Source organism: Phaethon aethereus (genome assembly GCF_964289735.1).
Source record: "Phaethon aethereus genome assembly, chromosome: 16".
Taxonomy (NCBI): Eukaryota; Metazoa; Chordata; class Aves; order Phaethontiformes; family Phaethontidae; genus Phaethon; species Phaethon aethereus.
In genome coordinates, this window is record NC_138592.1 from 16100983 (window position 1) to 16171915 (window position 70933).

A 70933-nucleotide genomic window follows, 5' to 3' on the forward strand; every position below is an offset into this window, starting at 1 on the left:
CCCTGTTTTGTGTGTGGAAAGGAAAATCTAATCCCGGAAATTTAGGAAGTGTGGGAAAAGAACTGGAAAGAAACCATAAAGAAGTCTAAGGAACAGCTTGTGTGGAAACTTATTGAAAAGTATATCAGAAACTAAAGTAATAGAAAAGCTTTGCAAAAATGGGTAACACTCAAAAGGGAGTTTTAAAGAAAAGCCCCCTAGGCTGTGTGCTTGCTCATTGGAAAAACATTGTTGGGATTGGGGGAACAGAAAGTAAAAAAACCCTTATTAAATATTGTAATCAGTGGTGGCCGTTGTATAAGTTAGAGAATGATGCTAAGTGGCCACTTAATGGATCTATAGACTATAATACCCTTTTACAATTGATGTTGTTTTTAAGGAGAGAAGGGAAATGGGATGAAGTTTCATATGCAGACATGTTTTTCACCCTCCGAAACCATCCGGAGTGGCAAAGGGACTGTGGAATGGTGCCACCACAGGACCCCCCTGGTACTCGCACTTGAGCGGGAAAATAATAAAGAACTTAGAGGTAAATTAAAGCGATGTTGCTCGGCGTGCAGCATTGGACAAAGATGCATTAAAGTAAACAAAACCCACCAGGCACCGGAACCAGATTTAACTGACCTATTTAAGCCTCCCCCTCGATCTCAGGAACGGGATGTGGACTCAGACGAAACTTCCACCCCCCCAGATAGCCCCGTATCTTCCCGCACTAGGGGGAAGTCTGCTCCAGTGGCCTTACAGGCACCTCTCCGAGAGGCGGTAGGACCCGAAGGTGGGACAATGCTAATCAGAGTGCCTTTTTCTATTGCTGACTTACAAGGATGGGAAGGGGCTGCGAAGGATTACAGAGCTGATCCAGTGAGAGTAATGAGGCATTTTCAATTTATTGTGAAACAGCACAACCCTGACTGGAAAGATATACAGTTATTATTAGAATATATGACTGAGACAGAAAAACAGCTGATTTTACAGACGGCAGGGAATTTAGCCGAAGATCATTATAAGAGTATAGGAGGGGACGTCAAAGATTATTTTCCTCTCCAAGATCCAAAATGGGATCCTAACAAATCCTCACATATGGAAAGATTGCAGGGGTATCAGGAATGGATTTCGAGAGGAATAGAAAGAGCTATCCCCAAAACAATAAATTGGTCAGCTTTGTATGCAGTCAAACAGGGCCCCTCCGAGTCCTCGTCTGAATTCCTGAATCGGTTGAGAGATGTAATGCGCCGTAACACACCGCTAGATCCTGGGTCAGAAATAGGGATACAACAATTAGTTTCTCTGTTCCTGGGTCAATCTACAGGGGACATCAGGCGTAAGCTTCAGAAGCTACGCACTACAGAAGGAAGGAATCTGGAAATATTGTTAGATGAGGCATGGAGAGTGTTCAGCAATAGAGAAGAAGGATATAGACAAGGACAGCGGAAAGTAATAGCGGCTCTCAGAGAAGAGGAAGGAAAAAGGTACAAACGAGAACCATCTCAGTTAGGCAAAGACCAATGTGCACTATGCAGGAAATTTGGTCATTGGAAAAGAGAATGTCCAAACAAGGAAAAGAGACGGGGCTACCAGATTGGGAAGATGGTAGCCCATGTAAAAGAAGATTGACGGGGACCCGGGGAATCTACCCTAGCAGATCCGCTGGTTATAATGAGGCTAGGGAAAGAACAACAGGAAGTGGAGTTCTTAGTTGATACAGGGGCAACCTACTCGGTTTTGAATCAAGCCTTGATGCCCCTGGGGAACGATTACATCATGGTAAAAGGGGCGACTGGCCAAAGCGAAAAGGCATATTTTTGCAAACCTTTGAATTATAAATTTGGAAAACAATGGGGGATCCATAAATTCCTATATATGCCTAACTCCCCAAAGGCCCTTTTGGGAAGAGATTTGTTAGAACAATTGGGTGCAAAAATTACATTTAGAAAGGGAGAGATTATTCTGGAGATAAAAGACCACGATTATATTCAAGTACTGAGCCTATTTCTAGCCAGTCTTCCTGGAGAAGGAGAGATTAGTGAAAAGATCCTAAATCAAGTATATCCTGGGGTATGGGCCACTGATGTACCTGGAAGGGCAAAGAATGCCCCACCCGTTGAAGTTAAACTCAAAGGAGGTCGGCAACCCGTAAGGGTTAAACAGTACCCCTTGAGGAAGGAAGATAGGGAAGGGATCCGACCAGTCATTGAAAAATTTTTACAATTAGGATTATTAAAAGAATGTGAGTCTGATTTTAACACACCTATATTACCTGTCCGTAAGCCTGACGGGTCATACCGCATGGTCCAGGATCTACGGGCTGTAAATAAAATAACTGAGGACCTTTACCCCGTAGTGGCGAATCCATATACCCTGTTGACTGTATTGACACCCGAGCTAACTTGGTTTACTGTTTTAGATCTAAAGGATGCCTTCTTTTGCCTCCCTCTCCATAAAGCCAGCCAAAAATTATTTGCATTCGAATGGGAAAACCCCAAAACTGGTCGCAAAACTCAGCTCACTTGGACGGTGTTGCCACAAGGATTTAAAAACAGTCCTACCATCTTTGGCAACCAGCTCGCAAAAGACCTGGAATCTTGGGAAATCCCGTCTGAAAAAGGGAAACTGTTACAATATGTAGATGATATCCTGATCGCCACCAAAACAGAGGACGATTGTATGACCTGGATGGTGAGTCTACTAAATTTTTTGGGGCTTCAAGGGTATCGGGTATCTAAGAAGAAGGCCCAAGTAATACAGCAGAAAGTGATCTATTTGGGCTACGAAATTAGTGCGGGACAGAGAACTTTGGGACAAGCCCGCAAAGAAGCAATATGCCAAACCCCGAGACCTCAGACAGTAAAAGAATTACGAACTTTCCTGGGAATGACTGGGTGGTGAAGACTGTGGATATAAAACTATGGACTTCTTGTTAAACCATTGTATGCATTAACAACCACTGAACAGAAACACCTTGAATGGAACAAGGAGACCGCACGAGCCTTTGAGCTACTAAAGAAAGCTCTGATGTCGGCTCCGGCCCTAGGGCTCCCAGACGTGAGTAAACCGTTTTTCCTTTTTTCCTACGAGAAACAAGGAATCGCTCTGGGAGTATTAGCACAAGATCTGGGCCCCTATCGACGAGCGGTTGCATTCTTTTCCAAACAGTTAGAAGCAACTGCGAAAGGTTGGCCTGGATGCCTGCGAGCAGTTGCAGCTGTAATATTGAATATACAAGAAGCCCGAAAATTTACTCTGGGCCAGAAAATGACCGTCTTAGTGTCTCACAGCGTATCCGCAGTGTTGGAAGCAAAGGGTGGGCATTGGCTTTCCCCACAAAGATTCCTGAGATATCAAGCTATACTGGTAGAACAGGATGATGTGGAGATCGTAGTTACTAACATTGTCAACCCAGCCTCTTTCCTCAGTGGAAACACGGGGGAACCAGTGCATCATGACTGCTTGGAGACTATTGAAGCAACGTATGCAAGCCGCCCAGATCTGAAAGACAGCCCCACGGAAAGCGGAGAAAACTGGTTCACAGATGGAAGCAGCTATGTCCTAAGTGGTAAAAGACACGCGGGATATGCCATTACCACTAGTCAAGAAATAATAGAGTCAAGACCTTTACCCATAAATACTTCTGCACAAAAGGCAGAAATAATTGCTCTGGCCCGTGCCTTGGAGTTGGCCCGAGGCAAAGTTGTGAATATCTATACAGATTCAAGATATGCTTTTGGAGTTGTACATGCGCATGGAGCAATTTGGAAAGAAAGAGGGTTATTGAGCTCTCAAGGGAAAAATATTAAGCATGCAGAAGAAATTTTGAGACTGTTGGAAGCAATCCAACTTCCTGAGAAAGTGGCGATTATGCATATTAAGGCACACCAGAAAGTAAGCTCAGAATTGGAAAGAGGAAATGAACTGGCAGATAGAGAGGCAAAACAGGTAGCCAAAGCAGAGGTAAAAACAGAAGGAGCTTTAGTCCCCGACAGGCGAATCTCTTTAGAAGGTAAGCCAAAATATACCAAGGAAGATCAAAAACTTATTACAGATCTGGAAGGATTATACAATGAAGAGGGGTGGGCTTATACCCCACAAGGAAAACTAGTTATTCCCTCTTGCCTAATATGGCATTTGGTAAGAGAGGAACACAGGAAGAGGCATTGCGGAATAGAGGCTCTATATAAACATTTAATTAGAGAAATTGTGGCCAGAAATTTATATACTACGGTGAGACAGGTTACTCAGCAATGTGATCTTTGCCTCCAGATTAATCCCAAGAATATTCCCAGGCTAGAAATGGGCCAAATTGGGAAAGGCAATGGGCCTGGGCAACAATGGCAGATTGATTTTACAGAACTTCCAAGAAAAGGGGGGTATCGATATTTATTGGTATTAACTGATACCTTTTCAGGTTGGCCAGAAGCATTTCCAACTAGAACCGCTAAGGCTCGAGAAGTAGTTAAAGCATTAATACAAGAGATAATACCACGTTTTGGGGTCCCAATGATAATGTCCTCTGATAGGGGACCACATTTTGTTTCAAAAATAGTACAACAAGTTAGCCACCATTTAGGCATAGATTGGCAACTTCATACCCCATACCGTCCCCAGTCAAGTGGCCAAGTAGAAAAAATGAACCACCTCATCAAGCAACAGATTGTGAAACTAGGACAGGAAGCAAATCTAGCCTGGCCTCAGTCTCTTCCTTTAGCCCTCTTGCGTATACGAACTAGGCCAAGGGCGAAGGAGGGACTGAGCCCATTTGAAATCTTGTATGGACAACCATATGGAATACAGAGAGGAATATCCACACAAGCTGGAAACGAAGTCATGACCTCTTACATGGTTGCCCTAGGAAAACAACTCAATAATATTAGAAAACACATAATTGGGACTAGGGGGAGAGGTTTGGATGGACCTGTACATAATATACAACCAGGAGACTACGTATATGTAAAATCTCTTGCAGAAAAGACTCTGGAGCCACAATGGAAAGGACCTTTCCAAGTCCTCCTTACCTCTTTTACAGCAATTAAAATTAAAGAACAAAACGCTTGGATTCATCATACCAGAGTCAAGAAAGCTCCTCGGCTACCATGGAAGTCAACATTAGCTGGACCTTTGAAATTACGCCTCCAACGAAAAGACGAACCCTGATCGTTTGTATAATGGGACTATGGGCAAAAGCTGTGTGTACATGGGACCAAAATATGTATGTACAAATGACTAAATCAATAGTAGATAACATGAACTTGTCTAGCTGTTGGGTGTGCATAGCTCTTCCCAGAGGTCAGATGGAGATACCCACTTTTGGAGTCATGTCTTCTAATTGGTCTATAATTAATGAAGTCACTGAGGTGGACATGTGGAAGTCAGGAAACACATCCAAACTAGAGTGTCAAACTAAGGTGACAATTAGAGAAAGAGGACCTAAATTTGAACTTCAGGTCCTGGAGGGAGGAATATTTTTTGAGGGATGTAAGAACAAGAGCTCCGAAGCATGTATTAGGGCCCCTCAATTTGGAAGCTTTAATTTGAGCACCATAAACTGTACTATCATTGATTTACAGAACAGGAATCAATCGGAACCTTAAGTAACCTGGTTAATGACGACCTACAGGTGACTTTGAATGGAATCTATCTTAATATAACTGCCCAAAGAAGGAGTAACGCGGCAAGCCCAGTACCTATATGTCCAACCCCTCAAGGGACTTGGTGGTTATGTGGAGATGGACGTGCACAAAAGATATTACCCAGAGCTTGGCAAGGGACCTGTACTCTTGGGTATCTCACAACACAATATAGGATCGTTAATCAAACTGAGGTACCTTCAGGAGTCCTGAGGAGCCCCTGGGTACGAGTAAAACGGAATAACCCATTGATAGATAGACCTACTAGTTTTCACAGTTTCGCTCGATGGTTCCTCCCTTGGTTAGGAGTAAGCGAACTTGAAAAAGCTATCCTAAACATATCAGCAACAATGGAGTTGTCTTTAAATGCAACAGGAGATGCCCTGTTGTCTCAGCAAAAAGAAATAGAGAGTTTGCGACTGTTTGCGGCACAGAATAGGATGGCTTTAGGTATTTTATTTGCTAATCAGGGAGGAACATGTGCAGTGATTAATAGTAGTTGTTGTTCTTACATTGATCAGAGTAAAAGAATTGCCGCAGACATCAACCAAATTTGGAAACAGTCAAAAATATTACACCTAGTAACACTAGATGACACTTCACTGGGTTTCTCTGATCTTTGGAATAAGTTGACTTCTTGGCTCCCAAACTTGACTTGGTTAAGACAATTATTTGTTCTGATAATTGCGATTATCTCTTTGGTTATAACTCTCTGTATTACAGTTCGATGTGGTCTCTGGTGTTTTCAGAACACAGGAGACTCTTACAGTGAATGGAAGAAAAACCAATTACGACGCAAATTGGAATCTAACAAGTACTTTGAAAATGTTAGATAAAGAAACATTGTATTAGAAATAGTATCAGAAATAAATCTAGTAAAAGAATTTACTAACTTTTCTAAAAAGGGGGGACTGAGAGAAGGGGTTAAGGGAGTCTTAGCAGTTAATTAGTAGATGAAGCTTGAAATCTTGTTAGCTATTGTTAAAGCAGGAGAACTGTAGTTCCTCCCAAAGACAGGTCCTGATAAACTGAAAGGAGCAAGAAGATTTGTGGCTCCTCACAAGGACGGTCCCTGATAAGAATTAAGAACTTACCTCAAGAAACTAGCTAAAACTGGCTCTGCAGTTTGGATAGAAGCCAAAAAACAACGGAGCCTGCGCAAAGTCAAAAGGTTACTAGCGGTGATGAAGAGGAACCACCGGCCTTCATCCCCACGACCCCCGACGACCACCACCAGGAGGCAACACGCAAGCGCAGATGGGAGGAGAACTCATTTTAACACGAAGCGGGGATAGATCATGCATATGTATAGGTATATTGCTAAACTTTATGTATATGCAACACTTTGCTGTATATATTTGAAGTAAGTGCCGCGTTGGGCGCACGGTTTTTGGTGGGACTACCCCCCGTGCTGCCCAGCGCTGAATAAACATACCTACTTTACAATCTTATAGATTGTGGAGTCTGTTTTCCGCACGTCACTGTCAGGTGCCCTGGCCCTTGACCAGTTGTAGAAGGTGGAGGCTCATGTGCCTTCAAGACTGGGAAGACTGAATACATGGCTTCTGTCTCTTATCTGCAGTTATCTTCTGTGGTGAGCATAGGGTGCAAGAAGGAGCTGAGGCCAGCCATGACATCAGTGGGAAGTGTGTCTGTGAGCTTCTGGGGACCATAGGAATGAGGGGTGGCTCCAGCCAGGAAGAGGAAGAGTGCTGCCATCCAGTGGGGACTTCTGCCCCAGTGGCACCAGGACTCTATAAGCAGGACAGGCATCAAGGCTGTGGCTCCTCATGGAGCATGGAAGCTGGGGTCCTTCACAGGGTCCATCACAGGATTCCTCTGTGGGAGCCTGTGCCCTGGGCTCTGGATCCTCCTGCCAGCTGGGTGGGAACCTTGAAGTTAGAGTAGGAGGAGGGTGCTTTGACCCTGCATGCCTTTGTCCTCCCATCGGTAAGAGGAAAGTGGGGGTTTGAAGAAGTCCTAAACACCTGGGTCCTCCTCTAGCTTGCAGGGAGGAGGTTCCTTATGTCCTGGATGTTTGGTTGCTTCTGCAGACTGTAGATGAAGTGTTCAGTGGAAAGAGAAGGGTAGGGTGCCTGCAAACCTGGACACCTGTGTTTATCAGCCTTTAGTGGAAGTAAAGTCCAGGAGTTAGAGCAGGGAGCATGTCCTAATGCCTTGGTGACCTGCGTTCTCCCCAGGGCTCCTCTTCTAGCTAATCAGCAAGCCACACCTCCCCCTGAGAAAGGCATACCCTGATTATGACTGTAAGAGTAGTGGCTAATAGGACATTTGAGAAGATCCTGAGGAGAAGCGTGCAGTTATTATATAGGAGAAGTGTTGGGAACCCCCTGCCATAGCAGAGGGGATGCCTGTGAGAGGACACACTTGAAAATCTAGTTGCTGCTCTTCTTGGCTGCTCTCTGGGGACGGTGTTCCCTTTCCCTTCTCTCCTTCTCCTTTTGTTCTGGTTCCTCACCCCCCAATATACCTTTTGCCTAAATTTACAGTCAATGTCTGACATCAGCTGTAAATGTCAGCAGCAGGTCTGACAGTCTATTTCTGTCAGTGACTTTGAAATCAACCCTTACTAAAAAAAAAAAGCATTCTCCACCACCCACCTATCTTTAAAACTCAGTTCCCAGCATCTTTTTTCACCACCACTCTTTTTTTGGCTTTTAACAATTGCAAACTATAGGTTTGGATTTTGTTTGCAATGAGTAAACTTTCCTTCCACTCTCCCTTTTCTTCTTTACTGAATTCATTCTGTGGAGACTCATGTAGAGTTTAAACTTTCAACAAGACAGAAAATATCTCATTATCAGGAGTTGAAGCTGCTGATTCTGCCCTGAAAGGACAGGTCGTTCAAACCTCAGAATAGCCAAACAGGAAGCAGCTGTGCTCAAGACAAAGACAGAGTGTGACCTTTGTCTCAACTGTTCTTGAGATTTCTCAAGAACTTTTTAGAGTCTGATGTGTAAAACAGATCACTGAATTGCTTGATGGGAGAAGGAGCACTGTTGGCTAATGGAAAGGACTGTGCGTCTGCCCTCTACCTGGGAAGAGGACTTCTAGTAAGGTTTCACTGACCACTTCTTCAGGGTCAGTCCTCTAATTGATTGTCCTTTTAGTAAGTAAGTGGTTTGTATATTCACATCAGCTCTGGAAACAAGAGTTAAAGAATGCCTTTATTACAAAAACATAAAAGCAGTCTGCTGACCAAACAGGAAGTCAGCAGTGCCAGGAAAAAGAATGTAAAGAATTAGGATTAAAATGATCATTAAGATAATTGCAACAAAACCTCTCATTTGCACAACCAAGGGCAAGTCGTTAATAGTGTTTTTGTTCCCAGCAAAAACCAGGAAGGAAAGATAACATGTTAGAGAGTGCTGGGTGCTGTAACTCTGACAGTCTATCCCTCCACTGGGCGAGGAGGGGGCTTTTGTAGGCTTAAGACAGGTGGTTGAGAGGAAGGATTCCTGGCTCCTCTTAGTCCAGCCCATTTCTCCAGCCCGTCAAGGTCCTTCTGAATTGCAGCCCTACCCTTCAGTGTACCCTTCAGTTCTCTCTCCTTGCCAGTGTTTTTGTTCTCACTTACTCACATTTTGTCCCCAGAAATCATTTGCCTGAAATAATGCTTTATAGATTCTAATACTCATCATAAGGAGAGGTTTGACGGCGCCAGCAGAATCTGAGAGGAATATAGGTAAAAGGCAGGGAGTGCCCTCGCCCAGCGGAGTTGATCCCATTTCTCAGATCTATGAGCCTTGATTCTCTGTCTTTGGCTTGGCAGAAATCCTTCCATTACGACAGAGGTCCTGTTTAGACTAGGAAAAAAAAGACTGACGTTACATACAAGTTTGCTAACATTAGCTAAATTCAATTACTTTGCCAATGAGGAGAAAGCTAATGAGGAGCCACCAAAATCAGATTACCAGCAATTGCTCTCCAGTTTTTTTCACTTTTAAATACTGTGTGAGTGGGTAAACCTCATGAAGGTCTTTCTTCAGAGTTACTGTATGTCAGGTTTTATTAGTTACAACCACATTGGGATATTCCGAGTTATTTATTGACACAGTATGGTATATATGTCTGTTTTAACGCAGACATGTCTATAGACTAACACGAATCAGTGTTTTGAAACAGGTAGCCTATGAATCTCATGCTCTTAAGAGATGTAAGTGCACTGTCATCTCATCATTGGGTAACAGCTGCTGAAACAGATTCAAACCACATTTCACTTCTGTTTGGCATTCTAAATGTCCTGAGCGTTTTTCATAAAAAATCAAGCCCCTAACATCTCCGACTTTCTCAGAAAAAAGTGCGTTACCCAAACCTTATGTGACCCCAGAATTATTTCTTAATATCCTTATACCATGGTAATCTTTATGCCCTGAGGACCTCTGACCGTCTCCTGATGATGATCATCTTTTTTCTCTGCAAAGTAAGTGTTGGGCATTTTGCTTGTTTTAACACAAGTTCTCCTCCCTGTCTTTATGCAATATTCACGTGTCTGAAGGAACAAGAAACACTGGAAATGCTGAAAAACTAAAATTGTTTTCTTAAATAAAAAGCTTGCCCGCTTGTAAGAAAAAAGTTATTTTGTCCTTTTTAGTTTGTTTTGTTTCTGCTTGCATGAATGTTAAATCCCAGGGGGATTATTTCACTTCACTTACTATTGGTGTGGATGTTTTTCAATGCTCGTATGTAACCTTTGGTTTCATGTTCTTTTGATGTTGTTCTGTATTTATACACACGTACCCAACCTCGATGAAAGTTGTTCTGCACACTCATTAAATACAGTTTTGCATTCCTTTTGCTTTCTCTTAAGACCAGGCTCAGAAGGAAACATGATTTGGAAATGGAGGGAGGGTGTTTATCTGTCTTTAGATAACTGAAGAGCAAGGTCAGGCTCTGCTGCATTAATTCAATTTTTAGCCAGCCAGCCAGCCCTATTCACATTTCTAGCATACCTACCTGGAAGACTTGAGAACTGATAAAGTTTAACCCCTGTTGTATCTAGAAAAGATACGACTTCTCCTGTGCTTTCCCTTTTGGCTGGTTCATGAGTAAGGACATGCATACTTGACTGACATAAATATGCATTTTGCCCTGAGCGCCTGTGAAGATTCACCGCCTCAGGGAGACCGGGGTGCACCAGACCCATAAAAGTACACGGAAGCGCAGTCTGGCGACTGCTGCTGCTGCTGCCAGCACCACTGTCAGAGGATGCAGTAGGGTTCAGTAGCTGGAATGTACATTCTTACACCGATAAAAAGAGCTTAGGTCTCTGACTCGGTCCGATACTGGGATCACGATGTCCTGGTTTTGGCTGGGATTTTTCTTTCGTTTTTCTTCCTGACAGCTGGTATAGTGCTGTGCTTTGGATTTGGTATGAGAATAATGTTGATAACGCACTGACGTTTTTGGTTGTTGCTAAGTAGTTGTAGTGTTTCTACTCAGTCAAGAACTTTTCAGCTCCCCGGGCTCTGCCAGCAGGGAGGTGCACAAGGAGCTGGGAGGGGGCACAGCCAGGACAGCTGACCCAACCTGGCCAAAGGGATATTCCCCACCAGATAACGTCATGCCCAGCGTATAAACTGGAGTTGTCGGGGTGGGGGGGTGGGAATTGCTGCTCAGGGATGGGCTATGGATCACCGGGTAGTGAGCAATTGCTGCACCGCGCATCACCAGTTCTTGTATATTCCTTTATCACTAATGTTATTATTGTTATCCTTGTTGTTTCCTTTTCTTTTGCTGTCCTGTTAAACTGTGTTTGTCTCAACCCATGAGGTTTTTTTCCCCGAGTCTCTCTCCCATCCCACCTGGGCGGGGGGTGAGCGATCAACTGCGTGCTGCTTAATTGCTGGCTGGGGCTAAACCACAAGACACGATTAGCACGGCACAGCAGTATGAGACCAACAATTGCCTGAAGGCTACAAGTGCTGGCACTCCCTCAGGTCCCTGCAGATCTGATACGATGCAAGCTCCACTGTTAACGGAGTCAAGGGAAAATGGAAGCAGTCAACAAGATGAGTAAGACTCAAGGGGAACATCCATGGAATATTCTCTATTTTCAGGCAAGTTCCAGTTTTCTGACTTTCCTCCAACCCTGCCTGACCTTGAGGCGAGTCAGAGACTAGACCTAGGTGAATGATGTTGTTTGGCCAGGGCCAACAGATGTGTCTAACTGACAGTGACTGGGGTGGCCCCTTCCTGACAGCCAGACAAAACTCGGCCTGAAGCACAATGCAAAGCTGTGCCCATCAGGACAGCCACAGTGGTTTTTGGCGAGAGCTCTCCTACTCCTCACCTGGTTCTGTAGCTCAGATAATCGACTGCAGCGAGCAGGAGACTCCTCCTGTGAAGAAAATGCAAGCGTTTCTTTTTAGTCTCCAGTTTGGTCGGGGCACGGTTGAATATATTCAACTTCCGTTATTAGGTCTGTACTGGGGGGCTGCTGCCACTGGGAGTTGCCATTGTTCCTCCTTGTGGCCACAGCCTCCTCCCACCAAGTCAGATTCTGTCCTCACCTCCCTAGAAGCAGGCATCTTGTGCTGGTCAGACTCCGAGAGAGAAAATCCACGGGCATCTGGCAGCGACCGACCACCATAAACTCTCTTCAGTCTCCTCCGTTCACATTCCACCTGCACGTTGCAGAGGAGAAAGGGTCACAGAAACCTGCCACCGAACAAGGAGCAAAAGGACCTCTGGACATCACGCCATGGCAAGGAGATGTCTGCTCAGAGACTGTTCATTGCACCAGAGAACGTTACGGGCAGAAGGCGCTCGATGTAGACTGTGCAAAGAGAAAGAGCAAGAGGAAACAGTTCCTGACACACACGAGAGTCAAATGGGTGTGTGGGCGAGAAGGGTGGTACCGGAGTGAATGTGCATTTGTGAGGGCAATGGGGTGCCAGAAGAGAGGGAAAGTACAAAAGTGTGTGTCCACAGGGGGAAGTGGGAGAGGGAAGGAAACAAGCAGAGGACTCCAAAGCGCTGCCTGTGGAAATGTGTTGTGCTCCAGAGGACCGCGAGGCTTTGCAGAGGCGGCGAAAGCCTATTTTACCTGCTCAAGAGTCCTCCTGAGCTCAGCATTGAACTGCTGCAGCTCTGTCTTCTCATGTGCCAGCCTCGCAACTGCTCGCTGCAGACATTCCAGCCGCTGCAACAGGAGTCCCTTCTCCGAGAGCCACGGTAGCTGCTCCCCTTCTGCAACAGCCTGCTGGGTGTCCAGAGAGGAGATTATGGGAGCTGGTGCCACATAAAGGTTAGGAGGGCCAGGATCAACACGCCAGGGAGAGTGAGCGGACTCGGGAATGGACAGTGCCAAGTCCCTTCTTCTCCTCCTGGTCCACAGGCCAAAACAACACACGTTCTTCCTCGGGGCCCTCCTCCACATCAACTTGGAGAAATGCGCACAAATTTGCCTTCGTGCTTTTTGGACTGTGGCACACGGACATCCTGAGTGTGCAGTGAAGCTTTTACCCTGATCAGGCAACGCTACGAATTCCATTCTATTTAATACAGTGGAAAAGCTGCACCTCAGAAATCTGCACCTCTGAAAGCATCCTCTAAGCACCGGCAGTGTAGCTGCTGTTCAGACATCGCTATAAAATTCTACCAAGTTTAGCGCATTAGTTTGGTCCGCTGTGCCCTTTCCTTTCCATGCCCAATCCTAACCATGACACGCCGGCTAAACTTGCCTAGACAGGAGATGGGAATTACCCACCCCCAACCTTTGGACTTGACTGAGTTTTCACAGCAAGCTCTGTAGTTCTTTGAGTACTTCTGGACTCAACAGAACACATTCGAGCATGTGAACGGTCTCTGGCCGCAGCTACACAGACAGGCAAGCCTGCTGGCTGCAATCCTGGTTTCTTTGGCCAAGCAGGTCATATCTTTATGGGAAACATATATTCCCATGTTTTTATGGGAAACATCTTTAGAATCCCTTCTAGACATTTTAGGTGACTGATGATCAATCACAGTGCCTACCTGAAGATGAAACCGGTCCTTGTCCCTCTCCGAAACCATACTCTGCAGGATGGCTACTTCTTGCCTCAGAGTCCCATTGGCCATTTCACTCTTGGTGAGGGCAAGAGTCAGTGCTTGTGCCTTCTCTTTCCATTCGATTTCTCCGCTTTCAGTCTGCTTCAAAATAGCAACCACACGCTCCAATTCTTCCCCCTTTGCTCTCCTCTCATCTTCCAGTTGTCGGCTTAGCTCCTTCTGCCTTTTCAGGAGATGGTCTCTCTCCTGGAGAACTTTCCTCTTCTCGGCTTCCTCTTCCTCCCATTTCTGGAGTTTCTGGATTTGTTTCTGTAGGGTCTCCCCTTCACCGTTCCATCGCAAAGCTGATGCCAGTTTTTTCACGAGTTCACTCTGCCTCCTAAGCTCTCGTTCTCTCCCTGTCAGAGTCTTCTCTAAATACCTGACTCTGTCTCTCTGGCGCTTGATCTCTTCATCCTTCTTTGTCAGAGTCTGCTGAACGTGCTGGAGGTCTTCCCGAAGACCTCTTATTTCCTCTTCTAACTCTTGTAGCTCACCTTGAGCCTTGGTCTCTCCTTCCCTCTCAGGCAAGCCTTCTTCCAGGAGCTTCTCTTGCTCTCCGTGCTGTCTAAGCTCTTCGTTCTTCTTGGTTCGCCTAAGCTGGAGATTCTGCAAGGCCTCCAGGTCTTCTTCTTGGAGCTCCAGTTTTTGCAGAAGAGTTGCATTGTCTTCATCTCTCTTCCTCACCACTTCCTCAAGCAGATTCACTTGCTTCTGGCAGGATGCTAGTGCTTCTTTCACGCTTTCTTCATGAAGCTGCAACATGTTCATTTGCTCTGTCTGCCTGAGGAACTCCAAATGGTTCTTCTTCACTATTTGGCTCATTTTGTCTAGATCCTGCTCTAGACTCTTGGCCTGCTTGCCTTCCAACTCCTTCTGCTCCTGAAGGGCCCGGACATGCTCTTGCAAAGACACTATCTCTTGATCTCTAGCTTCTAGAAACGATTCAGCATGTTCTAGTTTGTGCAGGATGGCTTTAGTCTGCAGCACTGCCTCCTCCTTTTGCTGTTGAAGCCTAGAGATAGTCTCCTCCAGAACCTCTATCTTTTTTTCGCTGTCTTTCAGAGTCAGTTTTGGTGCTTGAAGATGTGTTTGAGATGTGTTTTGCTCAGCTGCATGCTCTTCCTCCTTTTCCTTGCGTGCCTCACATTGCTTTCTAAGGCATAAGATTTCTTGTCCTTGCTCCTGTAGTGCCACTTGAAGATGCTGCAGAATTTCCTTCTGCTGTTCAGAGTCTTGTTCTTGTTTTTGGAAGGCCTCAATCACTTCCCTCTGAGACTCAATCATTAAATCCTTGTCTTGCAGTATTGCCTTAGTGTATTCTAAGTCTCTGTGTAAGATATTAATCTGTTCTTCTGTTTTTTCCTCATAGCTCCTTGTTTGCTGCTTGTGCATGTCTAGGAGTCTGTCCTTTTCTTTTAAGGTTGCTGAGGTCTGCTCCAGTTGGTCACGGACAGTCCTTAACTGCATTCCCATGACTTCTTCAGCTTCCTGGATTTGCTTTTGTTGTGACTCAAGCTCTCGCTCTTTTTCAGATAAAGAAAGTGTCATCTTCTCTACTTTACCACGAAGCTCTTGCAGGTGTCCCTCTTGCTGTTCCTTGTACCGCTGCAAGAGACTTAACTGATCCCTTTGAGAATCACACTCACTCTCTCTGTCCTTCAGAAGTGCCTTCAGGTGTTCAAGGCTTGCGTGCAGAGATTTTACCTGTTCTCTCTCCTTTTCCAGTTCCTGCATCTGCTGAGTCAGAGACATAAGCTCTAAGTTTTTCTCCTTCAAGTTTCCTTTCATATGATCAAGATCCGCAAGCAGATTTCTCACTTGTGATGTACCGCGTTGCTCTAGAATCATTATTTTCCCCTCCTGGGATCTGATCTCCTGGTCTCTCCCCTCCAGCTCTTTGCTCATCTTGCTGACAGCAGCCCTCTGCAATTCCAGCTGCTTCTCCAGCTCCTGTATCTTTTCTTGCTGGGATCTGATCTTCCGGTCTCTCTCCTCCAGCTCTTGGCTCATCTTGCTGACAGCAGTCCTTTGTTTTTCATGCTGCTTCTCCAGCTCCTGTATGTGTTCTTGCTGGGATTCTGTCTTCTCTTTTTCCTCTGCTATGTCCTTAATAACCTGATCAAGAGCAGTTTTATGCATTGCTTTCTGCTTTTCCAGCATTCTCATCTGTTCCTGGTATAACTTCAATTCTCCCTCCCTCTCTGACAGGAGGGCAGTCATGTGAGTGAGAGTATCCTGCAAAGCTTTCACCTCTGCTGCGTCTTTCTGTAGCATCTGGATTTTCTCCCACCGCATTCTCAGGTCCTCATTTTCAATTTTTAACATAGACAATGTAGTTTGGAGTTCATGTTCCCGGGAGTGATTCATATCATCTCTTGCTGTATTTGCTTGGGTTTCAGAGCCTGTGACTGATTCCTGAGGAAGTTTTATCTTCCATACCAGTTTTTCTCCAACTGCTTGAAGCCTCTCCCGTTCATGCTGCAAAACAGGGAGGAAAATATCTATTTTCATATATATATACAGAAAAATATATATAGGTCTAAAATATATCTAGACGTTTGTTTTTCCTACAAGAGTTGAACTCCAGCTCCAGTGGCAGTCAAGCACTGAAGTTTGAGCTTTTACTAGAAATTAGCAGCTATTCAGTTGGTTTCCCTGCTCGATGTAAATGTTCTGCTGTCTCTCAACGAAGATTTGGGAAGTGCACTGTGTTTACCAAACTCTGTCCACAGCTGATTTTTGGAGTCATTGTGAAATGGAGAAGTGGGAAAATATTGGTCATGTAAGAACAGCTGCACTGGCTCAAATGTCTGAGCTACTCTCCTGCCTATAAGCGCATACACTGGGAAGAAAGCCTCAGGGTGGGGTAGACTGACATGATACCTCCCCAAGCCCAGCACTGTTCCAGCTTGTGAGAACTTTCGCAGCCTCCTCCTGAGGCCATGCAGACCTGCTGTATTTGCAGCACCCTTTGCCAAGGCGTTCAACAGGCCTGCTCTGCTGTAAGTACACCACCTCCTGTCCTCTGCCTGCAGCAGAGGCTCTCACTACCTTCATCAGGTGGCTCTTGTTCATCTCCCGGAGAAGAGAGTGAACGACCGCTGCCCCCTCTCTCCCTGCCTCTCAGGACGGTGGAGCCCTTTCCTGCACCACTCTTTAGGTTGCGTCTTGCCCAGCTTCTTCAGCCAGCCCCATCTTTCTTTTTGCCCCTCTCGGAAGCTCTTCTGGCTCTAGTGTGTTCTTCTGGGCAGGAGCTGCCAGAACTGCAGCCAGGATTTGAAGTCCAGACTAAGCATCATTTAGGCAGTGGCATGATGAAGTTCTCTCTATTAGGATGGGAAGAGAGAATACCTCATTCACCTTTTTTTTTGGTTTTGGACTTCTACTGTGCAGAATTTTCATGGTACCATCCTCTAGAATCCCACTGTCCTCTCTTGAAAGATTAATGGTCAGATTACAGTCTATCACTCTGCGTTTCTGTGGCTGAAATCAGGACTAGTTTTCCCCTTGCAGACATGCATATTTAGCTGGATCAGCACTTTCATTTCCCAAATGCCTCTGTTTTCTCCCCGCTGTCTGTGCTCAGACGGGCAATGTTGAACAACTTTCTGTTATTATCCAGCTTTGTCTTCTCCCCCTGTTTTCCTGATCCAGACATTGAGAAATCTACATATGGATTTGGACACCAATAATTGCCAAACCATGCAAGGTAAGTAAGTAAGCAAGGTAAGCAACAAGTTTGGAAATTACTTTGACTTAAGCTTCAAGCGTAGAAATCTTCAGAACTGAGGAAAATAAACACCCCAAATCATAACTGAGTTTTCTATGACTATGGCATCTTTTCCTACTTATTCACAAGAACGCAACTGGAAATGTTAAACCAGAAAAAACACCACTGGTCTAAGCAGTATTCTTCTGCTCTTGTAGTGGTCTGTGGTCTCTCCACATAGTCTGTGACATTGGTCATCCTAGCAATCTCTCCTTTCTGGACTGTCTTCTCTTACCCAAGGCGATGACCCTGCTAATGCAGCTACACGGCCTGGCAGGAAAGCAAAAGCCTGGGAAACAAGGAAGGAGGAGTGGAAGGAAGGGGAAAATGAGGGAAACTACTCTGCATCTTCTCACATCTGGACTGAACCTGTACACCACCACCCAAAATCAGCTCTCCAACGGAAAAAGTTGCTCCTCAGAATTAGTAACAGAAGGCAAAAAAAAAGTGTAAGGAATGGCGCTTCACGGCATCTGCCAGCCTCACCAGGACATCCTTCCTTTGCTTCTCGGTGCTCTCCAGTTTCCTTGCCAAAGATGCCACCTCTTGATGCAGAGTCACAGCCTCCTCCTTTAGAGCAGTGGCCTCTTCCTGCAAGGCAGCTTGTAGAGAGTTCTTCTTGCGTTCTGCCATCTGTGTCTCTGCAGCAGCAAAGGGGAAGGAGAAGGAGAAGGTGAAAAGCGAAGCAAAACCAAACCCTGATTTGCACCCTATCGAGAAAACATCATTTTTTCTCTGCCTGTCTGTGTTTTCCAGGACTAAGCCCACACGGGCTTTCAAAGTAGACATGAGTACAGGAAACTTCCAGGCAGAGAAAAAAAAGAAGAATGGAATGTGGCAAGGTTCAGAAGAATATGAAAATGTGTTTGCTCTTCTGCTTGTTGAAAGGCCGGGGCTAAGGGCATGGCAGCACATCACCCACAGTGTCAGAAGCAGGTTGAACCAACGTCCACGAAGCAAGGACACAGACAGCAGGTGAGAGCCAGATCTAGTGCGCGAAAGGAAAAGGAAGCAGCAGCAAAAGCAAAGACTGACTATAACACAGCTAATTGACCAGGAAGACTTAAGAGACGTTAGAGAAAAGAACAGATGTCAGTGTTGTGCTTGAAGATGCACTTTGCTACTTGTCCAAAAGGACGCTGGGCAGTACGTTGTGCATGGGCAGAAAAAAGAAGAAAGGAAGTATCCCAGTGATACTAGGACAACAGCAAGGCCAGAACAACTGAGCATCACACCAGGACCGAGACCTGAAGCAAGGAGGACTACAGATAGACAGGAGCTAAAACTAAGCCAATAGACCAAACTGATAGACAGGAACTAAAGAGGAAAAGAACTGAGGCGTGGGCCAAGCAGGATCCATCCAATGGCAGAATTTAAAGTACAGAAGCTCTTATCATATGTAACACATGTGGTAAAACTACGGCTGTTCCAGAAAAAGGGATGATCTAAGGTCTGAGACAATCTCTCCTGTAAAGAGTCTGAAAAATGACCAGCAGTGCCATCTCAGAGCGGGAACATGAAGAAATGCTGAGCACGTAAAGGCAGGACATGAGCAGGCGACAGCCTGTGGCAGAGGCAATGAGCAATGCCCACCCTTCCCTGTTCCTGCAGTCTGAGACACGGAAAACAAGGCGATGAGATGAAAAAGCTTTTCTGATGGGGAGAGTGGGAAAACAATGACAGAGGAAGGAGCAGGGATGCCTGTCCAGCTATGATGTAGAGAGGCCAATAGCCCTGGAGGCTCTGGGATGGCCTGCAGATTAGAGGAAGAGGTGACTAGCTACATGTGAAAAACAGTTTATAGATAAACCCAACGTGAACACGTTAGCAAAGGCATAAGTAAGAAGTGGCTAGGGAAGTCAGAACCTGTGTTTGCTATGGCTCTAAGCTCAGACACCAAATCAGTATCAGCAAGAAAACAGGTAAGAAGGATGCAGAAGCACGAGGCACCGGGGAACGAGGAAAAGCAGCAGAAGAAAGGATGCAATAACACAGGAACTTAACACTGAACTAACGCTCGGTGAATCTGCCACGTAAGAGGAAAAGGAAGTCACTAAAGACAAGCCTTTTTGCAGGTTGGTGCTGTTACAGAGCATATGGAGACGGATGCTGTGAGGCATCAAGCTACCCCTACCTAGCAGTGACCCGTGACCCGAAGGCACCACCTCTGCACATGTGTCACCGGTAGCACAGCGAGATGCACTGCCAGCCACTGGATCCTTCTCTCTCAAAAGCTTCCACTAGTAGTTCTACCGAGAAGTCTCTTGCTTGTTGTTTTACTCCCTTTCCCATCTCTGGGCACTGCACTTTCCCTCCGCCTGGTATCAGAGAACCCCGCTGGTGAGACAGGACGGGGTCAGTGGGTTGGAAAGGAGAAGCTGTACCTTCCTGGCTTTGAGCCAACTGTTTCTGCAGCTCTTGATTGTGGGCGCTGAAATGGTCCCTCTCAGCTTGCCTCTTGCTCAGCTCCAGCTCCAAGTCCTCTATCTTCTTCCTCGCATCATTCTGGAAGAGGAGAGAAGAGAAGCATCACCTCACTGCTGGCAGGAGACAAAGAGGTGCAAACGCTAAGGCAGAAGTAGCCAAGGCAGGAGGGGGTGTTGGACAGTAATGGTAGCTGTTATCATCATTCTCCTTGCTCCCCACGGCAGCAAGCCAACCTGCCCTACAAGAATTTACCCCCATTCTGGCTTGGGCACTCTGCTCGTCGGTTCTGTCCCGCCGAGGGACAGGATCTCTGGCTGCACCAGACATACGTTACCAGATCTTGCTGAGTCTGCTTCAGGTGCTGACGCAGGTCTTGTAGGGCTGCTGCCACTCTGTCCACTGTCAGCTCTGCAGGGGGGTCCCTGGCCTGAGAAACAGTTTGGCCCCACACATGTCCCTGTTCTGAAGAAAGAAGCCATTCTGTTTCAAGCTTTAACTGAAGGGCCTCCAACCAACAAGGCCACCTTTCTACACAGGAGAAGGTGGCGGTGCCTTTGACGTCGTCCGAGAGCTCACATTACAGCAAGACGTGTGTCACAGGCTAGCGTTATTTGGATGACCGCTAAAGCCAGCGCTGCCCCAAGGAAGAAGGCACGTGCCCTCTGACTTGGCATGACTTGGGCCCTCTTTCATTTTCATGCTGGTCATTTCTCCATGTACAAACATGGACTTGCCTCTCTGCAGCGATGACAGGCTTTCAAGACTTCCCGAGGCTTGAGGCAGCCGAAGTGGAAAGGATGAGGCTACCACATCGGGATTACAGCGAACCACCCCTCCCTCCATCTGCTCTCCTGTACGTGCTCTATGGACTTGCTCAGCCAGTCTGCCACACTTGCCTGAGCTCCAAGCGACCAAGTCTCTGCTGTCACAGATCGTGTGGTGGAGAACCAAGTGCAGTTGCTCCAGCTGGGATCGCGCTTCACAGCGGGCGCTGTCAGCCTGCTGACGCTCCGCGGCCAATGCCTCTGCTCTGTTCTCTGTGCTACGAAGCCTCAAGTGCAGTTCAGACGTCTCAGCCTCCAGCGTGCGCAGAGTCTCCCTCAGGCAACGTTCGCCGGCTCGGGACTCCTCCAGATCCTGCAGCAGCTGCTTCTCTTGAGCTGCCAGGTCAGCCTCCTTCTCCAGCACTACCGCCTGCAGTGACTGTATCTAGAACACAGACGCACAGAGCCTCAGGGACACCGCTGCTCCTGAGGCAGCGGAGCGGGAACTAGAGGAAGCAATGAAGGAGAAATCACCTCAAGCAAATCAACCACTGGAAACAGAAGGCACAAAGCCAAGGATTCAAACTGAGCAAAATAAGCTAGAAACAGGTATCCAGAGGCTGAGGGGCCCGAAGGCGGTTTCCCCATCCCCAAAGGAACGATCAAACTGTCAGGCTTTCGTGCTTTCCAACCTCAGAAACGAAGCTCTGTGGGCGGGGTGAGTGTGAGAGCGGGTGGCTGGCAGGTGAGGTGGCAGATCAAGCATCCCCACATGGAGAGAGGGGCTGCCAGGGATGCTCAGGAGTAGAAGTGAAAGGGAGACAATCAGCATCCTTCATGGGGCATCTCCAAAATGCCCGAGGAACCGGCTGAGATGGAAGTGACTTCCACAGACTGCCATAACCACTTCTGTTTCACCAGACTGCTCAGTGCCCGTCGAAGGCAGAAACGCCATCTGGGGACGACGTTTGTAACAGAGGTACTGAGAAGCTCCAAAGGAGCCTTCCGTTTCTCCTCAGAGATTTAATGCCGTGAACCATGAGAGAATAGGGGAAAGCACAGGCAGAACATCGCAGATCCAGCCTTGACCTCCATGTGCAAAGTCCCTGGGCAGAGTACAGCAGGTGTGTACGTTGTTGGGAGGGGAAACAAGCTGGGGCCTACAACCTGAAGGTGGGATTCTATGTCCCTGGAGAAGAAGATGCTAGTGCCTAGCTCACCTGGTTGTTGAGCTCTTGTATTTCCCTTCTGTGGTCTGAATGCAGCTTCTGGGCCTGGTGAACAGCAGAAAGAAGCTGAGACACCTCGTTTTGCTGGGCAAGGTTGTTTTCTTCCAGGGTTCTGAGGCTCAGTTCCTTCTCTTCCAGAGACAAGGTCAGCCTGCCAGACAAAGCATGCAACTCATTACTACGTGGCATAACGTTTAATAAACTCTTAGGACTTCCACCACCAAGGGGAAAAGTGCTTTGTCTGCTGAGGTTTGTCTAAACATCCGGGCTGCTGCTTCAGTCCTAAGCCAGGTTGGCAGCCACACCCAAGCATGTGCCCACTACGCTTGCTTCCACAGAAGAAAGGGGAATTACTGCCTACATACCCGATCTTTCTGGAGATGGGAATGTGAATAGAAACACAACCAAGTCCTGAAATGAAGACATCAGGGAAGAGGAAAGTTTTTCTTCTGACTAATGAGATGCCAAGGGAGACGTTTTGTCAATAATGCAGAGACATTTTCTCCCCCTAGCTTGTATGTCCTGATAGGAAGAGCAGCAACTGACAGCAAGGTGATCTTTGGGGAGTTTTGCCAGCACCCATATCACTTTCAGCTAGAGAAATGACGGCTGACACCAGCCGTGGTAATGGAGGCTTGGAGGAAATGCTCAGATCCGTCTAGAAGACGCAGGATCCCTCGCAGGGGAAGCAAGACTGCACTGCCTTTTATTTCTCTTCTTCAGGGAAGACATGTGCTGAAGACTGGCAGGACTTTACCAGGGGAAGTAGCCTGCCTACCCTTTCTCTTCTTTCGTGCACTCCTTGGACAGTCAGTCCTATCTGCAGCTGCTGAGGCTGGCAGGGACCCTGCTCGAGCCTCTCCAGACACCTGTGGGGATTTTCTGAGGAGCGAGGAAACAGATGGCAATCAGAAACATTCTTCTTTCTTGGGTGTCTCAGAGGGGAATCTGGCTTAGTTCAAAACCATGGTTTTAAGATGGCTTCTCCCAACCAGAGGTATCGGGCTGGAAGACCGATACAGATCCCAAATGCTTCAAGTTTACTGGACCCGAGGAGGAGCTGATGGATCAATCCAGCTCACTGTACTGCAGCTCCACCTGCCTCCTTCGGTGCATTTCAGGTTTGAACCCCCTGAAAGTCTCGTTTATCAGTATTAATGTGCCGACCTAACAAAAGAACACCGCCTTTGAAGGAAAGGACTACTCCAAAAGCCACCGTCTTCAGAAAAACAGTAACTGAAGGATTAGAAGAAAATGAAACACAGCATCAAGAGAATGAAACATCTCTGCATGGGTAGTTCAGAAGTCTGCTTTTTAGGAAATGCTGCCAGAGCCGCTTGTATATGCAAAGATCTGGAAATGGCATCAAGCCATCAAACAGAAGGGAGAGTCTCACTGGCTTTTGTTTACCTGGCTTTTTCACTCTCAAGGACCTTCAGCAAAGCCTGAAATTCTCTGTTGCAGTGCTCCGCTTCTTCCCATCGACTCCTTTCCTCCTGCAAGGACTGCAGACACGCTTGCAGCTCCTCATTCTGATGTTCTGCCTCCTCCCATTGACTCCTCTTCTCCTCCAGGATCTTCTGGAGGTGCACAACCTCCAGCACCTTCTGCCTTGACAGTTCCTGTGCCTCACTCAGATCTTGCTGAGCTTTGCGGCCAATCACTTGCTGGGACTCTTTGGAGGCTGCTAACTGAGACGTCAACTCTTCCACCTCAAGCAAAACAGAACAAAGCAGTCAAAGACTACAGCTTGTCACTGCCAGACATATCACACACTGTGAGGAAAGGGACAGAACAACTTTAAATTTCACCCTGTCACGACAGTACTAGATTCACAGTGGATACAGCCGACTTGTTGAAAAATCCACGTGGGTCACCACGTTCATCTGAAAAACCACCTCACGAAACATGGCTAGCAGTAACTGGCCAGCAGAAATCCATTCTGATGATCGCTGGCAAACAGGCAGAGGGACTAACCCATCTGTCCAGGGCAGCAGCTGCAATTCAGCTGACCAGTAAGTCTCCTTCAGACCAGCTGAGATGGAGACCACAGTAAGGTGGCAGTCGGAGGAACTACCCCATCAGCCTGCTGCTCTGCAATGGAAAGGCAAGAAGGGGAGAGACCACCTGTTTGATGACTGGAGTCATCTATTGCTGTTCCAGTCACCTGGTTTCGTAGAGCATCCCTCTCCTGCAGAACAGTGTTAATTTCCTCTTTGGTGGTTTGGATTTCCTCATTGTGCCTCTTCTCCACTGCCTTGATCTCTCTCCGAGTTTTGTCCAGCTCTGCTTGCAGCTTTTCTGTGATGTTCTGTAAACACAAATGGAGAGCAAGTTACTGGGACGTGCCATCAGGGTCACCTCTCTCCTCTTCCTGTCTCAGAATCACATTCACTCAGCCACTTCTTTCTGCTTTTCTGCCCCGCTCTGCTTCTGCTTGCCTGAGGAGTGGAGGAAAAGGCTTCAAGATGAACTCCCAGACAAGCTCCGCAAAAAAAAAGCAAAGCTTCATCCCTCCCACAAACCCCCACCTCAACAGTGCACAGCAGTGGCTCTCTGCCATCCATAAATCATGTCCCATCAAGGAACTTAAAGGGAGGCTCAGCACAGAGAAGAACCATAGAATCATTTAGGTTGGAAAACACCTTTAAGACCATTGAGTCCAACCACAAAGAAAAGGGGATGTCTCCTTCCCCTCTTTGATGGCTGCCTGTTTCCTAGCACCTCTCTTCTCATGATTTCTCTCTATTCTCAGAGTCTCTATTTTCAAAGCTCACCTGCCTTTTCATCAATGACAAGGTGCAGGTGGACTGCAGGGTGAGAAAGAGACCAGTACCCTGATGCCCTAGTCACAACACAGGCCACGAACTGAAGTACCAGGAACCAGGGGCCTGTTCCGTAAGCTGCCACGCTTTGGGTGGAGACCACCCAATCTTCTGTTGAACTCGTCTTACGCCCACACAGAACCTGTGGCTGCATATACTCTCCCACCATAGCCCCGTGGGTCTTCACGGGCCTTCAAGTGCGAGCCATTGGCTCTGCTGCCTGGCCTAGCAACGTGTGGCCTGTGACAGATGATTGCTGCCCTTTCACATGCTCAGGCTCTTCTTCTCCTGAAGCCAGCCCACAAGGCTTGCGTCAAGAATTCAGAAGCATATTGTTTCCTACCAGGTCTTGCAGGAGCTTGTTTATTTCCGCTTCATGATCAGCCTCCCGAAGCTGGAGGGTACTGTCACACTGCTGTTCTGTCCGCAAGAGCTGCTGCACCATGTTTTCCCGTTCCTGCTTCATGAGAGATCGCTCTGCTTCCAGCTCATATCGAAGGCACTGCACTTCCCCTGCAAACACGGCAAACAGCAAGATTCAGAGTCTACACAAGCAGCGCTTCTGACTTTACTGACCTTACGCCATTTGAATTTCGGTCTAGGAGGGATCTGCCTCCAGCTCCTTCACTCCTCAGAAGCACTGCGGACACAGAGCCATTTTTATACCACCTTCCCTAGGGCAGGGCACCACCAGAAACAAGGCACATGAGGCTCTCACCTTGTATCACCTCCTTGGCTTGCTTGACTGCGTGAAGTTGGATTTCAAGCTGACTCCTGCTGATCTCCAGCTGAAATAAGTGCTGCTGAGCCTCAAACAGGCTGGATACCAGGGTCTCCTTCACAGACCTGCAAGTTGTGAATACGGAGAGAAAGGAGCTTCTTGCTCCTGACATCCACGCAGACTTATTCCAGTAGGAAGTCGTTCAAGGTCCCTACACCTGAGGATGGAAAATGGCTTGCATGGAAACGTGTATACAGACATCACATTTCTACCGTTGCAAGAGCAATGCAGGCCCCTCCGAGGGAATGCCCGGGCTTTCCTTACGACCTAGCGTAACGCAAAAAAGCCCAGCCGAGTTTGATCTCAGTAGACAAATCTTAAATTGCTGTTGTCCGATCTAGGACACGCGGGTAGCTGTGCCCACAACGTCTGTGCCGGCAAGCAAAAGCCCAGCCTCTGCTCGCAGCCCTTAATCTCATCAGCACTTCCAGGTTGCTCTGCAGCAGCACAGAAAACAGAAGAGTATTACCCTGTCTGACTCGTGACTTTTTAGTGCTGTTCATAGCATAGGTATAGGTAGGTAGTTTTCCAGACTCCCTATATTTAAAAGGGGCCAAAGAAATACATCAGGTGATATAGTAAAATCTCATGCTGGTAGCAGCATTTGTAAGAAATCAGAACTAGATTTTATCTGAACAAGAACGATCTGAAAGGAGAGACAGGTATCCTTCCGTTTAAACGCTGGGAAGGTCAAGAGAAAAACTTGCTACCTTTATTTCCACGTTGCTAACTAAGTAGGCAGTAGCCCAAATGACTTGTCACTCCTTAGACAGGAAGCTGTAGTACTGCAGAGGCAAACTGTTACTCCAGAGACTTCAACCAGCTGGTGCATAGATACACAGGATTCTGGAACCAGGAGCTGCAGTTACCTCCCTGACCTCACACAGCGCCCTGCGTGCCAGCGTCCTCCAATACACAGCACCGCCTCACTAGTACAGGGATGCCATCAGGGTAACGTCCTTCAGGGCAACGGGGCACCCGAGTGGTACAACAGTAAAACCCTCAACGGGAGGATTTCACTGCTTTGATGGACAACGGAGGATCGATCTCCAAGAAGGAGAACAAGCACAGATTTCTGATTACGCCGATCTCGGGCAGTCCAGAGTAAATGTGCCCCATTTCATGGATAAATAGAACTCAGGCTCTAAAACAGAAAAGATGGGACTCCAAAACTGTGACAACAAAAGGCTCTTGAGAACAGCATCTGGCAAGAACAGTTGCTGATTTTTCATTATCTATTGCCAAAGGTTCTTCATAACTAACTGATCTCTTTTTAAAAATAGCATTTATCTCTTTGGCGGAAAAAAAAAAAAAAAGGAGCTGAACATTTAATAATTTAATAACAGCCCAATAATTGACCAAACATAATTCAGTTGGATCAAATAAGAGAAGCTGGAGCTCCAAAGAAGCAGCAGCTCTCAAGAAACACACTGAGTCAAAATGGCGTTTATCAGCCTTGCTAACAACATACTCTGGAGTGGTAAAGTGTAGAAGTCAAGAAGTACGACAATCAATCTCAAATACCAAATGTACAGATCTGCAAGTTCAGGAGTCTTCTAAAAAACACCTAAGAGGAGGACAAACATCTCAAGTCTTTTTCTCTTTTTCTTTGTGGAAGGGAAAAGCAGAACTTGTCACATGTGATCTCAGAAACCCGATACAGCAGAAGCACAGAAGCTTGTTCCTTCCCTGCATAACTTCTCCGCAATGTCTGTCTCTGAACAGCAGGTGGTAAGGAGCCCAGGACCCAGGCATCAGTGATGGGCAACAATCCCCAAAGACTGGTGAGAATTCAAAAGAGGTTTCTCTGCTGCTGCTGTAACCAGCTCTAGGTCCTGCACCATACTTGACAGGAGTTAGCTTAGAAACAGAAGGCCCTCAAGATTTTCAGCCTCTAGCTTCACCCTAAATGGCAGTGTCCTCCTCACAATGTCCGTACGCAACAGCCTTGAATTCTGAAGATCCCATGCCAAACTACTTATTAAGGGAAGATCTATGTTCAAAGGCACAGAACAAGAAACCAAAACTAGAGAGAAACTTCAGGTTTCAGTAAATGTCTGCATGGTTTAATTGCTACTCAACGCAGAGCCAAGTTGGCTTGCTTTGGACTTCACACCTGTGTGAAGTGCAAGGGGGCAGAAACATGAGCCCAAGGCTCAGGGGAGCTTTAGCTGTCAGAAAATAACACTCAAATCATGGTAGACGCTTTTTTCTTTTGGCTCGAGAGTCTTCCATTTTCTGTGCATGGAAGGTGAAAACATCTGAAAAGCACGCAAGATGCAATAAATCCTCGTGTAATGATTACCTTTATAATTACAGACATTAAATAACGTCCTGCCTAGGCTCTCCTCCCTGCCTTTACCTGGTTTCCGCCAACTGCTCTGAAAGGCCTTGGTTGTCCCGCTCCATGGCTGCCAGTCGCACCTCTAGGGCGGCCTTCTCATGCACCAGCAATTCCTTCTCTTTGGATGCCTCGGCCAGCGCGTGCCCTTGGCGACAGGACTCCTGGCGCAACTGCTCCAGACCACTGCTTGCCAACTCTTGCTGATGGTAAACCTGAAAGCGGGACAAAATACAGTTAGAGCCCTTTCTCTGGAGTTCTGTGCAGAGCCAGCCAGTGCCACTGGTGAACCAGCTACCGCAGAAAGAGCTCCTGTACCGTGGGCTGAAAGCTTAACAGCATCTGCTGTATACCGCGCTCATACCCTGGGCTGCCAAAAGGCACTGGCACCGTTAACTTGGAAGAGATGCGTAAGGCCCTGCTGGCGTGCCGGGGACCACACAGCTCCTTCACGACAAACGTACGTATCCCACACTACGTGTTTTCATGCACAAATTCTGCATTTTCCAGAACTGCCACCTTGCAAACTGACATTCTACCAGGATCTATTGTAGTGCTGGAAATTTTCAGGAAGGTTTGAGCAAAAGCATCTTTGCTCATGGGAGAAAGTGAAAATACACATGGTTTCACCTTCTAGAAAAAGAAAATACTCAAAGTGTCACCTACTTTGGTGTCTAAAGTCTGGCTGATGTGGCCAAAGAGATGGTAGACTCTGTTGGCACAGTAGCTCACGTCAAGAACACTGTTTACTTGTCTTACACAAACAAGTTGTCTAATATACCTTGCTGGTATTCCAGCTTGAAGATTAACCACAATTTTTGGGCTTTTTTCTTCAGTCTAACACCGCTGCTGGGTATTTGCCAAACATACCACATACTCCAAAACTAAGGCTATCTAACAGAGAACAGACCGTCAGAAACAAACAATTCTCTCAAAGCTATCCCATAATACCCAAGATCATACATTGTGACACTGACATTTCCGTGATGACAAACTCCCTAGTCTCCTCCAGGGACATGATTCTCCCAAGCTCTTCTTCCAGGCTACCAAAATCAGTTAGTCCTGACTGAAGAGTCTTGTGTGATCACCTCTTTCTCCTCTTCTTCCTCAACGCCTAAAGAGACTCTAACAATCCATAGAATCACAGAATCATTTCGGTTGGGAAAGACCTTTAAGATCATCGAGTCCCACCGCACACCTAATAATGGCCAAGACTGACACCCACCTCGCTACAACCCCTGTTCAGGTACTTGTAGAGAGTGATAAGGTCTCCCCTCAGCCTCCTCTTCTCCAGGCTAAACATCCCCAGTTCCCTCAGCTGCTCCTCATCAGACTTGTGCTCCAGACCCCTCACCAGCTTCGTTGCCCTTCTCTGGACACGCTCCAGCACCTCAGTGTCTTTCTTGGAGCAAGGGGCATAAAACTGAACACAGTAGTTGAGGTGGGGCCTCACCACTGCCAAGCACAGGGGCACGATCACTGCCTGCCCTAGTCCTGCTGGGCAGGACCTGTTTCTGACACAAGCCAGGATGCTGTTGGCCTTCTTGGCCACCTGGGCACGCTGCCAGACGATACGCAGCTGGCTGCCGACCAGCACCCCCAGGTCCTTTTCCCCTAGGCAGCTTTCCAGCCACAAAGTTGCATGTATGTCTTACAATACCATTTCAACAATTTCAGGATGTCACTGCCGCTCTTAGCAATACATGACAGCAGGCACTGACTTGCAGCTTTGTCCCGCTCTCTAGGCTCAGACAAATGGAGTTTTGAAAGTTGCAGACTTCTCAATGAAAAACATAAATAGGAACATGCAGCCCTGCTTTTCACCTCAGAAAAAGGACTCAGAGCTACACAGTTTGCTGCTTTGGCCACATGTGAGAGTAGTAGCCCCACTCAGATTCATGGACAATGCAATCGTCTCTTTGCAGCTTACCAAAAGCTCTGCAAGCCATCAAGACGTTTCCAAGAAGAAGCAAACATGACAGTAAAAGCATGACCTCCAGCACTGCCATGTGTCTCCTGGACAAAACCACTGCAGAATCCAACGGATGCAGCTTCACTGAGCCAAGCAGCCCAATGCCCACCCAGAAGCACCAGGTTTTTGGTCTCACCTGACTGAGTTTCTCTTGGGTTTCTTCCTTCTCCTCTGCCAGCCACCTCAGCTCTGCCTGCAGCCTCTCCTGTTGCTCCTCTGCTTCCTGCAGCAGCTGCTCCAGGTGGGCTTTCTCTGCGCAGAGCTCGTCATTTGCTCTTTTACACAGGCTCAGCTTCTCCTGGTCAGACATCTTTGCTCTCGCCATGTCGGCCACTCTACCTGACAGAACTTCATTCTCTTGCTCCAGCTACAATCACAGAAGCAGAGAGGAAACAAAATACAGTTTTATGTATAAATAAAATACAGAGTTTACTATGAAGAAGCTTTGGCATGCACAGGAAGAGGAACAACATGTCCATATTCAGTCAGCCGTACGGTCGGAAGGCAAGAAGTCTCAGAAGCAGCAGCAGCTGGAGACAAACACCTCACAAGCTCTTTGGCAGCGCTGCTCACCTGCAGCACAAGTTTGTTCAGCTGCACTTTATCCAGTGCGAGAGCTTCATTGATGCTGCTCATGGTTGCTGTTGCAACATGCAGATCAGCATTTTCAGCACTCAGCTCACTGTGAGCCCCGGTCAACTCTGCTACCAACTGCTCAGCCTGAAGAGACAAAAGAACAACATGACAATAAAAGCAGGAAAATCCCCGACTTCAAGCAGCAAGCCCACACCCCCGTGCGTTTCTGACATACTCCCAGTTCAGCGCTCCCAATAAGCACGTGGGGACTAACTACCCCAAAGAGCCTGGGTGCTCTGATCACCGTTTTCCAAGATGGAGAACAACGTTGTCCCTGTTCTCTACTGCCAGAAGCAGCATCTGCGGTGGGATTGTTATCACAACTCCCTCTCCCACAAGTGCTGCCTAGCAAGATGGTGACCATACCTTCTCCAGTGCCACCGTAAGCTCGTGTTTCTCTTGCTTCAGCAGATCTCTCTGAAGGTGCGATTCCTCCAGTGCCTCTCTCGCAACTGCCAGCTCACTCTGTAATAATGAATGTTTGCCTTCAAGTGCAGCTAAGTCCTTCAGTCTAGGAGAAGGGGAAAGGCAAACAAGTGGTTAATGTAAAAATATGCTCATTTCCAAAACCAAGAGCACATCCTGTGTCCCAGATATGGCAGTTTGAATGACTTCCAACAGCTTCCTATTTGCACCTAACAAATACTGGAATTCCCTGACTAGAGCTGCCTCACTCTTTGTCATTGATGTAGGTGAAACACTTGTCACTGAGAAAGTAAAACAAGCTTCCAGAAATCACAGAACGTTTCCAAAAGGTTCAGGTACTCTCAACCGCTTCCTGCCTGTTAGTTCTCTCTCTCCTTTTCCACACATTGGATACGAGACTTTCCAAAGTTCGTCTTTGGGCAAGACAGACTTTCTAAGTCCAGATTCATATTCCCATAATTGCTCTTGCCTTCAGCAGTGAGATGAAGGAAGAGCCTGCAATCTGTTTGGGGAGGAGATGTGTATGAATTTCCAGTCCAATAATCATAGGATCACAGGATGGTTCAGGCTGGCAGGGACCCCAGGAGGCCTCTAGCCCAATCTTCAACTCAAAGCACCTGGGGTCAGCTATGGGATCAGCCCAGGTTGCTCGAGGCTCTCTCCACTCGGGTCTCCCAAATTTCAAGGGATGGCATCTGGATGGCCTCCCTGAGCAACCTGTTCTGCTGCATGATCGCCTTCATGGTTCAAATTTTTTGTTCTCCTTGAATCCAGTCTGAGCCTCTCTTGTTTCAGCTTATGCCTGTCAGCAACTACTCTGGCCAGGTTTGGAATGACTTTTTTTAAAGGGTCATAAAGAAAGTACAAGGAGGCAGCTATGCTGTGTGTCAGTAGGTAGCCAGACCTGCCCACGCAGTCCCATCACCCTTCTGTGCTACAAACGAGGAGCACGCAAAATTCATTCTTTTACGGTGGGCCTCCTCAAGTCCAGCAATGCCCACCCCTGCCCAGAGAAAGCTTTAACGCTCACAGGAGCTCCTGGTCACAACGTGCTCTCTCCATCGCCTGTTGCTGCTCCACCTTTTCCCTCTGGGCTGAATCTCCCTTCAACTGCAGTTCAGAGTTACTTTGACGCAGACGCGAGGCTTCTTGCTCCGTTACTTCAAGCTGTTGCTGTAGCTCTTCCCTGGTTTGCTCAAGGTTTGCACAGTCACTGCAGAGACAAGGCTCACTTAGAAGAACACAGAGGCCTGAAGAGTCACAGGTCCCATTTTCATCACGCCAGGATGGAGTTGTGGGGAGCACGGTAAGGAAGAACTTGCTCTCCCCCTTGCCAGGTAACCGAGGAGGGAAGGAGAAAGGAAGGCAGGCTTTTGCCTTCATTCAGTGAGCAGCAGTGGCTAGGAAGGGCACCCAAAGAACACAATTCAGAGAAGCAGCATGTCGAGAGGGAGGCCTCTTGTAGTCCAACAACGCTCGGAATCTCCAAGACAGCCTTACGATGCACAGTAGAGCATGAAAAGCAGTGACAGGAGGATGACAAAGTGCCAAGCGTGGCAGGGCAGGCGAGTTCTTTGCTCATAAATCCTCCGGACTCCCAGCACTGGAAGCAGATTGCCTCTAGAGCGCAGGAGGAGGAGGAAACACTCACCTTTGGAGGGCTTCTACCAGAGCCTGGAGGTGCTGCCGGTGGCTGCTGGACGCCTTGCATTCCTCCTCCAGTTGCTCAAGCCTTTGCTGCAGCTTCCTGCACTTCTCTTCCTGCTGTCTGTGCTGCTGCTGCAGGAAATTGAGAGAGTCCTGCCTGGCAGAAAGCTCTTCTCTTACGGCCTGCAAGGAATGGGCAGGGAAAGAGCACAAAAAAGCCATAAGGAGCAGGGAAGATGGCTCCAGGTAGCTGGAGTGGAAGCAGCAAGCAGAGAGACAGCTCACCTGAAGGCAAAAGCTGTCATGAGGGGGTGGAGATCAAGGAGAGAAAAGAAGTAGAACACAGAGCTGGCGAGACTGCCAAGGTAATACTCAAGGTAGCAATACTCAATAGCAAGAGTGGGCAGGCTAGAAAGGAACTGGCTCAACTGGCAAAGTAAATGGAAAGCTGTCAAGCTAAGCATGGCATTAGCAGCTGAGCCAGCAGGGAAGACAAGCAGAAATTCTCACCTGTGTTGCTCCTCGCCTCCTTGCCAGTGCTTCCTGAACCAATACAAAGGCACGCTCTGCATCAAGGGGGCTCAGACAAGAGAGGATGTTGCTAGGCTCTGCATGCTGGGAACTCTCAGGGCAGGTAATGCTGACCATACTGTCACTGTCATCTAACACCACCTGAAAGCCCGCATCAAGCCGTTACTCTTTGCTCATTCTATTGGGCTTCCTTTATCTATTTCTCCTTTTCCCCCCACTTCACCCTAGAGTCATTCAAAACTCAATTCTCTCATTTCTTCAGTCAACAAAGCAGTTTTGTCCCTGTGGCCACAAGTGCTCCGCGATTGTGGTCCCAACTCCTGAGCAACCTGATCCAATTAAAGATGCCCCTGCTCACTGCCGGGGGGTTGGACTAGGTGATCTTTAAAGGCCCCTTCCAACCCAGACTATTCCATGGTTCTATGATTCTCTGAACTCTGTACTCACCTCCATTATATCTTTTATCAGCTTCTGGAGGGAAAGATTCTCTTCTTTGACACTTCTAGTCAATGAAGCTTCATATTCTTTCTCTAATTGACTTCCTTCCTGGGAACAGAATAAGGCAAGGGTGGGCAGGGGAGAGCTGCTCCTCTCTGTAGCATTCCCATCCTCAGTAGCACTGCCATGCCGATAAGCCTCAGCCCTAGTGACTCCAGTATATTCCCTCCCACATCTATTCAATTTCTTCTTTGCAAAAACTAAGAGGAGAAAGACCAACAGCTAGTTTCTACAGACTGCTGTCAAGCTGTCCATTCCAAGGAACTCTCATCCCTAGAGACTGAAAGCCACAGGCACAATAGCACTGCTGCAACCCCCCTGAGGAAGACACCTGAACTGTCTCCAGCCCCGCTGCCACTGCCTGCACCTGGACTGACTCCACATGGGCCCAACGCACGAGGAATATTGGGCCATGTGCCTGACGTTCCCAGACAGTTAGCACCTTTGCCACTCTTTCTCTTGAGGAAGCTACACCTCTTTGTGCTGAGCCTGGAGAGCAAACGCTGCGCCACCTCCCAGATAAAGGGAAAACATACTAGAATCTCCACGGTGTCGTGAAGTGTCCTCATGGTCGTCTCCTTCTCCTCATTCTGTTTCTGAGACTGTACAAGCAAGGCCGAGAGCTCCACCACCCTGAGAACAGAAGGTCCACGTGCCATTCCAGAAGCATTGCACACCATCGCCTGTTAAAGAGCTCAGCAGCTCCCAGAAGCATAGCAGAGAAAGTTCAACCCAGAAAATACAGCAAGGGCAGCATTCATCTCTACAGGTTCATATGCTCAATGTTGCAAAACAGCACTTCTTGCCCCAAAGAGGCCTTCTGCACTCAGCCTTGCAAGGACTTGTCAGTACACAGGTGCTACACTGCTTATGATGGCCCTGGGCAAATGCCTCCCAACTCCCTTTAGCACAGCCCTGGCTAGCAAAAGGACTGTACGCGAGACAGAGCTCTCTTTATACTGGTCTCAACCGCTCACCAAGAACCACTTAACGGCAAAAGCACTGAAAGACGCAATCTCTTTTCCAGTCCGGGCTTACTCAGAAGAGCTGCTGTCACTCAGACCATTTTTTCTGTCCTTTCTGCGGAAGGCAGTACTTTGACGAGGGACAGAAACAAGGCTGTGCAGAATGGCTGTGTTTTAAACGTGAGCACAGCCCAGCTAGGAATCCAAGCAGCAGCCACAAAAGATCACGCTGGCAACAGCCACATTTAAAACACCTTCACCTGTCTTGAAGCTCCTTCTTCTCCAGGTCCCCCTTGACTTGTAAGCTCATCACTTCCTGAGTCTCCTGGTTTATCTCCTGTCCCGCTTGCTGCTCTGCCCGATCCTTCAGGACAGCTCTACCCAGCGTGATGGGCTGCCGGAGCTGTATGACGGATTTTAGATGGGAGCAGTTTACAAGTATAGATCCAGAAACCCTCATTTGCTCTGCCTTCAGCTCAGACAAATCTCTGAAGAAGAATAAAGAAAGAGCTCATGTTCACGCCACCATCTTTAGCAGCCGACTCACCTCTGAAGCACGTAATTGTGCAACAGTAAAAGCTGGCAGGAAAGATGACATCTTCGTTGCGGACGAATCATTCATCTGACACTTTGGGACCAGGACACATCTTGACAGGTGAGCAACAAGTCTAGGGACGGTTGAGAAATGAGCCTGTTTTCTCCTCAGAGAGAGGAAGAAATGGAGGGCACAGCCAGAAGTCTTCATGAGCCTCTCATTACTCTTATTAACTGTTGCTCCTGCTCTCTCTTATTAATATCCTCTAGTTATCATCAACAGATGTAAGGCATTTTACCAAGGTCCCCAGCTTCTATACCTACCTAGGGGATCAGCCTTAAGCGGGCTATTATTATCAACCCTTGGACTGCTAAGAGGCTCACAACAATATCTACATAATAAACATTCCAGCAAGGTGCTGTAAGAATAAGCTTAAAATGTTGTAGCAAAAAAAGCACAAATATCACAAGAATTGAATAGTAAGTCAGGCACACTCCACACACTAAGGATGGCTTATCGCCAAAGAAGGTAAATGGCTGACAATAACCCAGAGTTGGAAATAAACTGCATGCTGACACCAGAAGAAGGTACTGTTACGGCTACGCTACATTTGTTTGTGTAGAAGGCAACTGTGAGAAAGGAACTTCAGAGAGCCCAAATACAAGAAAACAATCACAAAAAGAGGTATTGGACTAAGCAAAATTAATTGGATAAATGCAGAAACAGGGTAGAGAAGATATTCTTTCTCTCAGCAATGCTGGTACAGGACTAAGCACATACAAAGCGACCAGAATAAATGTAAGCTGGAATTGAGAAGAAAAAAAAAAAATATATCCATGAATGATCTCTCCATCGGGAGCAGTGGGAAAAGAAACTCAGTGAGATTTAAGGCAGATTTTCATCATTCTATAGAAGGGACTGCTCTACGTGCGGCATGCATAGCGCTGGTGAGTCTCTTCCAATGTGTCCACACACGCCTGTGTCTCTGTGAATATGCCCAAACATCACCATAGTCAAGTCACCTGAATAAGGCCCCTGCATTGCCTATAGCCCGAGCCCCTCAGCGTTACCTGAAAACCAGCATCGAACAAAATGCTTCTGAAAATAGCCTAAAGCACGCTTAATGCTTTAGGAGAAATCTGAGCTTTAGCCACAACTAAAGTTAACATCGAGGCTCAAAAAGCAGGTGTGAAGGGAAGCTACAGCTCTTCTGCAAGAGCTCTAGCCTTAGCTTCTACTCACCGGTCAGTGGCAGTCTTCATTGCCAGGAAATGACGGCGGAAGGTTACCACCTGGCACCACAGGCCGAGGAGACGGTTATGTTCACCCCTTAAGTAGCTGTCATAAAGCTGAACGTGCAAAGACAAAAAGAAATGCCAAGTCAGCCTTCGCTGCCACTGCACAAGTCTCTCTACACAGGAGAGACTACAGCCACCATCCCCAGGTCTCCTTTAGCAACCACTGCAACAGGGGCATCAAGGGCTCAGGAGCCACCACAGAAGCATCCTCAGCAGACCTGCCACCTGACTGCCAAGAAGGGAACGTCCACGCTCCTCCTGCAGGAGTGGACGGCAGCAAAGCAAACTGATCACGATTCCTCCTCTCGCCTTGCCGAGGTGTCCAGCGGTCGTGGTGGAGGAAGACAAAAACAAGCCCCTCCGAGACCCGCGTCAGATTTCCTGCCAACAGGCTGTTACGGGAGGTAAGGGAGGCCTGCCTTGTTCTTCTGCTGGCTCCTCTGAACCTCAAAGCACACAGTCCTCTCTGGTCTCCACTGCTCTAGACAGACACCTCAGGACTATTAAAAAGATGAGCGGTCCTCTGTGACTGCCCTGCAGTGTCCAGCAACAGCAAGCATTTGCCTCCAAGACCGAGCAGTACGCTCACAGCAGGTGGGCACATTCCATCACCACAATTTGCTGACACTCCTCCATCTCACACCCCTGGCTTCTGCTCGTCAACACCAACACAGCCTCAACAGAGCCACAACCTTCCCACAGCAAGGCCTCTAGGCCACAAATAAAATGCACTCGCATTCCACCCTGGCATCGCCCGTGACGCTCCCGTAGCCGCTCCTTACCTCACGTTCAGCGCGCCGTTCACTTTCCCTCAATTCCAGCTCCTGCTGGGCCCTCATCCAATCCGCCGTCAGTTTTCCAACATTTTCTCTGAGGGCTGAATTAACCTCATTCGCTTTATTGAGGTGCTCCCGCAGGACAGTGTTCACTTTGGCCAGCTTCTTACACCTTTGAAAGGGAGAAACAGCAATGAGGCCTCTGAACAACTGCTATCCACAAGCAGCATCCCCGTCATTTCCCAGCTCCCTCCACACAGACTTTGTTGTCAAACCGAGAGGCAGTAGAAGTGCTTTCTAGCATTAACTGAGAGCTCTCTGTGAGGGCAAGCTCATTTGCTTAGGCTGGAAAGGGTCCTTTGGATGTCGCCGGGAATAGCCCCCCACCCAAAACAGAGCTGTTCAGCACACATCCCTAGGACTGCCCCACGGAAAACAGACTGTGGACCTTTCTCCTTTCAAAGCAGCTTGCCCAGCCGCTTCCCCTGGGGTGACCAGGTAGCACTGACAGGTTTCCCCTCACTTCCACGAGCATCCAGTGTATCAAGTATGAGGGAACGCTCCTTCCTGGTACCTTTGCTGCTCCTCTTCCCACTGAAGCAGTGCTTTCTCCAGGCTGTGCTCTTCGGCGGCTTCCCACCTGCCTGCAAGGGAGCCCTGAAGGAGAAAGGACATGTTTAGTCAAATTCTCCTGTTCCCTTCGCTCCTGTCAGCACCCATCGCTTTCCCCTCCCTTTGTTGGCTATCATCTCAGGAGCTCGGGGCTCCTTCCCGGCGTAACGGTGTTGTGACTACGGACAGGAAGGGAGGGGAGGGGCGTTACTAGCTAATGGCAGCAGCTCTCCTCAGTCTCCCACTGTTGCACTCTCACAGCGAGGTATCCTCAGCTCATGACCGCGAGCGCTCACTTTGACCCGAACCCCAGGAACGCTCTCCCACTCTCCTGCCCTTCGTTCCCTGGGTTCACTTTAGCCGTGAAGCAGAAAGAAAAGCGCAGAGCCGGCTCTGCATGTGGAACGCCAGCATTCTCGCCTTCCAACATGCCATGTTTCAAGCGGCTCTTTTGCAGAGACAGCCATGTAGCGTACCAGGCAGCACAGCCCTCTCCCGAGCCCTAGGACAAACGCTGCTCCAGCAGCAAAGCCCTCTTGCACGCAGCTAAAAGCCTTCCTGACAGGCTTTTCTGGAGGGGCATTTCTGCACCTACCGGCTGCTCTATGAGCGGCAACCGGACAAACCACCGACGGGCAACCGTACAGGGCTTCCTTCCAGCCTCAGGTGGCAGAACCTCGTTTTCCTCTGCCCCGGCTTCGGGGAGCTTTGTGCTGTCTGCGTCAACGAATGCTACGCAGGCGAACTCTCGTCCGCAACCTGCACACTCACCCCTGCTGCTCCCGCTCGCCGCTCCAGCTCTCGACACCGAGCCCGGTACTGCAGGACCTGGATGGGCACACGCAATGGCCATGTGCGGCTGCAGCCTGTGAGGGGCTCGGCTACTCCTGCCCCGGCTTTTCTCCCGGTCCCGACAGCCCCAGCACCGGGCCCTGCCCGGCGCTGCCCACACGGGCAACAGGGAGCCGTGGCGGCCCGGGGCAGCTCTCGACACGGGCCGGGCAGGCGCCCGCGTTCCTCACCTTCGCCTGTAGCAGCCGCACCAGCACCGCTTGGCGCTGCCGCGCCTCCTGCGAGCTCTGCAGCCGGCGCCGCAGGGAGGCCTGGCTCCGCGCCGCCATGGCGCCGCTCGCCCGCCAGGCCCGCCGCCCGCGGGGCTCCGCCGCCTGACGGGCCCCGCGGCGGGGGCCGCTCCGCGGCCGGCCCCGGCGGACCGAGCTCAGGCGGCTCCGGGCCGCGGGCTGGCGCCTGCCGGGCCGGGCGGAGCGGCTCACCCTGCCCGCCGGGCGCGTCCGGGAGCCGGGCCGGGGGCCGGGAGCGCCGGGCTCGCTCGGGGCCGCTCTGTGGCAGCGCTTCCCTTCTCGCTCCTCGCTGACGATGCCGCGCCGGGCTGCGGGGCTGCCGCGGGGGAGAGGCCGCCCAGGCAGCGGTTTGCTCCGGCGCGTTCTGCGCGGAGACCGTTAACGGCCGCGCAGAGCGCTGCGGGCAGCACGCGCTCCGGGGAGCGTCCGCGAGAGCAGGAGCGGCGGGATGCAGCCCCTGGCACCGGGGCGGCGATGGGGCGTGTGGGCACCCTGGGGCGGGGGGGCTGGCACCGCGGCGGCACGGGGAAGCTCCCTCGGCCAGGGCAGCCCGCGGAGCAGCGGCAGCTTTCGGCTGAAAGCTCAAGCTTCAGCCCTTGGCTGCGCTGGAGCAGGAGGCCCCGTCTGGTGCGAAACCCAGAGCTCCGCGGGTGGAGTCGCTGGCGCTTCGTCTCCCCGGTTGCAGCACGAACGGGACGGGCTGCAAGCAGAAAAGAGAAAACACGCTGTGGCAGACAGAACTGCAAACCCACTGCCAGGACAGCCTGCTCTGTGACTGAAGCTCGCTTTCAGCAGCTGGTGAAGAAAGACAACAAACACACACGGCAAGCGGGGCTCAGTCCCCTTTGCCCAGACCAGGCTGTTACGTGGATTCCCTTATCCGCCACTCAAGCCCTGAGGCTGCAGAGCTTACACTTACTTAAGTAACGCTTAATTCCTGCGCTTGCGAGCTAATCAAGAAAAAGGGCTAGTTCCCTGGCCAGGGTGCTCCTCCTCCCTGCTCCGGCACGCTGCGGGCGTCCCCCGCATCTCTCTGGGAAGCGCCACAGCCTCAGCAGTCCGGCTGCTGTTGGATCCGCTCCCAAGGCGTTTGGGACCGGCTGATGTTTTGTACCTTCCAGCTTGGCAGTCTGGTCTCCACCATCGCCCAAAGTCAGCAGAGTCGGACAGAAGATCACACCAGTGATGTCCAGCAGTTCAATTTCTGTTGCGATGCTGACAACCCGGCCAGTGTCGTCTTTGACAGCGATAGTCCCGTGGTTCTGGTACGCAACAGCTTGGTCGTAGCTGCTGATTAAGGAGTCCAGCTCTTCCAGTTGAGAGCACACTGTGCCCCACAATGTTCCTAAGGGTACGGACCAAGTTGTAGGCAAGAATTGCACCAGCATTGGTGTGAGGTTTGCTTTACAGTTTCTCTAACACCGTCCACAAGTTTCTGGCACTGTAACATTTCAGAGAGGGACAAGGACTGGTTTAGTCTTCACATCGGTGCTGTGCTTGATCATCAGTCGTCTCAATTGTCTGTGAAGGATTCTGATGATGTTTCCCATGAAGATGTGCGAATATATATTCCCACAGATATATGTATGACCTTCTTGGCCAAAGAAGCCATGATTGCGGCTGCCAGAAGGAGCAAGTGGTGGGTTCCTGGCAGATTAATTAACTTGGTGCTCTGTAGGCAGCCGTAATCAAAGTAAAGGCAGTTAGAGAATGTTGGTGTCCTATGGGATCCTGATTGGTTTGAGTCACCTCATCTGGGTCCAAGCCTCACCGGCTTACCTAAAACACCAGATGCAGCACTGACCAAGCCTGTGACAGGAAATAGATCTTAGATGATTAAGATTTATGTGCAGGTTACACTGCCCTATCGACACAACTACCTGGGCAATATTGGAAATGTGGAGAAAGGGCATTCAAGCATTTGCCCGCGGCCCGGGGTGCGAAGTGTATTCCAGCTGCAGGAAAAGCACCCACAGCGGTTAGAACCAGTATCTCTCCCGCCTCTGTAGCTCACAACTACCAGTACATATAAGAAAAAGCACTACACCCCTCTGATGGAGTGCAGCACTGAGTTCCACCCGCCTGTAAGAGCTCTTATGCCATGGTTAGGGCTTCTTGAACCACAAAGAGCTCTTGCAAATAGCTAACTACATTACTCATAACTAAGTAACTAAAGCAGAGCTGTGTGATCGATACTGTTGTCATTACAAATCCAAAGTAGAGCACCACACAGCTCCCATGAAGAGAATTAACTCTATGCCAGCCAAACCCAGCACACACCGGCACCATTATAACTAAAGGCCCATACACCCGTTCAGTTGCAGACACAGGCGTAAAATATATATAAACACAGACACAATTAGCGTCACAGACACCACACCCCGCAAAATTATTCATGCAAGAAAAGTCGCACAAACCAGTACGCATACGACTGCAGATACCATTACAGATAAAGACACGATTACACGTGCAGTTGCAGATACAAGCACACTTTCCGTTACACCTACAACTCCAGCCCCCGCTTGCGGTACCGTTACTGATGGAGGCGCCGGTAAACAGGTGTGGTCCGAATGCGACTGAAGATGCACATACAGGTGCCCGTACAGACGCAGACACAGGCACAACGAGGCACGCAGGTACCCACAGAGATACCACTGCAGACGCGGATACTGGAACCATTAGAGAGGCCGTTGCAGATGAAGGTGCCAGTGTAGATGCCCGGGCAGACGCAGACACCCCTGCCGAAACACATGCAGTTCCTGATGCGATTGCAGGTGGAGGTGCCACTGGAGATGCAGGTGCCCCTCCAGATCATAGACTCCTAGACTCATAGAATGGTTTGGGCTGGAAGGGACCTTTGCAGGCCATCTAGTCCAACCCCCCTGCCATGAGCAGGGACACCTTCAACTAGATCAGGTTGCTCAGAGCCCCGTCCAACCTGACCTGGGATGTTTCCAGGGATGGGAACACCTACCACCTCTCCGGGCAAGCTGGGCCAGTGCTTCACCAGCCTCACTGTCAAAAATGTCTTCCTTCGATCGAGGCGAGATCTTCCCCTCTTTCCGTTTAAAACCGTTACCCCTTGTCCTACCGCTGCAGGCCCTGCTAAAAGGTCTGTCCCCAGCTTTCTCAGAAGCCCCCTTTAAGCCCTGGCAGGCTGCACTAAGGTCTCCCCGGAGCCTTCTCTGCTCCAGCCCGAAGCACCCCAGCTCGCTCAGCCTGTCCTCACAGCAGAGCTGTGCCACCCCTCTGAGAATGTTTGTGGCCTCCTCTGGCCCCGCTCCAACAGGCCCGTGTCTTTCCTGTGCTGAGATACCCTGCATGTGCCGCTGCAGATGGAGACAAAACGGGACATGCAGAGGCCCTTGCAGATAGAGACAGCGTTGCTGATGCACATACCGTTGCAGAGGAAGGTATCTTTGCAGAGGCCGTTGCAGACGCAGATGAAATTCAGGATGGAAATGCGGATGGAGATACCTCTGCAGATGCCGACAGCATGGCAGATGCCGACAGCATGGCAGAGGGAGACGCCGCTGCAGATGCCCAGACCATTGCAGATGCCCATACAGGTGCAGATACCATCGCAGGTGCAGAGGCCATTCCAGATGGAGATACTGCTGCAGATGCACAGACCATTGGAGATGGCGTTGCAGATGCAGAGGCAGTAGAAGAAGAACATTTGCTGGGGGGAGACACCACTGAAGACAGCTTTGCAGACGCCCTTGCAGATGCAGATGACACCACTGCAGATGCACATACAACCACAGGTGCCCTTGCAGATGCATGTACAATTGCAGACACAAATAGAGATGCAGATGCCAGTGTGGCTGCAGACACCGTTCCAGGTGCCATTTGCGGATGCAAATACTGTCCCAGATGGCACCAGCCCGCAGCCAGGGCCTTCTCTGTGCCAGCTGGTCCAGCCTGACGTTTGCTGGCAGACGACAAATCTCCCACCAGCCACCCCACCTCCCCCCGCACACTCTGGGGAAGATGCAGGCACTCGCCCCCGCGCCAGTAGCCGGCACCGGGCACATGGGCTGCCACCCAGGGTCCAGCTCCAGCCGCCAGTGCTGAGCGCGTCACGGACAACGGGCTTTGGGGGCAAGCGGGGCAGGCCAGGCTCTGCTTCCTGCCAAGGGTTTGACTTGTCTCCGCGGGGGGCCGAAGGCCTCCCTTCCCCAGGGGATGCTGCACCTCGCAGGGTCAAGGGCCCAGCCTGCGGCACCGCAGCGTAGCGAGTTCCCGGTACAGAGGGGGCTGCTCCCGCCGCTCCCTTGGGGTGAGCCCTGGCACCGCCTGCCTGAACCTGCTCACGTGCACGATTCTGGGCCTCCGCAATATACCCGTCCCCGGGCTCCGGACAGACGAGACCCAAACGCCGTGTGGCAGAGCCGTCCCCGGAGTGGCGAGAAGTATTCGTGCAGAGCCGCTTGGGGAGCTCGGTCGGAGGAGAAAGGGCCCTGGAAAAAGGCTCTCGAGGCAAAGACCAACATTACCCTTCACACAATGTGAAAAGCAGGCTTCCGAGAACGGGACCCGTCCCTCCACCAGCCCGGCAGCAAAGCTTGCTAAACGAGGCAAAAATGCTGGCTACTTCTCGCCTCCCTGGTTAAGATTCCCTGTCAAATTGGGCCTTAGCGTGAGAGAGGCTGTCGGGGGGAAGAGGATGAGACAGGTTATAGCAGGGAAAACGCCCAGGCCCAGTATGGCCTGGCTTGAACGAAGGTAGGCACAAGCAAGCACTTGCGAGTGAACACTTTATTGCGAGCACAAGGGTGTAAGGTCTGTCCTTGGTGCCTGGTGGAGCTGCCCAGGGGCTCTGCACCTCTCTTGCCACACGCCTCCTCAGGACGTCGTCCACAAGCCTCCCAACTAACGCCCTCGCTTCTCATACGGGCTGCTGGGGCTCGCCTCGGACAAGTGCGTGACGCGCACCGATCTGCGCCGTGCTCCTGTCTGGGCAGGCGGCTTCGGACCTGCTGGGGGGACGGGCTGTCTGGAAACGCGTGCGCCCGTGGTGGGGAGGGCGTTCTCAGCGGGACAGCTCTCCTTTCCACCTCGTGGTCTTGGCGGTTCTGCTACACGGCTTCCAAAATGAACTTTGGGGGTCCGTGCAGTTTGGATGCCCTCCCTGGCAGCCGTGCGGCTCAGTCGCAAGTCATCGGCAGCGGTTGTGTTTGCCAGTGGTTGCGACACAGGCAGCTTTGCTCCCTTGCTTGCTGCCAGGCTCCGCTGTTCAGACGCTCTGGGCAATCCTCGTCCTTCTTCCCCACCCTGCCTTGAGAAAGGTGTCTGGGGTGGCTGCGGCTGCCTATTGGAGACATTTCCCCTGGGAAGCTCCAGGATTTTGGAATCGCTGCAGCAAGAGTGTTGTTTAAACGGGGAAGCCACAAAGGACTCCATGGTGCAGCAAACACCGTCAACAACTTCTCTGGTGAGCCTGGCAAGGGAAGCCTCTGAAAATGCTCTGTCGGAAGCTGCCATTTCCGCCTGCCCCGATTTCTCTTCCTCCCATTTGCCCACTCGGCTGGCTCCTTCGGCAACAGGCTGCTCCTTCCGCCTGGCTGCCGGCCCTGGCTCGGACGCTTTGGGTATGCTGGACGCCAAACGGTTGCCCAAGCTCTCCAACACGCTCGCTGCAAGCTCTTTGGCCAGCAGGGCAACCTCCTGACAGCAACCTGGAGGAGAAGTCTCCGACGGCTCTGCTCTTCCGGCGCTGCCGCTCATTGTTCCTCTGATCGCCAGGGCAGCCCTCCTTAAAACCCAGGCACACTGATCCCAAGGAGCCTTCACCCTCTCAAACACCTCCTCCACCACAGTCTCAGCCACCTCTCCAAGCTTCTGGGCTCCTGCTGCAGGTTGCTGTGCAGAGGCAGCTCGGAACCCGCTGGCTGCATCGCTACTGACCCCCCGGGGCAGCTTGGCACCTTCCTGTCCCAGCTCAGCTTGGGAGCAGGTTTGGCCCTCGTCGCAGGCTGCTTTCACTCTTCTGCATCGCCCCGATTTCAGGGAGTCCTTTCTGCTCTTGGGTGGAGGTGAGCAAGATGGCTTCCGAGGGCGCAGCAGCCACTCTGCCAGGCAAGATGTGTTGCTCGCTACCAGCGGCTTGGGGACGTCCTTTAATTTGGGCAGCTCTTCCCAAAGCCTTTCCTGAAAGGAGACAGCAGGTTGTGGCTCGCTGTTGCCTGGACAAGCGCTCACGCCCCTGCGCGCTGAGGCTTCACGCGGGCCCGGGCCAGCGCTCTGCTTCAGCCACGCGTCGCGGGCAGACGAGAAGGGCTTCCCTCCGGCCTCCCCGTGCTTCACGTGACCGTCCTGCCCGTGCCCGCCCCAGCACCCTGCGCTAGCTCGGCTCCGAGCCAGCTGGTCCTGGCCCCGCCACAACGCCCGGCCCAGCAGCACAGGCCTCGCCTCTTCTGCGCCGACCGCCTCCCCGAGATGCGGCAAGTAAAGCCCCAGCCCTCGGCAGCGCGCCGCCGGCCGCTGCCCGCCAACACTGAGCTTTGCCTACCTCTTCTCGCCTCGACCTCTCTGCCTCCAGCTTGAGCCTGGCCAGGTACTCCCTGTACTCATTGAACTCCTTCAGAGTGCAAACCACCTGCGGAGAGACGAGGGCAGAAATGCCCCGAGTGCTGTCAAGCCAGCTACGCAGACTGCCTTCCCCGAAACGGCCCGAACCCAGCGGTTCGGAGGGCAGCTGCTCCCCTGCACACCCGCCCTCTGCGCTCGGGGAACCCCGCTCGGAGGGAAGCCTTTTTACCAGTCCGACGACGTCCAAACCTACTTTGCCGTCGGCGGTGACGTAACCCCCTCTCTTCAGCCTCCGGATGTTGACTTTGCGCTTGTGGTACACCCGCAGGTGCGGGTCATGCAGGCTGTTGTACTCTGTGCGCGTTAGGCGACAGTAGGGATCTCCCAGGTCAAAGTAGCACGAGGGCCGGTGAAGCTGTAAGAGGGATGTTCCGGACTAGGAACGGGGCAGCAGAGCGCAGCAGAGACGAACGCACCCCCGAGCTCCTCCCTCGCACAGGGCGGCATTTCCAAACCTCCGAGGTACAGGCTAATCCCGGGCTTACTTCCCACCCAGAGGAAAGGTCTCTCTACTTCCGAGACTCTCCAACGGAGAAGCGGCCCTGTGCCCCCATCCTCCGTCTGGGGGCTGTCTACTGTTGCTGTAGCAATACAAGGAGCTGCGTACTGCGGGCGTGAGAGGGCTGTGCCCGGCGCTGCAGCTGGAAGGAGCTAAGCTGAAGCGGTGCCTACAGCCGGGTCTTTTCCTCGGGCAATTCAGTCCGATTGCAAAATGGGAGGTGCCACAAGCCGCCCTTGTGGAAAGGGAAAGGTAGTGGGAAGAGCTGACTCCAACACTCTTCTCCATCCACCTCTGGCCAGCCTGGAACTACGGGCAAGTCCTCCTTCCTCTCGGCACCACGGAGCCAGGCGCCTCCCTCGGCTCCCCAGCCCTGTCCGACGCAAGGGCTGCAGCTGCCGCTGTACGGCAGGTGGCCACGAGGGCTTCTCTGCGTGACGGGGACCCCGCCAAAGAGCAGAGCTTTTCTACCCCTTTCTACTGCCTTTACCTTTTCCCCCAGCTTTGCCCTGCAGAAGACAGGCTTGCAGCCGGGCGGCATCGGGACCTTGAACCCGAGGGGGAGGTCCAGCAGCCTAGGGTCCATCAGCCCAGCAGCTCCTTCTCCCGGGTCCCGTCTTCTGTGCCCGCACTAGGAAGACAGAGACAATCAGGCGCTAGCTCAACAGGCCTCCTGCACGGCCCTTGCAAGACAGAGCACGTCCCCAGGGCCCGGAGCAGCCCCCCCATGGCGCAGGCTCCCCGGCCCAGCCCCCTCCAGCGGCCCGCTGCTCACCTCTCTCCCCTTCCCTGGTGCGCTCGGCATTGCGTCTGCCTTTCGGACGCCAGCAGCGACACGGCGCTCCATGGCCTCTTCCAAGAGCTCTCCTGGAGCTGCGACCCTGCGCTGGCACCTCTCGCTCCAGAGGCACCCAGCTGCGGCCGCCCCAGCCGGTCCCCCAGCCAGCGGCTATAGAGCGCAATCGCGCATCGTTCCATCATCGCGTTGCCACGTCGCCACATTGTCACCTCACTGGGTTGCCGAGACGCCGCCCGGCTGCTGTCCACCGGGCGGTGGGGCGGGCCCGCCTGGAGGCCTGTTTGGACAGGCCCGAGGACCACCCGCTCTTGCTGACCGGGCTTTGAGAGGCCATCTCCACAGGCCCCTTCCCACCTCGACTGTTCCGTGCTTCGGTGAAGCCAAGCCGGCATCCTCGCCCACTGGCAGGAGACGCAAGGGACTGCCGCACCAAAGGTGCTCGGGCTTGGCTCGGGTTTACCCCCTTTTCCTTTTCCGACCTCTTCCCTGTCACAGGCAAAGCAGCCTCAAGTCGGGGACTTGCGCTGAAGAAGTGGATGTAAACTGACCAGAATAAATGTAAGCTGGGAATGAGAAGAAAAAAAATACATCCATGAACGACCTCTCCAACGGGAGCAGCGGGAAAAGCAACTCAGTGAGATTTAAGGCAGATTTTCATCATTCTATAAAAGGGACTGCTCTACCTGCGGCATGCATAGCGCTGGTGAGTCTCTTCCAATGTGTCCACACTCGCCCGTGTCTCTGTGAATCACCAAACATCACCATAGTCAAGTCACCTGTTTAGGGCCCCTGCATTGCTTCTAGCCCGAGCCCCTCAGCTTTAGCTGAAAACCAGCATCGAACAAAAACGGTTCTGAAAATAGCCTAAAGCACGCTTAATGCTTTAGGAGAAATCCGAGCTGTAGCCGCAACTAACGTTAACATCGCAGCTCCAAAAGCAGGTGTGAAGGGAAGCTACAGCTCTTCTGCAAGAGTTTTAGCCTTAGCTTCTACTCACCGGTCAGTGGCAGTCTTCGCTGCCAGGAAATGCCGGCGGAAGGTTACCGCCTGGCGCCACAGGCCGAGGAGACGGTCATTTTCACCCCTTAAGTAGCTGTCATAAAGCTGAACATGCAAAGACAAAAAGAAATGCCAAGTCAGCCTTCGCTGCCACTGCACAAGTCTCTCTACACAGGAGAGACTACAGCCACCATCCCCAGGTCTCTTTTAGCAACCACTGTAACAGGGGCATCAAGGGCTCAGGAGCCACCACAGAAGCATCCTCAGCAGACCTGCCACCTGACTGCCAAGAAGGGAACGTCCACGCTCCTCCTGCAGGAGTGGACGGCAGCAAAGCAAACTGATCACGATTCCTCCTCTCGCCTTGCCGAGGTGTCCAGCGGTCGTGGTGGAGGAAGACAAAAACAAGCCCCTCCGAGACCCGCGTCAGATTTCCTGCCAACAGGCTGTTACGGGAGGTAAGGGAGGCCTGCCTTGTTCTTCTGCTGGCTCCTCTGAACCTCAAAGCACACAGTCCTCTCTGGTCTCCACTGCTCTAGACGGACACTCCAGGACTATTAAAAAGACGAGCGGTCCTCTGTGACTGCCCTGCAGTGCCCAGCAACAGCAAGCATTTGCCTCCAAGACCGAGCAGTACGCTCACAGCAGGTGGGCATCTTCCATCACCACAATTTGCTGACACTCCTCCATCTCACACCCCTGGCTTCTGCTCGTCAACACCAACACAGCCTCAACAGAGCCACAACCTTCCCACAGCAAGGCCTCTAGGCCACAAATAAAACGCACTCGCATTCCACCCTGGCATCGCCCGTGACGCTCCCGTAGCCGCTCCTTACCTCACGTTCAGCGCGCCATTCACTCTCCCTCAATTCCAGCTCCTGCTGGGCCCTCATCCAATCCGCCGTCAGTTCTCCAACATCTTCTCTGAGGGCTGAATTAACCTCATTCGCTTTATCGAGGTGCTCCCACAGGACAGTGTTCACTTTGGCCAGGAAAACCTTGGAAAGGGAGAAACAGCAATGAGGCCTCTGAACAACTGCTATCCACAAGCAGCATCCCCGTCATTTCCCAGCTCCCTCCACACAGACTTTGTTGTCAAACCGAGAGGCAGTAGAAGTGCTTTCTAGCATTAACTGAGAGCTCTCTGTGAGGGCAAGCTCATTTGCTTAGGCTGGAAAGGGTCCTTTGGAGGTCGCCCGGAATAGCCCCCCGCCCAAAACAGAGCTGTTCGGCACACACTCCTAGGACTGCCCCACGGAAAACAGACTGTGGACCTTTCTCCTTTCAAAGCCGCTTGCCCAGCCGCTTCCCCTGGGGTGACCAGGTAGCACTGACGGGTTTCCCCTCACTTCCACGAGCATCCAGGGTACCAAGTACCACTCCTTCCTGGTACCTTTGCTGCTCCTCTTCCCACTGAAGCAGTGCTTTCTCCAGGCTGTGCTCTTCGGCGGCTTCCCACCTGCCTGCAAGGGAGCCCTGAAGGAGAAAGGATATGTTTAGTCAAATTCTCCTGTTCCCTTCGCTCCCGTCAGCACCCATCGCTTTCCCCTCCCTTTGCTGGCTATCATCTCAGGAGCTCGGGGCTCCTTCCCGGCGTAACGGTGTCGTGACTACGGACAGGAAGGGAGGGGAGGGGCGTTACTAGCTAATGGCAGCAGCTCTCCTCAGTCTCCCACTGTTGCACTCTCACAGCGAGGCATCCTCAGCTCATGACCGCGAGCGCTCACTTCGACCCGAAGCCCGGGAACGCTCTCCCACTCTCCTGCCCTTCGTTCCCTGGGTTCACTTTAGCCGTGAAGCGGAAAGAAAAGCGCAGAGCCGGCTCTGCATGTCGAACGCCAGCATTCTCGCCTTCCAACGTGCCATGTTTCAAGCGGCTCAACTCGGGGACTTGTGCTGATTGGGATTTTTGACCCATTGCTGTTAACATCTACTTCCTGATTTGTGTCTTTAGAGAAAAGAAGACAGAGGGAGGCCAGGCATGGCACAGCAGAACTCCCTGTGCACTCGATGCCAGGGTATCGGAAAAGGAGAAGGTTCTAGTTACACTAAGAACCCCTCCAAAGGTTTGTCAGACCTCTGCAGTTCAATCATTCCTAAAATAAAGACTATTTCATAATTGTAGTGTGTTAGGTATCAGTAAAGATCAGGGGAAGGATCTGATGGCTACACATCAGCTGGGATAGCCTGTGATGCTGTGAGCATGGTGACATCCCTGCAAAGACATCCACTGAATTTTACAGCAGAGAATTTCAGGAGCTCAGCGAGCAGTAAATCAACACAACATGACAAAAGAAAGAGAAAAAGAAAAACGTTGTTAAAACTTCATCCTGGAATTTGAAAGGGATACGGCTGTTAGGTGCCAATCCTCTGTGACACTCCCTGGCAATCACACACACTCTCTCCTGGAAGATCTGAACGTCCCAAACGCACGTGCTGCATTACACATTCAATGTCTGCGCAAACCTATATCGCTCATGTGAACTGCAGACCTGATGAGAATGGAGATGTGTAAAATTCCAAGCGCATAACAACGCCCCCAGAAATTTCTGCAGTGAAACCCACCCTTGAATTGTTACTACCTCCCGCATTCCCCTTTGAATCTTTCCTGCTCATCACACTTTGTGATAGCGTTGTCCCAAACATGGAGTCATATAGCCGGTGCGCAACACGCCAATATACACACAGAGTTATTTTATTTATAGCATATTTGCGCAGATACGGGTGCTAGGTGGTATTCTACAAAGCTAGCACCCCACACAGAGGAATTACCACATATTTATCCTGTTACATTATCCTGTTATCAGCAAAAACAACAGAGAACCCACCAAGGTTAAATTCACTGGCTGGTAATTACCACATTGCCCGTTACTGGTTACACATACTCAAATTGGTGCGCATGGTCCTAGAAAGAGTAGGGGGGTAATTCACAGAGTCCCTCACTTGACTCGGTGGTCACGATCTCCCTCTGCCACCTTTACCTTTATCCCAATTACTGTGGATTCTGCTGACCTCATGACAGTTACGTTTTTCAAGAGTGCGGGAACAGCTAAGTCTTCACGGTTTACTGCTTAAGTACAAACACTTCTTCGTCTTCTTGACCACCAGGATCTGGTTTCATTCTAATGTTGTAACCTTTATGGTATTGTTAACTCCTACCCACCTGCACACTAGAGCCTCCCATTTGCCTCAGGTAACTACTATTATGGATTCTCCCAAATGACTGGATGAGTCGCAAAACTAGATTGCCTTCACACACAGTGAGCATTAAACAAATTGAAACCACTGCCAAGACTTTTGCTTTCCCAACACTAAAACAATTGGCCTTGTAGACATTCAACATCTACATAAGCAAATTGCATTTTAAAAGTCCCTGGTCAATCGAAGCTTGAGTTCTCCAGATGGCGTGGAGGTTCACGTTTCTTGATCTGGTTCTGGTGCCCTTTTCACTCGTGTGTAGTGTATCCAGGAATCAATCCCCTCTACTTTGACTGCAGTATAAGTCTTTAATAGTACAGTATAAGGTCCTTTCCACTTCTCCTTTAGTGGTTCATCTTTCCAGGTCTGTAGGTAAACGGTGTCTCCTGGTTGGAATGGGTGAACTGGTGTATCCAATGGAAGAGAAACCTTTTGATTTAGGTACCCGTGCAGTGAAGATAAAGTCTGTGAAAGAGAAATCAAATATTCTTAACGTTGGTCTGTCCTTTTATATGCATTTGGTCTCCCCTGATGGTCAGAAGATTCGCCTTCCCATATACAATCTCAAAGGGACTTACTCTTTCCTTAACCCTAGGGCTTATTCAAATTTGCAACAGAGCTAAGGGTAAGGCCTCTGTCCGCTTAAGGTGGGCTTCCTGACAAAGTTTTGCAACTTGTCTTTTGAAAGTCTGATTCATTCTTTCTACTTTCCCACTAGACTCTGGCCACCAAGGGGTGTGCAACTCCCACTTAATTTGTAAAAACTTGCACTACTTCTGCAGTAGAATAAAGCCCAATTTCAGAAGAGATACCTTCTGGAATACCAAATCTAGGTATAATTTCTTTTAACAAAATCCTAATCGGTTCTCTAGCTTTGTTGGTACAGCAAGGAAAAGCCTCTGGCCAACCAGAGAAGGTATCTACTAATACCAATAGATACTTATATCGGTTACATCTAGGTAATTCTGAAAAGTCTGTTTGCCAGTATTACCCAGGAGTTATTCCTTGTTTCACACTTCCTCCTATAATCTTTTCCCCAATTTTGGGTTATTGGTACGGCAGATAGTACATTTCTTCACTACAACGGCTGCTACAATCTGCATTTTCAGTCAAAAAAAATTTCTCTTAGCAGTTATTATCAGCGCATCTGCTCCTGTATGTGTTTCTTGGTGTAGTCTTTTAAGCAGATTTTCCACCATTTTCTCAGGGACCAAGAACTGTTTTAGTGGTGTTACCTACCATCCTTGATCATTTTTGGTGCAGTCTAATTGTTATGCCAGTTGGTTTTCTTTCTCAATGTATTTTGGTGGCAGCAATTCTAAACAAGACCCTGAATTAAAGCTCCTTCTAGGTTTGAGTCTTTTAGGGCTGGCTCTCTAGCTAGCCAATCTGCTTTCTTATTTCCTTTTATAATTTCATTATTTCCCTTTTGGTGGGCTCTACAATGCATTATTGCAACCTCTTTTGGTTGGAGGACTGCTTGTGATAGCCTCATAATTTCTATTCCATATTTTATGAGAGTCCCCGGTGAGTTTAATAGCCAAATTGCCCCATGTACATGTACCACTCCAAATGCGTATTTGGAATCAATATATATATCCGTGTTCTTTCCGCAACTTAGTTCCAGTCTCGAGGAACTTATAATTAATAGCTAAATTAATAGGAAATAAATTAATAGCTCAAGGCTATTAATTCTGCCTTTTGAGCGGATGTATGACTAGGCAGTGCTTTGGTTTCTCATGTCTGGGTATTGGTTACCACTGTGTATCCAGCTCTTCGTTTTCCTTCCCTCGTGTAGCTGCTGCCACCAGTGAAGAGCTCCACTTCCGCGTCAGGCAGGGGTTCATCCCGTAGGTCTGGTCTGCTGGAATACACTTGTTCAATAGTGGTTAGACAATCATGTTGCAGTTCATCAGACTCAGAGATTGGGAGTAAGGTGGCAGGATTCAAGGTGGAAGTCAAAGAAAGTGTGACATCACCTTCTTCTAATAACACAACTTGATATTTAGCTAATCAATTTGGGGAAATCCAGTGGTGTCCTTTATTTTCAAGGAGGGATCATACAGCATGAAGCACAAGCACAGTAATGGGTTGCCCCAGTGTCAGTTTTCAAGATTCTACAATTCGGGTTACAGTCGCTACTACTGCCCTCAAGCAGGTAGGCCAACCTTTCCTGACCTCATCCACTTGTTTGGAAAAGTACCCCACTGGTCTCTTCCAGACTCCCAGGTTTTGTGTTAGTGCTCCCAATGCTATCTGTTGTCTCTCATGTACATATAATTGAGAGGGTTTTCTTAAATTCGGTAGTCCCAAGGCAGGGGCTTCCATCAGTTTTCTCTTAATTTCATCAAAGCTTTCATGGCATTTTGCTGTCCATTCTAAGATCCCTCCAAGTCCTTTTATAGCAGCATACAACGGCTTGGCAATTAGTCTGAAATTAGGAATCCGTAGCCAAGCCCATCCGGCCATTCCTAAAAATCCCCTTCATTGTTTCTTTGATGCAGGTACTGCAATCCTACAAATAGCCGCCTTCCTTTTGGTACTTAATTCTCTTTTTTCTTTTGTAACCTCAAATCCCATATGCTGGACTCTTTCTTTTCCGATGGGGTTTTTTTCTTGGACACTCGGTAGCTGGCTAAACTGTGCCATTGCTCTAGTTCTTTTGCCAATGCATTACCAAACAGTGTGGGGCTAATTTTGAACCCTTGAGGGAGGACCGCCCAGCAGAGTTGCATTTTCTGTCCTGTGGTCAGGTTTTCCCATTTAAAAGCAAAAATGGTCTGGCTCTGTTAGTTCACAGGTATACAAAAGAAAGCATCTTTCAAGTCCGATACGGTAAAGTAGGTATCACTATCAGGATTGAGGCGAGGAGGGTATATGGATTTGGAACCATAGGGGCACGTCTGTAACTCTTGCATTAACCTCTCGTAGATCCTGTATCAACCTATATTCATGAGAGTGAGGTTTCTTTACAGTCAGAATTGGGGTGTTAAACATTGACTGACATTCCCCAAATTGTCTATGTTCTAAGAAGGAATTGTTTATAGGCTCCAGTCCCCTCCAAACTTCCCATTTAATAGGATATTGCTCCTTTCTTACCGTCTGGGCTCCTGGTTTTAGCTCAATCTTGACCGGAGTCACATTCTTTGCTTGTCCTGGCGTTCTCGAAGCCCATACTAAAGGTATCACCGCATCCAGAATGCCTCCTTCATCTGGAATGCCTCCTTCTTCCACATCATTATTCTCAGTTAACAAACACATCTGGGCCCTCCATGCATTCTCTGGAGGAATACGTAACTGAACAGAATCCTTAGAGAAGGTTAATTGTGCATTTAACTTACAAAGTAAATCTCATCTGAGTAATGGTAAAGGACATTCTGGCATATAGAGGAATTTAAGTGTCATCCCCAACTGAGAGCTCCATAGGCTGTAAACATGGTCTGGAAGTTCTTTTCCCTGTCACACCAACAAGGCTTATCTTAGTCTTGCTTAATGGTCCCTTACAACTAGTCACTACAGAATGGGTGGCCCCACGATCAAACAGAAAATCTATTATTTCATTCCCCAGCTTAACTAGAACCAGAGGATCGGCTGGGGAAACTTTAATAGATTCCTCTGGTCCCCTTCAATCTAATGCAATCTCTGTCATTACCCCAACAGCTTCCCCCGTTTCCCTCTTTTCTCCATTCAAAAGACGTGGACATTCTTTCTCCCAGTGACCCTCCTGTTGACAATGGGCACATTGATTTGTTTTTAGAGGGGTTTCACAGTGGCCTCCGCTACTACCTCCACAACCCTTACCTCTACCTCTGAACCCTCCCCATACACTTCCTCTGCCTCTTCCTCTGACATCGTTTCCATTTATTGCTGCTGCCAGCAAAGATACTTGCGACCTCATTCTGCTGTTTTTCCTTTTTTTTTCCCTCCTCCCAATCGTTATACGCTTTATATGCCATTTCTATCACTTGCAAAATCGACATTCCCCCAGCCCCCTCAACTTTCTGCAACTTTCTCCTTGTATCCTGAGTCGACTGCCCAATGAACATTTTAAACATATTGAACATCCTCTGATTTACCGCATTGTCCAGATTCAAGCCCATCCATTTTCTAACTACTTCACCTAATCTCTCGTAAAAGGCCGATGGATTTTCACTGGGGCCCTGTCTCACCTCTGTCCTGGTTTTGGCTGAGATAGAGTTACTTTTCTTCCTAGTAGTTGGTATAGTGCTGTGGTTTGTATTTGGGACAAAACCAATGTTGATAAAGTACTCACGTCCCCAGCCAGCGCCAAGCAGTCAAGGACTGTCCAGCCTCCCACGCCGGCCTGCCAGCGAGAAGGGGGCGTGCACAAGAAGCTGGGAGGAGGCACATTTTTCGGTTTTGGTACTCCATGCAGGACCCCATATAATATTAACTGTTGGTATTGCCTCAGCTGGGCTCTCCCCGCCTCTATTAAGATCCCACTCTGGATCTTTTCTAGGAGGCAAATAAACCCCAGGGTCCTCCTGTTGATTTCTTTTCCCACCCTCTTCCCTGGCTTTTATTATCATTCTTTTTTCCTCTGCTGTAAAGAAAGCGGTTGTACACCTCCCTGGCTAGGATTGTAAGTCAGTCTCTAAAAGCCAGTGCATTCCTTCAGGATTTTCTCTGTACAAACCAACAGTTTCCAATTAAACAGGTCAGAGGTAGCGAACAGAACATGTACAAAAACTGGCAATCGCTCAGTCCCACTGCTTGTCTCCAGGGAGCCTCAATAACTGGCTGCGTGTGCCCTCTAGTCTGACTGGAAATGGGGCTGACATTCTCATCACCCGATTGTGAATTAGAATCAATTGGCAATTGTCCCACGCTATTTTTCAATACAGGTGGGGCTGCTGGGACTAACAGTTGTACATCCCTCTGTTCTTTTTCATCTGCAATTTTTTATTATCACAGCCTAGGCTACAACCGCTCTTTTTTTTTTTTCTAATCAGAAGCTGTATACATCACTAGGTCAGTTGTTAGTTTACATTTTTTCTGAATATCAGGATTTCTGTACAGAATCATAAAAGCATCAACATACAAAACTTCATCCCATTTTCCCAAGTTGATGACAAAACAACATTAACTGCAATATAGTGTTATACTTCAAAGGCCCATTTTCAGGCCATCTTTCACCATCTTCCAATTGATATTGTGGCCACCATTGGTTACAATACCATTTTAATTTATCTTTAGTCATTGGTCCCCTCCAAATTTATTCCAATTCTTTAGGATGCATCCTAAGAGAGAAAAAAGAGGAGCTTTTTAGAAAGATAGTACTTACCCATTTCGGTACTGAGAAAAATTTCCTAAGCCAACGTTTCATACGCAAAAACTCCAAATACAAAACGAGGGATCTCTTCCCTATGTTACAATGTGTGGAAACAAAACTATGCTACTGCTGCGTATCTTCTCCGAAGCGTCTTATGCAGAGCTTATACAAATAACAACTTCAACTTCTTCCTTAAGAACCGGTGTGCAACGCGCCAATATACACACAGCGCAGAGGTGTTCTGTTATTGCGTCTTTGTGCAGATATGGGTGCTGGCGGTATTCCACAAAGCTAGCAGCCCACACAAAGGAACTACTACGTATTTATCTTGTTACTTGATTAGTAAAAACCCACCTAAACCTATGCTCACTGGCTAGTGATTACCGTAACACTTGCTACTGGTCAGTTATCTTTCAATTAGCCTCGCTTGCTATGTCAATCAGCACGCGTGCTCTTGGCAGGTGGGGGGGCAATTTGCACAGTCCCTCAGTTGAGTCAGTGGCTGCGATCTCCGCCTGCCGCCTTTACCTTTCCCCCACTTATGGTGGATTCTGATGATTTCATACCAGCGCTTCCTTGTGGCAAGATGTTTCCTTCATCAATCCCTGAAGTCCCTCTTTCCAGTTCCTCCTCCAGAGGCTGGTGGTTAGTAAGGCACGCCAGAAGTAACCCGGCCTCCTGTTTCACAGGATACTTAGTGAAAAGTCTAATTTTCTGCTGTACACCAACTTCATACCTCTTCCTAGAGGCCATTTCTTCACCAGGAACAGTCAAACACATCCTTGCAGGAGTGGGCAACACCAGGTTGGACTGTTGGGACTGTTTGCAAGCCCGGTGGTTGGTACGGCTGTCGTGCTGCGGCTTTAACGGCAATATCTGTTAGACCATTTCTTAACTCTTCTTTTGTCCTTCTGTGGGTGTGGGCTGGCTGATGAACGACAGCAAGTTTCTCTGGAATTGTACAGCTTTTAACAGTTCAGTAATGTGAAGAGCATTGGATGTTTCACTTCCACTAGTATAAACCCACACAGCCTCCATAACTGCCTAGTAGCATGGCATACTCCAAATGCATGCTGAGAATCAGTACAAATATTCACAGTCTTTTCTTTGGCCAGCTGATAGACCTCTGTTAATGCCATTAATTCTGCTGCTTGTGCACTCAGCTTCAGACTGAGTGGTGAAGTCTCCACTACTCCATTCTCCGTAGTTATTGAATAACCCATAACACACTTGCCATTCAGATAATATGAAGACCCACTTACAAATAGTTCCAGACTGGGATCTAGAAATGGCACATCTGTTCAATGTCCTCGAGCCTTTTCAGCTTCACAGCTTGTTACTATACAGTCCTGATAGGAGTTCCTTCCCCAGGTAAAGGGAGCAGAATAGCAGGGTCCAGTGTATTACACTGCTTAAGTTCTATGTTTTTCATTGTTAGAATCAGCTCATAGTGGTGTATTTGCTGTGGTGACATTGCCTGCTTATACCATTGGAGGATGTCCAAGCACCAGTTTCCACTCTGTTCAACTAGGAGTGCTGCAGCAGCGATTGCACAGACGCAGGCAATGGATCCTTGAGCTACGGGGACTGGCTGAGTCGAATAATATGCAATTAGATGCTATCATTCCCCAAAAGCTTTGAATTAACATCCCTGAGGATGGGGGGGGATGTTTTTCTGGATTTTAGTAAGGCTTCTGACACTGTCCCTCACAGCAACCTTCTGGACAAGCTGTCCATCTGTGGGATGAGCAGGTTTATGGTGCGGTGGGTGAAGAACCGGCTGAAGGGCAGGGCCTGAAGTGTTGAGGTGAATGGGGCTACATCTGGCTGGCGGCCGGTCACCAGCTGTGTCCTTCAGGGCTCAATCCTGCGGCCAGTTCTGTTCAATATTTCTATCAATGATCTGGATGGAGGAGTGGAATGCACCATTAGCGAGTTTGCTGAGGATACGAAACTGGGATGTGCTGTTGACTCTCTTGAGGGACAAGATGCCTTGCAGAGGAATCCAGATAGACTGGCGCATTGGGCAGGGACATCTTCGACTGTATCAGGTTGCTCAGAGCCCCATCCAACCTGACCTGGGATGTTTCCAGGGATGGGGCATCTACCATCTCTCTGGGCAACCTGGGCCAGTGCTTCACTGCCCTCATTGTCAAAAATTTCTGCCTTACATCTAGCCTAAATCTACCCTCTTTCAGTTTAAAACCATTACCCCTTGTCCTACCACTACAGGCTCTGCTAAAAGGTCTGTCCCCAGCTTTCTCAGAAGCCCCCTTTAAGCCCTGGCAGGCTGCACTAAGGTCTCCCCGGAGCCTTCTCTGCTCCAGCCCGAAGCACCCCAGCTCGCTCAGCCTGTCCTCACAGCAGAGCTGTGCCACCCCTCTGAGCACGTTTGTGGCCTCCTCTGGCCTCGCTCCAACAAGTCTCTGTGTCTCCTGTGCTGAGGGCTCCAGAGCTGGACGCAGCACTGCAGGGGGGTCTCCCCAGAGCGGGGCAGAGGGGCAGAATCCCCTCCCTTGCCCTGCTGGCCATGTGGCTTTGGGTGCAGCCCAGGCCCTGGCTGGCCTTCTGGGCTACGGGCACATCGCCGGCTCATGTCCAGCTTTTCATGGGGTCTGACACAGCCCTTGGGTCTCTCTGAGATAGCACAGAAATCCATGCTTCCACCTGGCTGCACATCTCAGAAGCACCCCACTTCCTTTCAGACTGCGACGGCTTCAAGGCAGGACCCCCGGCCAACAAACTGCCAGCCCCACTTTTCCTCTTCTCAGGGCTCGTCATGGGGTGTACACGGCTGGCCTCCTGCACCGGGGGCTTCTACACACACGTCTGCTGAAGACCATCAGACCGTTACCAACGACGCCGTGAGGCAGCCGCAGCAGCGAGCGGCACCCCCGAACACGGCCCGGCCCGACCCGGCCCGGCCCGGCCCGCCGGAGGAAGAGGCGGGGCGGCGGCGGCGGCTGCCTTCCACTTCCGGCTTCCGCGCGCAGGCGCCGCTGGGCCGGAGCGCTGGCGGGAGCCCCGCCGCGCTGCCATGGCGCCGAGGCGGCGCCGGGGCCTGGCCGCGGCGGGCTCCCTGCTGCCGCTGCTCTGCGCCCTGCTCCGCGCCGCCGCCGACACCAGCACCGGCCGGGTCGGTCTGGGAGCGGGAGGGGCGCCGGGCGGGGCGTCGAGCGGGGCCGGGCCGGGCGGTTCTGTGAGGCGGCGGGGCCGGTGGTGCCGCAGCTGGGACCGGGGTACCGTGGGGCGGGAGGGCCGGGGCCGGGTTGTGCGCTGGAAAGCTGGGCGGGCAGCGGCTCCTCGGCGCCCGGCTCCAGCCCCGTCGCCGCCCGCCAGAAGCCTTCGTGCATCGGCTGTGGGCCCTCGTCCTGCCGCGCTCCGAGGCGGCCGGTCTTGGTTGCTGCTGCCGGGCCGGGCTGGGCTCAGGTGTGCGGCCGCTGGCAGCCGTTCTGCTGTGCCTGGGCAGGTTGGGAACCGGCAGGCGAAGGCAGTCGTGCCCCTCCTGTGTGCTGCTGAGCATCAGCGTCCCGGGAGGAGCTTTGGTTGGTGCGTGTGCGTTGTGTCGTGGCCCTTTTCCTTCGCCCGCTGCCGCGTCCGAGCCTGGCCGGGGGGGAAGGGGATACGCGAAGGTAGCCCAGCCCCCGTCAGAACTGTTTTGGTTAGCGTGCTCTGCCCTTGCTGCTCAAGGACAGCTTGTTTTGGTCAGACCGAAGGTCCGCGTGTTCCAGCACGCTGTTTGTCAGAGGCCAGTGCTAGGTGCCAAGGCAGTGGTAGCAAATGTCCAGTCTCCAAGTAGTTTTGTAGCTCAGGTTTGTCTTGAGCCATTGGTGATGTCCGTCTTGAATAGCTCTGTATGTCCATTTACTTGGTGAACTTTAACGTGCCCGGCCCAGATGCTGCCTTACACCTTTTTTCTCCTGGTTTGGAAGCAAGGCCTTCCTGTCTTGCCAAGGGATTCTGGTATCTTCTTGTTGTCACAGAGAAATGGGGATTGTTCTCCCTCTTGAGCTCCTCCTGACGTGAGCCTCTCTCCCGCTGCTGTGTTATGCTGAGGGAAAGTCGTGCATCTCCCCTCCCCGCTGCTCTGAGTGATCAGGCTGCCAGTGTGAGAGCAGCGCGCACAGATGGTTCGTCAGTGTTTGTGTCCTGTGGGTCAGAGGGAAAGTCCTCATGGCTGGAAAAATCTTAGAGGATATATGTCGATCTCATAGTAATCCTTGTCCAAGTATTGAATCGGAGGGCTGGAGTGTTGGCCAGAAGAAAGAAAGTGAAAATAGTTGAAAAGTTATGGTGGAAAGTTTATGAAAGCAAGCGTTCATTCGGGTTTTATTGGCATTTGCTCATAATAGCGAATTAATCCTTTTTCTTGTGGTATCAAAGTGAAGGTGTGGGGCGGGAAGAGAGGGGAGGGGAAAAAAAAATCCTGAATTAATGGGCGTTTTTGAAAACGCTGTTCTTAGCCTTTTGACAAATTTGACATGTGGTTTTATCTAGGGCTGCATTTTGTGGGGGCGGCGGGGAAAAGGGGCAAAGCTCCTTGAGGAGAGTTGGCTATTTTCCTGTTCTGACAATTTGCTAGATACCTGCTATTAGTAGAGGAAAAGTGCATCTAACCAGAGTCCCTGCAAACCTTCTGAGTGTGTTTTTTGGTTGTTTTGTTTCTTTTTTTGAAAGAAATACTCCTGTGCTTAGTGCAAGTGTAAAGCTGAACCTGTGTTTGCAGGGATTGCCCAGGGCCGTTAAGCCGTTTGCTTGGAGTGGTGGTCCAGAGGCAGCAGTAGGTGGTCGGCAGTGGGTTATTGGGAGCATGCTGCTGTGGGGACTGAGAAATCTCACAATTGCAAGGCAACAGAGTGCACAGGAGGTCTCTGGAACAAGGACAGGGCTTCTTGGGCATTTCTGATGTCTGCCCCAGTTACTCAGTAGGGATGGCGGCTGTTTTTAATAGGCAGGTCTGCATGCCTCCATCACCCTGGGGACCTCAGCGCTGCTTGACTGGCCCAAATTACTAGTTTCAGTGAAGTTACCTCCACTGAAAGCAAATGGTGGCATCATCCCAGTGTGAAGGGGTCTGTCCTGAATACTACGGCGTGTTTGGGCCGTGCAGAGAGGTCTCTTAGGTTGCGTGATAAAAAGCTCATCTGCATACCCACAGAGGAGCATGGAGAGGCAACGGCAGGTGAGGGAGCCCAAATAAATCCCCTGCCCCGGCACAGTGGTGCACAGAAACCCAAAGTGCAGACTTGGAGGAAGGGGCAGCCTTTTCTAGGCTCCTGCAAGGGCTGTGGCAGGGAGCTGCAGGCCCAGTGCCCAGGGCTGACATGACTCAAGATGGATCAACAAAAAACCCAATAAAATAAATCTAAAGGATATACATTATCCACAGTCCTACAGAGACACCTACGTCTACTCAGTAGCACCAAGAATCTGTTGTGGGTGTAATTAAAAGCAGTTAAAACTCGGGAGCTGCCACCGCTCCATGCTCCCAGGTTGGCCTCATCCTCTACCAAAATCCCTTTCCACGTCTTCAGACTGGCCCCAGAACAAGGTCTGAGTTTTGAAATGCTGCCCAAGCCTCCTCTGCAATGGGACTGGGACCCCAGGCTCTGCCCTAAGCCTTTCCACCTGTGCCCAGCTCATGTTATTTCTGCGGTGAGGTCTATGGTGGGTTCCCACTGCAAGAGCAGGCGTCCCACACTGAGGAAGCCCCTGGCCTGAGGCAGCAGCTTAGAAGAGGATGCGGCAGGGGAGGTGGCTTTGTATACAAGCCCTGTGGCCACAGGGATGTAATATTAGCATGTGATCATGCGTTTCCCTCCAAAGCTAGACAAGAACATTTTGTCCATTGGCCACCTATTCCCATAGCTGGGTTACCCAAAGAGCAGCTCGTGTTCCGGAGACAGAAACTGTTGGAGCTCTTCTACATGACAGGCCCTCTGTCTCCTCAGGGCACAAGGCAGTTGCTGCTTTAACAGCCAGGACATCCTTCTCAGCCCATTCTCGGGCTAATTAAGAGGCTTTTCTTTGTGGGATGGAACTGGCTGGTAATTAGAGATGTCCGCCTCTGTTCCTGCTAGATGTGAGAAATGAGGCACAGCCCAGGTGCGCAGGGCCCTCTCTGCCTCTTTTGTATATACACAAACAGTTGCTGCGTAGCTGCCCCGTTCTGCAAACTGCCGTTAGAAACTTGAGGTCCCGCTCTTGCCTGTTTCCCAGTGGCCAGAGCAGCATGCCCTGTGTGTGGTTGTTGTGAGTGTCCAGCCCCTTGAGACTGTTCATCTCCCAAAAATTCTCATCTGTCCAAGTAAGACTCAAATTAAATACAGTAGGATGGCTCTGCTTGTCTTTCTCCTTCCTCTGCTCTCCTCCTGGTGGGAGGAAGGGACATTAGCAGGTTGGTGAGGGGCATCTGATGTACGATTTAGTCTGTTGCAGAAAATTAGTCTTTCATCAGGTCTCCGTCTTGCCAGAGGCGCTGAAGGAGTAATACCTGGCTTTCTCTGGTCTTTGTCTCTGGCACTCTTGCTTAGTATCAAGAGGAGACAATGGACAATGTGAGAATACATTTGTGGATTCACGGAGGCCTTCGTATGCTGCTTGTCCAGCCCTCGGGCTCCTGGGTTCCCCTTGTGTGAGCTTTGTCCAGGATGGGCTCTTCAGAGGACATTTAGGTAGAGAGCTCTCGCCAAGGTGCCTCGCACTCCTCCCTCATCCGGGAACTGCCTGCAAGAAAGCTTGGCCCGTCCGGGCAGGCCTTGAGACAAACAAGTCTGGGGAACTCATCAGACATTCCCAGCTCACTGGTGATACCGCAGCATCCCAACCAGTGTCTGATTTGCTTTAGGGTAGAGGCAGCAGCAGTTACGTTGCTGCTGCTGATGGAGGCTGGTGTGTCAACAAATGATTAAGGGAAAGGCAAATCAACGTTCCCAGAGGTTCCCTTCATGCTTTTGGCTCCACAGAGCCATCCTCTGGGGATCCTGCTCTCTGCGTGCTGCTCCATCCCTTCACTATCCAAAGGCATTTGCAGTCTTCCGTGTGTTTTTGGAAAAGACCTGGGAGAATTATTTGTGGGAACTCCTTGCCTTATAGTGAAAAATAATGTTCAGTCTCAACTCGGAGAGGATGATGAACTGATTAGTATACAAGCGTCTTTCTGTGGAGAAAACAACTACGTACTGGAGAGATGTGAGAGTCAGTGTATCACTGTAATGGGCATGTATTGAGCTTTATAAGTAATGTAATTACTTCTTTTAACTGCCTTCTTTCTTAGAATACAAATAGTGCGTTTCCAAGCTGGTGTAGAATAGCAGTTGTAGCCGTCAGCGGACACTCCTTAACAGAAGAAATTCATTAATTGTAATAGCAGGAAAACCGAACTAAACATTGTTTAGCCATTTCAGAACGTAAGTGTGGTAAGGCCTCTTGGTTGGGCTGTCCCCGTGGTGGCACTGTGCCGAAGTCTGGAAGCTCACCGCACAGTTGTGGTAGCACACAGGAGAAACGTCCATGGGTTTCTGATCCTTTTTGGCGTCAGTGTGTCTAGCGTTAACATGAGGAGTGGGACTGGTGAAATCCAAACTACCCTTTTCTGAAGGAATGCTTTGGGTGGTTTCAGGGTGATTTCTAACAGCTCCTTGTTGGGGAATATCCGCAGCTCTTCCCGAGCAAGCAGGGTGACGCTGAACAGCAGCAGCCCCGAGCAGTGGCACAAAAGGGAAGAAAAATGTCTCTTGCTGTGCACCAGGAGTTCAATCCTTAGCTCAAGCCAGCAAAACCTGTGGTTTTGGTCAGTCTGAAAATGATGTTAAAATACACTTCACTCCTCTTCCGGATCTCCTGCATGTCAGGAGAGGTAGCTATATCAATCCACTGACGCCTGCTGTTTGTCAGCCAGCCAGAGCAAGTGGTGCTGTAGTTCACTTACCTTGGATGCTCTCCACCATGTGGCTCAGGCAGACAGATGACTCGTTGCTCAAGAGCTGTCTGTAGCCAACCTGATGGTCATTGCTCATGTCCTTTTTTTTTGTTGTTGTTTTCCTGGGAGGGTGAAGCAAAGTGGGGCCTTAGCTCAACTTTTCCACTTGTTCTAGTTTGACCTTGAGGCCAGTGCTTGGGGCACTGTAAACTGTGGCTGACCCTGATGACTTTCTCCCAGGTCATCATCGAACGCTATAAAGGGGAGAAACAGCTGCCAGTGCTGGACAAGACCAAGTTCCTCGTCCCAGACCATGTCAACATGAGTGAATTGGTCAAAATAATCTGGTGAGTGGGGTGGCCCCGGCTGGCGTGCTGTGAGCCTGTCCTCACCCACAGGCCCTGCACACAGGGTGGTGGGGTGAGGGTGAGGCAGAGGCAGCTGATGAGGGTGGTGATGGGGACATGACAACCACAGCATCCTTGTGTTGTGGTACAGTGCTTGGGGGGCTGAGGGGAGGCAGGTTCCTAGCAACTGGTGAGGAACCGTGACGTCTCCCTCATAGGGATGCCCCATGAGCTGATGAGGGGGACTCCAATCCCCTTCTTTTATCCTCCAGCTCAGATGGAAGAGGCCCCTCTGCTTTGCCCGTGCCGGCAGCGCTTGGAGAAAGGGGCTTTGCAGAGTCCCGACTCCGGAGGCCTTGGAGCCCCGAGCAGCTCCGCTGGGCTCGCAGGCACCATGTCCTGAGCCTGTGGGAGGGCCTGGCCCCATGTGAACAGCATTGCTGGGGGGAGGTGGACGTGCCGTCGCGGTGCCTGCCCCAGGTGGGTTGACTCAGGCCCTCCTGCCCTTGCCCCCACAGGCGTCGCTTGCAGCTGAATCCCACCCAGGCTTTCTTCCTGCTGGTGAACCAGCACAGCATGGTGAGTGTGTCCACCCCCATCTCAGAGATCTACGAGCAGGAGAAGGACGAGGATGGCTTCCTCTACATGGTCTATGCTTCCCAGGAAACCTTTGGCTACTGAGGCCTGCCGGGAGGTGGCGTGTCGAGACAGATGAACTGTGACGCACAGGCCCCCGGCCTTGGAAGACAACACAACCAGAGGGGACTGTGCTGACTCCCTTTCCCTCCCTCCCCTTCCCATCACCCTGTCACCAGAGGCTCGTGGCGTGTGTTGGACTTGCACAGCCCTTCACCTCTGTGTCGATGGGTCCCGCTCCCTCCACGCACGCACACCCATGTGCGCACGTACGTACAGACACCCACGCGCACCCATGGGGCCTCGGCTTCCCATCCCCTGCGTGTAACCTTCGGCTGCTCTCACCGTGCTGTGTATGTGTGTGCGCGCGTCCCTGTAGCCTGCTGCCAGAACGGTTCGGCCGGTGACGGGAGAGAGGACAGGACATTGTCGCCTTCGCTTTCAGCACAGGGAGAGCCGCCTCTCCTCCAAGACACTAGTAAAGGGCAGGAGGTCTGCAGAAGCAGCAAACAGATGTTACCATTGCTCCCGAGTTTTAATTGATTTTAATTACACCCATATCAGATTCTTGGTGCTACTGAGTAGATGTAGACGTCTCTGTAGGACTATGGATAATGTATATCCTTTAGATTTATTTTATTGGGTTTTTTCTTTGGGTTTGTTTTGGGTTTTGGTTTGTTTGTTTTAAGGGATAGATTGGAATGGGGAGAGGGGGTGATCTTTCCTGTATTCTGTAGGTAAATAAATTGGGCTTCGTTGCACTTTAAAGCATAGTAGATGTCAGAGTGGAATTTACTTTTAATTTATACGCGTTGGCCATATATAGTGCTGCTCCTCTGTTGACAGTTGTACCTAGATTGTCTTTATTCCTTTTTTTTTTTAAATAAAATTGATTTCCCTTCTCTCTGTCTCCCCATTGCATGCCATTTTTCAGTCTCAGTGTGGCAAAGAATTTGCTCAAGGAATGTACTGATTTATATTTGCTATGTTCCCGTTCCTGTTTCTCATGTATTATACCAAAAAAATGTATATGATAAAATCTCACCCAGTTTAATCTAGACAAAGGTAAATATATATAAAAATATATATATATATAAAAAATAAACATGAATTCAAGTTGTGTCTTGTAGGAATGTTCTGTTCCCATCTCATTTGTCTGTGTTAATGTCCCTGGTGTCAAGTAAGAGCGATGTGTGTTCCCCGTGTTCGCTGGCGCATTGTTTGCCTGCCCAGGCTTTGGAGCTGGTTAGTCCAAGCTACGGCAAAACCGGCTGGCTGGGGTTGAAGGGCTGAGGCAAAAGGTGGAAGCTCGGTTTAGAGGACAGAGCACTGGTTAGCCAGGTGGGAAGCATGGGAAGCCCTGCCCTACCTGTTACATAGTGTTAGGTAAGTCTCTGACCCTGTGACCAAGTTTCCTCATCTGGGGGGAAAAAAAAAAGAAAATAGAGGTGGGGGGCATTTGCAAAGTCTCTGCTTTTAAAGGAAGCTTTGAGCAGTGCAGATAATCTCCCTGAGCACTCGGTCAAAACTCTTTTCCAACCAAAGGCAGGGGCTGGTGGCCGTTTAGCATTTCAGTGTGTTTCCCTGCCCCTCGGCTCGCTCTAATTCCTTTGCCCAGCAGAGAGGGGTTTAGATACTGTTTCCCTGAGTTACAGCTGACTGTCTTGTTTATGTCCCACGCCTGCAGGAAATCTCCTGTCCAGGGAAGGAGCTAGTGTAAGGGACAAGACCCAGCGGAGTGCACGCAGGTGGGCAAGCGCTGAAGAAAGATGGTAGGAAGCCAGCTGGAAGCAACAGCAGCCAGCAGAGTGTGGGTGAGAACAGTTGCCCCACTGGTCCTGGCAGTGGGAGCAGCAATGGGGCTTGCCCTGTGTTAAGCACCAGCCTCATGGTATTTAAACTCTAGTCGCTGAGCAAAGGTCCTCTCGCATCCACCTCCCTGTGGGATGGGCTCCTGCAGGTGATGCGGCCCCACAGCAGCGTCAGCCCAGCTGAGGCGTCTCCCTTTGGGAGTTGGGAAAGGAGTGGCAGATGTGCTTAAACACAGTGGGCTGGAGCCCTTGGTGGGGTATAGTAGTGGAGCTGAGGTGTCTCACTCTCTCCACCATGAATGCAGTCACCTGGAGATGGGCTGATTCACCTCACCACGATGGGTCTCTGCTACATGTGCTTCAGTCAGCAAAAGGATGCTTTCAAAAGGCAGAGCTATGGGAGAGGCAAAACGGCACTGCCTGTGTCAACGTATTGCATAGAATCAGAATACTTTGGGTTGGAAGGGACCTTTAAGGGTCATGTAGTCCAACCCCCCTGCCATGAGTGGGGATATCTTCAACATGTTAGGGCGCAAGTCTTCTGAGGAACAGCTGAGGGAACTGGGGATGTTTAGCCTGGAGAAGAGGAGGCTGAGGGGAGACCTTATCTCTACAACTACCATAAAGGAGGTTGTAGCGACGTGGGTGTCAGTCTCTTTTCCCAAGTAACAAGTGATAGGATAAAGGAAAAGGCCTCAAGTTGTGCCAGGGGAGGGTTAGATGGGATATTCGGAAATATTTCTTCACCGAGAGGGTTATCAAGCTTTGGAACAGGCCGCCCAGGGAAGTGGTTGAGTGACCATCCCTCGAGGTACTTAGAAGATGTGTAGATGTGGCACTTACTCAGAGACATGGTTTAGTGTTGGACTTGGCAGTGTTAGGTTAATAGTGGGACTCGATGGTCTTAAAGGTCTTTTCCAACCCAGATTATTCGATTCAATTCTGTTCTGTTCTATTCATGAGGTTGCTCAGAGCCCTGTCCAACCTGACCTGGGGTGTTTCCAGGGATGGGGCATCTACCACCTCTCTGGGCAACCTGGGCCATTGCTTCACCAGCCTTATTGTCGAAAATGTCTTCCTTAGATCTAGTCAAAATCGACCCTCTTTTAGGGTTACCCCTTGTGCTATCGCTACAGGCCCTGGTAAAAAGTCTGTCCCCATCTTTCTTCTAAGACCCCTTTAAGCCCTGGCAGCTGCAATAAGGTCTCCCCGGAACCTTCTCTGCTCCAGGCTGAACCTCCCCAGCTCTCGCAGCCTGTCCTCCCAGCAGAGCTGTTCCAGCCCTTGGAGCATGTTTGTGGCCTCCTCCGGCCCCGCTCCAACAGGTCCATGTCTCTCCTGTGCCGAGGGCTCCAGAGCTGGATGCAGCACTGCAGGGGGGTCTCACCCCTGTGGAGTAGAGGGGCAGAATCCCCTCCCTCGCCCTGCTGGACACACAGCTTTGGGTGCAGCCCAGGACAGAGTTGGCCGCCTGGCCTGCGAGCACCCGTTGCCGGCTCATGTCCAGCTTTTCATCCACCAGTACCCCCAAGTCTTTCTCCGCAGGGCTGCACTTGAGTGTATTAAAAGCAGAGGAAATGACATCAGGTTACTGCTAGAGCAGCTCCCCTTCAGAATAGCCCAGAGTTGCTGCTAAATCACTTTATTTTCTCTCCCTTTTGCCTCCTATGTGATATTGGCTTTAAGGTTCAACCACTTCCAGAATCTCTCCTCTCACTGATTTTCAGGTGGTTCTTTGCTGTTCTCCTTTCCTCCACTCTGCCCTTAGTTCCCTGTGACTTGCAAATGATGGTGAGTAACAGTTGGAGCTCATCCCCAGAGCCCCAGGGGCACATGCCAGCCCTGCTCATTCGTACACAGTTCTGTTTATCCTATAGATTCAGCTGGAGTCCGCGCTGGCCTGGCTTGTAATACCTACGGGTTCTCAAAGGTCTCCGGATGGAAATGCTGCTCTCTTGCCCCTCCCTTCCCATGTGGGAGATGAAAGTGGACCTTTGCCTTGTCCTCCCTTTCTGCTACCCTTCAGCTAGAGAAGCTCGGGAAGTGCTGGGTGTTTTGATGCAAGCAACTGCTGGTGCATGAGGGCCTGCCTGGGCTTTTCGTAGCCTGGTGCCGCTAGGTGTTGCTTGACTAGAGAAGTTAAACTTGCCAGACTGGCTTAACGGACTGACCAGAACTGACCCAACCAGCTAACCTGACCCAGAGCTGAGCCACTGAGCCAAGCAGATTTTGCGGCACAGCTGTATGCAGGTGCTGGCTGATGCCAAATGATGGAACCCCCAGGGCAGGAGGAAGCAGATGTTTCTCTGGGGGCAATATGACCCAGATGAGCCTGGGACAAGGATACGTAGGGCAGGGCACCCAGCAAGCAAAGATACAAATGCAATGCCGATCATTTTCCTCATGATACAGAACGGGGTGAAGATCTGAAGATGAGCATTAAAGTTTTAGGGGGCACTTTCAGTCCACTTTTATGCCATCTACCTTACCACGTATAAATGTGTCCCAGTGCCAGTCTGTTAACCTTATTGATGCTGTGCTGCTGTGCAACAGACTTGGGTGAATCTTTGCACTACACCGAGATTGTGGCACTGCCTTAAGATAAACCTGAGTGCTGCAAGCTTCTGAACGTTACATTTGACACAGCAGCAGCCAGGCCCATGACACTGTAAGAGATCACCTGGTGATTGCTAACAACACAGACTGCAGCTGGTGTTAGTGTGGTCCCATCTTCCTGATAACCACCTCGGAGGCTCCATGCTAGGCTGCTATCAGGGCCACCAAAGCCTTCTTGTCTCCAGGCTAAGCAAGCCAAGCCAAGCTGTATTACAAGCTGTGCATGCCAGCCCCCTCACCACCTTGGGGGTCCACAGGACTCGCATCAGTTTAGCACCGTATTTCTTGTCATGAGGGAGCTACAATTGCATGCACGACTGCAAAAGTGGGGGGCAAGTGCTGAGTAAAGGGAACCAGACGCTGCCCTCCGGCCATCCAGCCTGGTCTGTTGCCACCATCGTCACTCCCAGAGTACATTGCTCCTGTAATGCTGAGAAAGGCATCTGGGATGCCTGCGGCTGTCTGATAGTGGGAAGCTTGAGGATGAGAACCAGTCAAGGGCAATGTATGCCTGTATGTATGGCCCAGTATGGTCCAGCCTGATGTTTGCTGGCAGACGACAAATCTCCCACCAGCCCAGCCTGACGTTTGCTGGCAGACGACAAATCTCCCACCAGCCACCCCACCTCCCCCCGCACACTCTGGGGAAGATGCAGGCACTCGCCCCCGCGCCAGTAGCCGGCACCGGGCACATGGGCTGCCACCCAGGGTCCAGCTCCAGCCGCCAGTGCTGAGCGCGTCACGGACAACGGGCTTTGGGGGCAAGCGGGGCAGGCCAGGCTCTGCTTCCTGCCAAGGGTTTGACTTGTCTCCGCGGGGGGCCGAAGGCCTCCCTTCCCCAGGGGATGCTGCACCTCGCAGGGTCAAGGGCCCAGCCTGCGGCACCGCAGCGTAGCGAGTTCCCGGTAGAGAGGGGGCTGCTCCCCCCGCTCCCTTGGGGTGAGCCCTGGCACCGCCTGCCTGAACCTGCTCACGTGCACGATTCTGGGCCTCCGCAATATACCCGTCCCCGGGCTCCGGACAGACGAGACCCAAACGCCGTGTGGCAGAGCCGTCCCCAGGTGGAGACGCCGCTGTCCGTCCCCGGAGCGGCGAGAAGTATTCGTGCAGAGCCGCTTGGGGAGCTCGGTCGGAGGAGAAAGGGCCCTGGAAAAAGGCTCTCGAGGCAAAGACCAACATTACCCTTCACACAATGTGAAAAGCAGGCTTCCGAGAACGGGACCCGTCCCTCCACCAGCCCGGCAGCAAAGCTTGCTAAACGAGGCAAAAATGCTGGCTACTTCTCGCCTCCCTGGTTAAGATTCCCTGTCAAATTGGGCCTTAGCGTGAGAGAGGCTGTCGGGGGGAAGAGGATGAGACAGGTTATAGCAGGGAAAACGCCCAGGCCCAGTATGGCCTGGCTTGAACGAAGGTAGGCACAAGCAAGCACT

The 70933-nt window shown here is 50.3% G+C and overlaps 1 protein-coding gene across 1 annotated transcript; it reads right to left on the reverse strand.

Annotated features, from left to right (window-relative positions):
- Positions 1 to 10339: 10339 nt before the first annotated feature.
- On the reverse strand, positions 10340 to 54731 carry LOC309410742 (uncharacterized protein; the record flags this gene model as incomplete). The annotated part of the gene is given in 38 exon segments (XM_082007188.1): positions 10340 to 12268; positions 12691 to 12846; positions 13620 to 16154; positions 17932 to 18086; positions 19830 to 19950; positions 20207 to 20332; positions 20764 to 21081; positions 21857 to 22016; positions 23276 to 23577; positions 24033 to 24176; positions 25034 to 25203; positions 25409 to 25536; positions 27834 to 28027; positions 29921 to 30151; positions 30358 to 30504; positions 30787 to 30931; positions 31877 to 32059; positions 32498 to 32676; positions 33004 to 33165; positions 33472 to 33570; positions 34059 to 34155; positions 34748 to 34975; positions 36265 to 36371; positions 37103 to 37268; positions 37671 to 37753; positions 38468 to 38536; positions 38731 to 39098; positions 39905 to 40135; positions 42190 to 42472; positions 44587 to 44943; positions 45305 to 45391; positions 45554 to 45739; positions 46374 to 46514; positions 47366 to 47423; positions 47680 to 47786; positions 48518 to 48679; positions 53979 to 54176; positions 54681 to 54731. Coding segments are annotated over 38 exon segments (8856 nt in total). The 3' UTR covers positions 10340 to 12046.
- Between the last annotated feature and the right edge of the window lie 16202 nt (positions 54732 to 70933).